The 72,089-nt window shown below is 32.5% G+C and overlaps 4 protein-coding genes, 1 long non-coding RNA gene and 2 pseudogenes across 5 annotated transcripts; 3 read left to right on the forward strand and 4 right to left on the reverse strand.

The window, feature by feature from the left end:
* Positions 1–2,050: 2,050 nt before the first annotated feature.
* On the reverse strand, positions 2,051–3,793 carry LOC114751382 (probable 2-oxoglutarate-dependent dioxygenase AOP1). Its single transcript, XM_028940063.1, has 3 exons — positions 3,420–3,793; positions 2,726–3,050; positions 2,051–2,299 (listed from the first exon to the last, which is right to left on the reverse strand). The coding sequence occupies exons 1-3, from the start codon at positions 3,791–3,793 to the stop codon at positions 2,051–2,053; spliced, it is 948 nt and encodes a 315-aa protein (XP_028795896.1).
* Positions 3,794–10,954: 7,161 nt separating this feature from the next.
* LOC114751383 (probable 2-oxoglutarate-dependent dioxygenase AOP1) lies at positions 10,955–13,086 on the reverse strand (annotated as a pseudogene).
* A 4,841-nt stretch (positions 13,087–17,927) lies between these two features.
* On the reverse strand, positions 17,928–19,738 carry LOC114751381 (probable 2-oxoglutarate-dependent dioxygenase AOP1). The gene is made up of 3 exons (XM_028940062.1): positions 19,365–19,738; positions 18,929–19,253; positions 17,928–18,176 (listed from the first exon to the last, which is right to left on the reverse strand). The coding sequence occupies exons 1-3, from the start codon at positions 19,736–19,738 to the stop codon at positions 17,928–17,930; spliced, it is 948 nt and encodes a 315-aa protein (XP_028795895.1).
* A 2,434-nt stretch (positions 19,739–22,172) lies between these two features.
* Positions 22,173–23,642, forward strand: LOC114751384 (probable inactive 2-oxoglutarate-dependent dioxygenase AOP2). The gene is made up of 3 exons (XM_028940065.1): positions 22,173–22,546; positions 22,812–23,136; positions 23,380–23,642. The coding sequence occupies exons 1-3, from the start codon at positions 22,173–22,175 to the stop codon at positions 23,617–23,619; spliced, it is 939 nt and encodes a 312-aa protein (XP_028795898.1). The 3' UTR covers positions 23,620–23,642.
* A 15,842-nt stretch (positions 23,643–39,484) lies between these two features.
* Positions 39,485–41,113, forward strand: LOC114751387 (uncharacterized). Its single transcript, XR_003740738.1, has 3 exons — positions 39,485–39,588; positions 39,792–39,882; positions 41,038–41,113. It is a non-coding gene; the product is annotated as an uncharacterized LOC114751387 (long non-coding RNA).
* A 5,151-nt stretch (positions 41,114–46,264) lies between these two features.
* Positions 46,265–47,037, forward strand: LOC114751386 (probable 2-oxoglutarate-dependent dioxygenase AOP1). The gene is made up of 2 exons (XM_028940066.1): positions 46,265–46,502; positions 46,609–47,037. Exons 1-2 carry the CDS (start codon positions 46,302–46,304, stop codon positions 46,876–46,878), a joined length of 471 nt encoding a protein of 156 aa, XP_028795899.1. The 5' UTR covers positions 46,265–46,301; the 3' UTR covers positions 46,879–47,037.
* A 2,372-nt stretch (positions 47,038–49,409) lies between these two features.
* Positions 49,410–55,858, reverse strand: LOC114751385 (pleiotropic drug resistance protein 1-like; annotated as a pseudogene).
* Between the last annotated feature and the right edge of the window lie 16,231 nt (positions 55,859–72,089).

A 72,089-nucleotide genomic window follows, 5' to 3' on the forward strand; every position in this document is an offset into this window, starting at 1 on the left:
GATGAATTTAACAAATTAAAGTAACATCAATAGTGTGATTGCATTGAAGGCCATCTATAGAAGTATAGTTCTCTTGACAGTGATATGTTTGTTCATACATATATGGGAGAAACCAACTGATGGTTAGTCAAGGAAGTGTGATGAGAATAACGTTTGGACCAGAAATTAAGTGGTGAATCATGCAGAATAATTGATCTGAAGATAAAGCTCAACAAGAAATTAACGAAGTATGATTAATGCCTTTTTGGTCCAGCCAAGGTAGACGCATCGAACTCTGAAAAATTTTCCCTGCTTTCTGTATGAATACTTATGTATACTTTTATATATGAGTGCATCCATGAGAAAGTAAAGCAAATGGAATCGAAGATCTGTTATCTGGAGAACAAATAAACCATTGCAAATAGATACTCATTTTCTTTATGGAAAAGACCAGTTCATGAAGCAAACATATAAAATACATTTTACTCCCTCCGCCCTTCAATGTAGAAACTAATTGAAGAGTTTTTTTTTTTTTGCTCAATAATTGAAGTTTACCTTGGTTGTAAATATATAAAACCTCTAATCTCTTTTGTTCCTCGTATTATTTTATTCCCCCGCCCCCAAAAATATCAATATTGATTTGCACACGTTTATGCGGAATTAATATAAATAGTTTTCAATGTAAATGATAAAAAAAAAATATTACCTATGTTAAGTTACTTATATCTATCACATGGTCATGTGTCCTCTTTTTAAAATATTAGAATTTAATATCATTTAATTATAAATCCACATGAAACACATAACCATATGTAATTAGAGAATTTGACATAATAGATATAAAGAATTTGATCTAATTTTTTTAGAAAAGTTAATACACATTTATTTTTAAAAAAACTAATTGACTAATTTTGTTAATTTGTGTAAATTAGTTATCTAATTTTTATATTTAGTGTCAATTAAATTTAACAAATATATGAAATAATAAGTGAAATTTAAAATTGTATACAAAAAATTTGTTTCTTATGTTTGGGGTAACCATTATGAGAGAGATTGTTTCTTATAAAAAGGAATGGACAGAGTATGAGCAGATCGGAGTGCGCTTCATATATACATGACAAAAATAAAATTCTAATTCATTTATTTTAATCTGATGATGGCATCCTTTTGCAGTTTTGCCACATCATCCCCAAAACCAATTAAATGAAATATGCGATGATAATCATCCATTAAATTAAAATATCTAGATAAAATTCTTCTAACTAAACCAAACAAATTTCAAATCCTTTAAATTATGTATTACGTGAGTCTTATTTTTAGCAACTATATATTGATAAAATATTTTGGCATATTAAAAACTATCATATCATAACTAGATTGTTATTATAATCAACTTAAACCGAAACATAGATTCATACAAATAGCTGGGATCAAAATGTGTGCTGCTTGCTCAAACATTACTTCCTGGAGATTCTATGAACTTAACTAAAAGCTGCTAATAATCCTTATATTATAATAAAATTCATTTGTATATTAAGTAACAATATACTACCTCTACTTCTTAATATAAGATCTCATTTGATTTTTATTTTGATCTTAAATATAATATTCTAATCTATTTTGTCTATTATATTTATACATTTTTTTTCCAAAATAGTTCTTGTAATAATAGTAGTTCTAATCAATAAACTTGATTAGTAAGGGATTTTAGCAATATCTATTTATTACAAATAACTAACTTAACTTATTTTCTTAATCTACTCAAATTAGGTAACTAGCTCTTATATTTAGAACCAGAGGTAGTACCATATTATTAGAGCTTATGCGGTTAACTCAAATTCACAGTACCACCACTTCAACATATATAACTGTTGATCATCATATTTTAGTCTTATAAGTCATAAAAACAGATAGTTTTGGTTTTTACGTCCCAATCTAATGCAAATTATTTGACCAACAGAAAAATGTGCTTATGATACAACGTAACAACACAACGTTAACAAAAGAGATGTGCAATATTTATTGGCTGGAAGACAATAGACAACTATAATATTATTGAAGTTTAGTTTCCTCAAACACCACAGTAAGCCTTTAAAGCAAATTTCTGTCTCTGGGCCTCTTCAGTGTAGTAGTACTTGAGAAACTCAACGTGATCAAAGGGCTTAAACATAAGAGGGTGCTCTTCATCCACCAGCTCCTCTGGTGCTTTCACCATATACCCTCCTTTTGGAATCGAAAACAACCCTGCTGAGTATCTTGCTTCATTTCCTGTCATCATCACCCTGTGAAATGCCGAATATAACCTCCCATTTGTCCATGCCTGCAACATACTCAAGCTTTGTATTACTAAAACAAACAGATAATTCTTACCAGTTAGTTTTTCTTGTGGTAAACATGAAAATACTCCCTCCCGGGCCATCCGGTCCTTTCTATAAGATTCAAATAATTGAATTGTGTGCGGTTTAAGAAATTTGTTAACATTAGTTAAAAGTAATAAATATGTAAGAAATAGGCTTCTTTTTTTCAGGTCTGTCCTTATTTAGAAGCAGGTAAGTGAGAGAGAAATAATGTGAAAAAAGATGAAAGTGAATACATGAAAACTCCAAACTATATGTTATAAAAAGGACGGCAAGAATTCAAAAATTTGGATGTTATAAGAAAAGATCGGAGGGAGTAAAAGGTAGACCGTACCCTTTCCAATTAGTTGACTATGTTTTTCAGGGTAAGCTTTGTACAATGGACTTACTCGGAAAGAATCGCCAATCATAACGACAAAACTGTGAGGCGAGGAGGGTTGGTAAGTGATCCATTTTCCATCTTTGGTTTCAACTTCTAAACCCACAACTTCATTCTGATACAGTATGGTCACTATGTTCTTATCTGTGTGCGAGGCTATACCCAGCTTGGTGTCTTCAGTTTGAGGAGCACTATATTTCATAACCCTCAGAAGGTAATTGGTTGAGTTCATGTGCTCATCCAAGTACTTCTCAACTCCCAAACTTTCCAGAACCATCTTCCTCACTATCTGATCCAGCTCTGATAGCTCATCTGAGAAGGCTTGTATAGTTTTGCTGCAAAAAATAACAACAAATATAGAGGCAATATAGATGAAACTTGACTAAGGTCCTCAGGAGTTGTCTTAATAAATGTATAATTTCCCATCTGCCAAACATGTCCTATATAAGATGACAAAAACTGAACATATGAATGATAAATTAAACCACATAGATGACACTTTCCAAGGGTTCATTATCGAAGCATATTCATCAAAAAGTACTAGATTATGCTGGAAGAAATGAGAACATGTTATCTAATTTCATCATTGAAAGAACTGATAAAGGAGAAATATAATAAACTAGAAGGGTTTCCTTCGGAATAAAAATGATAGAGTTTCATTGAAAAAGAATAACAAGACAGTTAAAATCTAAATTGGATGATACCTGAAACTTGGGTATCCTTCAGGCCATAAGTTATTTTCCAAACTCTTTACTTTCTCAAGGACATTTGCATCGTCAATGCCCATGCTCTCATAGAGTGGCACATGAGGGTACTGCCCAACATAGCCATGAAAAGGCTTCTTAGACACATTTCGTAGCTTGGCTTGAAGAGGGAGATCAAAGAGCTCTTTGAGCACATCAATTAAGGATTTCCTAATTTCTAGAGGGACCTTATCAAACAAAGCCTCAAAGCAACCACACTCTTCAAGTGCTTTGTGGACTTGGGATTTCACTTCGTCCCACTTAGGATTTTTGCTTTCCAAGTTAAGGCTGTTAAAATCAACGACTGGAAGCTTAAGAATGGTTTCTGAGCCCATTTCTTTTCCTTGGCCTCTCTAGTTTGGTGATGCTTGTACGTGTTCTGATGAGTGATGCGCCTCAATCATGGCGTTTAAATAAAGAAGGTTATGTAAGGATTAAGACAGGACACATAGTAGTATTCTGAGAATCTAATGTTCATTATTCTTATTGTACGGCGTATACTACGATGTTTGCTTAAAGCTATATACGGCATACTTAAAACTATAATGATGGTGGATCAAAATGATTCTTCGGATCGGATTTGTAGTCAGAGAAGACGAAGTTGGCAAGGGAAAATGACACTGAGGTCCCATGCAATACAAAATACTACAAAAAAATCCCAAAAATTTGGTAATGATTCTGAAGTCCCAAAGGGACTTGAGTGCAACTTGGCAAACTGTGAAAAGATGCCTTTGCCCCTGGTGAAATGCACTTATAGTAACTGAAAGTTGCCCTGTCTTTTAGTCTGAAAATTGGCACTCAATACGCAGGAAGCATGAGGAAAAAAAATCCAAACTTCATTCTGTTTCTTCCCCTATTCCCATATGAAAATCTCATCCACTCCACTCATGTCAATCATTGGCAAAAATCGCTTCTGTTTTTTGTTTGGTGTTTGTTTGGTCATTTAAGTTAGAGTTTTATTATAGGTAGGTAGGTTGATTATGTGTGTTCTGTTTCTGGGTATATTGTGGGTGGGTTGTAGGTGGGCTTACTTTGTCTGGGCATGGTTCAAGGAGAATTAATGAGAAAGATAAAGGTTGGTATGGCTAGAAATCCTTGCTGCGAATTGCGAAATAGGAAAATATGTTGTTAATATGGGCCGCAACAGTTGTCAATATAGCTCATTGACTTGTCAATAGTGACAGTGTTGTACATATTTACATCAACTGATTTTTTAAATTTTTTACACAAAGGCCATCACCTTCTGTACCTTTGACTTATTGGTAGAGGTCACAAAAAGAGGAAGAAGAGACAATGAAGAAGGGTGAGCAGTCACATGAGGCAAAAGAAAAAAAAATGGCAAAAAAAAGCCACTTTGAACTTAGACAAATGATGGCAAAAGAATTTTTTCATAAAAAGAAGTGACATGAATTTTTTTTTGTAAATGTCACAATGTACTCAAATAATTAGTTTGATACTGAATATATGCAATTGTATGTTTTTTTTAGTGGGTTATGAAATAGGTGTAATTACATGCATATGAAGTTGTAAATAAAAGTTAGCTATGTATTACATTCTGATGCATAATTAGTTGTCATTATCCACACCCTTCATTGTCAATATATTCTTCGTCACTTGTCACTCGCTGCACTATCAGTTGTCAATTAATGTGCTGATATAAATTTGAAAAAAAATATGATTTTACATTACATAATGCTATACAACGTCATACAATATCACTAATTCCTCAAAACTAATTCATTTTTTTTATAATGTGATATAGAATTGTTATTAAAAGTTGATCATCATTGATATAAAGTCATAAAATCACTTGTTATGAATAATGTATTTACTTGTTAATGGTTTCAGTGTGACTTGTCAATAGTTGCACTATCACTTGTTAATTTATTTGATGATATAAGTTTGGAAAAAATGTAAATTGAAGTTATATAATGTCTATACTGATACATGAGTTTTTTTGGCTAACCTAAGTTACTTTCTTTGTTACGGTTTATAATAAGGACTACTTGAGCCTTACATCTTGAATAATTTTTTATAATGATTCTTGTGGTGTTCATGTCTCCTCGGGGTTATATTGTTTATTTCTCAAAAAAAAAAAGCAAACCAATTCTCAAAATCATATATATCAGCATGAAAATTGCCAAGTTACAGTACCACTATTAATAAGTCAAGATGGGGACATTAACAATTGATACAAGGAACATTAATTCAAATTTACAATTCTATTATATTTCACTTAAAATAGAATTATTATATCATCTTATATCATATTATAATCAAAATGTATTACTGAAATTTATGTTAATTAAATGATATTTTTTCAAAACTTAAGCAGATTTACAATGACTTCATTGACAAATCACAACACCACCATTAACAAGTGAATGCGTTGTTTATGACAAGTGATTTCATAATTTCATATCAATGATAATTGACTTTTAATAACGATTCTATATCACGTTATAAAAATGGATTAGTTTTAAGGAATTAGTGATACTGTATGATGTTGTATAGCATTATGTAACATAAAATCATTTTTTTCAAATTTATATTAGCACATTAATTGACAACTGATAGTGCAGTGAGTGACAAGTGACAAAGAATATATTGACAATAAAGGGTATGGATAATGACAACTAATTATGCATCAGAATGTAATACACATGTAACTTTTATTTACAACTTCATATGCATGTAATTACACTAATTTCATAATCCACTGAAAAAACATACAATTGTATGTATTCAGTGTCAAACTAACTATTTGTGTGTATTGTGACATTTACAAAAAAATTCATGTCACTTCTATTTACAAAAAAATCTTTTGCCATCATTTGTCTAGGTTCAAAGTGACCTTTCTCTTTGCCTTTTTTTTTCTTTTGCCTCATGTGACTGCTCACCCTTTTTCGTTGCCTCTTCTTCATCTTTTTCTAACCTCTACCAATGAGTCAAGAGTACAGAAGGTGATGGCCTTTGTATAAAAAATTTAAAAAAAATCAGTTAATGTAAATCTGCACAACACTATCACTATTGACAAGTCAAGGAGCTATATTGACAACTGTCGCGGCCCATGTTGACAACATATTTTCCTATTTTACAATAAGGGTTTCTAGCCACACCAACCTTCATCTTTCTCATCAATTCCCCTTGAACCATGCCCAGACAGAGCAAGCTCACCTTCAACCCACCCACAATATACCCAGAAACAGAACACACATAATCACCCTACCCACCTATAATAAAACTCCAACTTAAATGACCAAACAAACACCAAACCAAAAGCACAAGCGATTTTTGCCAATGATTGACATGAGTGGAGTGGATGAGATTTTCAGATGGGAATGGGGGAAGAAACAGAATGAAATTTGGGTTTTTTCCTCTTGCTTCCTGCATACTGAGTGCCGATTTTCAGACTAAAAAACATGGCAAATTTCAATTACTGTAAGTGCATTTCACTAGGGGCAGAGACGTTTTTTCACAGTTTACCAAATTGTACTCAAGTCCCTTTGGGACTTTAGAATCATTACCAAATTTTTTAGGACCTTTTTGTAGTATTTTGTGTTGCATATGACCTTAGTGTCATTTTCCCAGTTGGTAAAGGGTCCATTATCGTACAGATCTGCGTAGCCTTGTTATTTGATTCGAAGCTTCATAAACTAATAAAAAAATTAGAGTTTAAATATTAAAGTAAACACTTATTTTCTCCTCCATAATGAAGAAGAAAAGTTTAAATATTGATAAAGAAGACCGAAAATTTATGTTGAGAAAGATATAAATTTTTCAGAGAAGAAATGAGAGGACAATGATAAAATTAATTACTACCTTCGGTCTTATTTATAAGACCTCGTTTATAATTTATAAACGAGGTCTTATAAATAGGACCAGAGGTAGTAGTAATTAACTTCAAATGCTTTCAATTTTGTACGGATTAATAATTCTTTTATAAGTGTATTCTAACTAATATGCTGGGTTAATATTAATAAACTATGATTGTTTTGTATCAGGGATAAAAATGTTCACAACTTCTTAATTGCTCAATATTTTTTTTAAGAAATCTTTTTTGGACAACAGATCCACTTATCGTGATTCCTGACCAAAGTGTTCATGTCATCGTGTGTGTGTGTGTGTACACACGCACAATGTCCTTTTTCGTGTTGTAAGGAACAAAATGAAAATTGCACAGTCAGAATATCCATGTGCGTGGTCCAACACACACACACACACACACATTTCCATCAAGGTCTCATTTTTAAATAATAATCATCTGTCCGGATATTTATTTTGATTATCGTAACATGTATAAGATCATAAGCTGAGTTTCAGTAGGGTCAGGGTTTGTAAATAAACAAATATATATATTAAGATTGATTGATGGAGGACCATTTAGATAAACGAAAACAACATTAAAATAAAGAACTCCACTCAACATAATTCTAGAAATATGTGTGTGTTTATATATATATATATAAAATATTCTAAATCTTATGGGTGTCTATGGCATCATCTATAAGCTGCATCGTGGACCACTGAAAATTAATAAGTTATAGTGCAATGATTCACTGGGTATTGTGGTACTAATATAAAATTCGTCTTGAAAAAAAAAAAAAAGATAACATAATTTTAATGAAGGGTAAGTTTGGTATGAGGGAGAAGGAGGGAATTCTTGTTCATTTTTTGATCGAATGTATAATCATTCAATGGTAATCTAACAATAAAATAGACTGATTGAATGAATTAAATTCGGCGATTTATACATAAACGGATGAAATTTGCAAAGTCAGTTTATTGTGTGTTTTTTTATGGATTTTTTCAAATTTTATAGATGTATTTAAACTAGTCTCCCGTTTTCAAAGTGTCAAGCTATGAAATTTACAATTTATCTAGTACTTTTTTCCTGAAATTAAAGATGTTCTTCAAGCTTGTTTTTGGATGATTAAATTTTTTAAATGAAAAGATATAAAGAAACTTTTTCCTACATATGGAGGCAAGGGTTTTTCCTTTTAACTTTTTTTGTAAAGATATGTTTTTAATTAACAAATTTATTACTTTTACTATTAATCCAAGCGCCATACTGGTGGCTCTACATGGTTATTTGAGGAAATTTTTTAGACAGAAAATTATAAAATAAAAATGGTAATCACATAGGGATATTTAATTTAAATTTAGAATATTTCAATTAAAAGTCGTGACTACCAGGCTTTTAAAAAAAAAAAATCTGTTTTTGTTGCATCTACTATGCATATATTCATTTACAAGTTGACGTTGGACCACAGATTATTAATAATTCTGTAGTACAATAATTTTTTTCTTAAACAATTCCTTAAAAAAGTTATTTGATATCAAAGTTGTTGCCTTGAAATGGTCCCTCTCTATATAGTACCATTGTATTTCGCGTAACACTGATATAGTTATACAGACAAAACCAACCGAATCATGATATATTGATGGAAATAGTATTTTAAAAATCAACGGACGAAGGCTAAAATAATATTATTTTCTCTTATTTTAAATCAATTATGACATTAAAATAGTAGTTTTCCAAAATATTAAGAAGTAGATATAACATGGTATTTTTGTCCTTCCTGACACTGTTCAAATTAATGACATACAAAGACGCAGGTATACTTCAGATACTATATATATGAAAAGATGTTGAACTTCCAAAGTTAAAAAAAATAAGAAACTGATGATCATTTAGATTGATTGTGCCAATATTTTTTTTTATCATATTAGTTTGATGAAGCTAATGGTGTTATGTTCAATTAATCTCTTAATTTATAACCATAAGAATCTTGTTGATATATTCAATATGAAGCAGTCCTTCAGTAATATTGTTTCTTGGCCTCTTGTTTCTCCGTAATTAACTTCCAAAAATGGTTGATTTGCTTGATCAGAGTTGCGTCCATTTAATTGGGTGCATGACTATTTGACCTGCACCTCTTCTAGCATATGTCCTGATTAGTGATTGTTTGATTATTGATGGCTCTGGCATATATAAGTTAAGATGGACTGTTGATGGTTCCTATATTGTTCATGTTTCTTTAGGATTGTTGATTTTGTGTTACTGCTCTAATGTCAAATGTAAGAATTAGAAGCGAAGCCTGCTTTTTTATTATAAATATAAGATTTTAATTCATTTTATTTCCTAAATTTATAGTATATATTTTTAAATTTTTTCTATTGATTACACGTATTAAAGGGATTTTCTATCAATAAAGTAGTTTCCACTGCAAATATACTTTTGAGATATCAACACATTCTTTTTTAATATTTAATTAATTTTTTTAATATTTATAAATTTCTTATCTTACTCCTACATTTAGAACTAGAAGAAGTATTAATAATTTTTAGGCCTAAGAGTCAGTTGCTGTTTATCTTTCCTTTGGTGTCTGTAGTTTATGAAGATTTGGGGTATTATATTTCTATGTGATGAATATAATGAATATTATTTATGATGGCAGTAAAAAAGATTGAATCCAGATCATTCAAGATGGACGCATGACATGTAAACTTACCCAATAACCTAATGAATTTAATCAGTTAATAACAATTGGTTCAATTAAATCATTACTTAATAATTAAATAAATTGACTTTTGAATATTTAACTCATAATTGTCATGAGTTCTCTATTAGTTATCTTCAAAAGAATGGGAAAAACCATACAAAAGAAAAATATGATTTCTTGCTCAAACTTTCGTTTTTTAAAGTAAAAATGTGTGTTTGTGTATGCACCTCTCTATCACACACACATGACTATATAAACTCTTTGGCATATTCCTCATTTGCATCAGGATCCTCTCATGCCGCAACAAGATTTTATTAAAAGAGAAAGACAAGTAGAACATGGATGTAAGACCCCATTGGTCCTAATTATTAAACAAATTCATTTGGATTATAAGTAAAAAATATGATAGTAATATTAACAATACATTTTTTTTGTATATATATTAATAGAGAAAATATATAGTAATTACTAGATTAGAGCTTATAATACACTCAAATTCACACAGTGCCAACGCTTTTAATTTTCAACTAACACATAGCTCTTGTTCGTCATGCTTTATTCTCACTAAAAAAAAAAAAAAAGCACAATCAGAGGTTATCAAGTCCAAATCAAAGAGACGTATACAAGTGATTGTCCTTTTTAATCCCCCCCCAAAAAAAAAACACAATAAACAACGATTTATGACAATATATATAGATACTCAACATTATTATTGCAATATACTACCTCCAGTTGTTAATATAAGAGCTTATTTGACTCTTATTTTGGTCCTAAATATAAAACCCTAATCCATTTTGTTTTTTATATTTATTCATTTTATTCCAAGGTAGTCCTTATAATAGTGGTAGTTCTAACCAATACATTTAATTGGTAAAAATATTTTAGAAAACACAACACTTATTTATTACTAATAACTAACTTAACTAATTTTTTTAATCTACTCAAATTAGTCAACTAGCTCTTATATTAAGGACCGAAGATAATATATACTCAAACACCACAATAAGCCTTCAAAGCAAATTTCTGTCTCTGGGCCTCTTCAGTGTAGTAGTACTCGAGAAACTCAACGTGATCAAAGGGCCTAAACAGAAGAGGGTGCTCTTCATCCACCAGCTCCTCTGGTGCTTTAATTATATACACTCCTTTCGGTATCGAAAACAGTCCTACTGCGTATCTCGCTTCATTTCCTTTCATCATCACCCTGTGAAATGCTGAATGCAACCTCCCATTTGTCCATGCCTGCAACATATTTCTCATCCTTTAACATGAGCTAGTTCAAGAGTTCATTTTCGTATTATATTCTACTTCTTCATCTGGTCTTAAATATATGAGTTAGTTTGAGAGTTTGTTGTAGTTCTAAACTTAAGATTTCAGTCTCTTTCATCTCTTATATTTAATACTCCTCCGGTCCTTAATATAGGACCTAATTATTAAGTTGATTTGGGTTATAAATATAAGACTTATTTCTCATATTTATCAATTTTTTCTAAATTACTCCCATGGATACTCCTTCAACCATAATCAAGTAGAAGAGGGAGGAAGGATATTAAGGAAGATGATTATGATGTTTTAGAAAAAACATGTCATATTTCTTATAATTAACTAACTTACCCAATTTCCTTAATTTAATCAAATTAGTTAAATAGGTCTTATATTAAGAACCAGAGGAGTATTATTTTCTCCAAATCACCCTGTAGTTAGATTCTTGTATGATGTGTAAGCTTATATTAATCATAGTCCAACGTAAATGATTCGAAACAAGAGCATTCTAGAAAAATAAATACGCATTTTTTATATGTAACTAACTAGCTTAGTTTCCTAATATGTTTAAATTAATTAACTAGCTCTTAAGTTTAGGAATACGAGTAGATAGTTTTTGTCACGAAAACGTTACTTATAGAAGGGACTTACGTGTAGAGCGTCGCCAATGACTACGACGAAACTATGAGTCGAGGAGGGCTGGTAAGTGATCCATTTTCCATCTTTGGTTTCAACTTCTAAACCGGAAACCCCATTTAATTGGCACAGTGTGGTCACCGTATTCACATCTGTGTGCGAGGATATACCCAGCTTGGTTTCTTCAGTTTGAGGGGCACTGTATTTTATAACCCTCAGAAGGTAATTGGTTGAGTTCATGTGCTCATCCAAATACTTCTCAACTCCCAAGCTTTCCAAAACCATCTTCCTCACAATCTGATCCACCTCTGATAGCTTCTCTGCGTAGGCATGTATAGTTTTGCTGCCAAAATATGAGCAATATATGGAGAAGTTAAACCACAAAAAGATATTTGATTGATCAAAGAAACTGATTAACAAGACAGCGACAAAGAACTGAATACGCAAAAAGGTGGCCTGCAAAAGTTTAGAAACAACAGAAATCAAATGACAATAAGCTCAATATATGACAGATATAAACTACATATATCTATATATATTACCTCTGCTTCTTAATATAAGAACTCGATTGACTTTTATTTTGGTATTAAATATAAGATCCTAATTCACTTTTATCTCATTTATTATTTTTTCCCAAGATAATCCTTATAATAATAGTAGTTGTAACCAATAAACTTGATTAACAAGGATATTTTAGGGAAGATAACATCTATTTATTACCAATAACTAACCTAACTAATTTTCTTAATCTACTTAAATTAGTTAATTAACTCTTATATTAAGGACCAGAGGAAGTATGACATTTTGCAAGGGTTTATTATCAAACAGTTGAATCTAAATATTGGATGATACCTGAAACTTGGTTTCCGATCAGGCCACAAGGCACGTTCAAAGCTCTCTGCTTTCTCAAGGTCATTTGCACCATCAATGCCCATGCTCTCATAGAGTGGAACTTGAGGATATTGCCCAACATAGCCATGATAAGGCTTCTGAGACACGTTTCGTTGTTTGGTTTGAAGAGGGAGATCAAAGAGCTCTTTGAGCATAACAAATAAGGATTTCTTAAGGTCTATAGGAACCTTATCAAACAAAACCTCAAAGGAACCACACTCTACAAGTGCTTTGTGCACTTGGGATTTCACTTCCTCCTACTTAGGGTTTTTGCTTTCCAAGTCAAGGCCGTTAAAGTCAATGATTGGAAGCTTAAGAATGGTTTCTGAGCCCATCTCTTTTCTTTGGCCTCTCTACTTTGATGATTTGTCTGTGTTGTGAGGAGTAATGAGTCTTAATTGATCTTGACACTTAAAACAATGAAGGCTTTTTGTATAAGGAATAAGAGAAGACACATATAGTAGTTCTGAGAATCAGATGTTTAATATTGTGTTGTGTACAACTGTATACTAAGATGCTTGGCTTAAAGCGCATAATTGCGGCCGGAGCCAGAGATCCTATATCAGGGGTGAAATTTATTTTTTCAGAGAATAATAAATTTTAAAATTGAAAATTAACGATTTAAAAATTTACTGGTATATTTTACAATCATGCATCTTTATGTGATTTTATATATGTTGGGAAAAACCTAGGTCAAGTTACTAATATCTATTATGTCGAGTTCTCCAATCACACATACTATGTTTTTATTTTTTGTTTCATGTGGGTTTACTAATAAATGCTAATATTGCAAAAATAAAATACATGGTCATATGTGATAACTTGTCATAATGAATATAACAAACTTAATGTAAATATTGTTCTTTTATGTTTTGAAATGGTGGTCGTAATGTTATGCTCTAATTATATCTAAAAGTCTGGGTCCGAACTTATATTTAGAGATAAAATGAAAATAAAATGAGAATTTATAAATAAGAATGGAGTAAATGGCATAATCTATAGAAATTGCCGATCAAAAGATTCTTCGGGCTTCAAGCCAGTGCCGGCTAAATTGGTAAAGCCTTCACGACCAGAAATGGACAAACCTTGGCCGTCGATTTTTGGCTTTTTTGCGGCTTATTCGGCTATTGATATTTAGCAAGTGTTGAAAAAAAATATTGCATAAAAAAATAACTGTTGAGAGCTAATGACCATAAATAAATAAATTTTTACCCTTTTATTTCTTGAACAATTATTGACCATAAAAAATGCTCATGCCTGATTAATAATTAACCTTTGCCGGCCAATTAAAGTGACTATCATATAGCCTAATTATTTTTGACATTGATGGATTAATATTTTTAATAACCATGATTGTAAAAAATGAATAATAATTTTTCATTCCAACATGTTAAATATTATCATCTTTTTAGGTAAATATATATCTTTTTCTTTTGAGTTAATTAACCTGCAAGTCCTTATAGTTTCAACTAATTTTGAATTAGGTCCCTATAGTTTTTTTTTCTTTTTATCAAATACTTATACTTTCACCTATTTTTAATTAGGTTTTTGCATTTATTTTTTTTATCAAGTCCTTATAATTTCACTAAAATTTTAATCAGGTCCATGTAGTTTTAATTTTTATTTATTAATTAAATATAAACTTAATTAAATATATTAATATTGAAATATAAAATATTGATAACAAAATTAAATTAGCAATTATATAATAAAAAAAGTAATATAATTAATTAATTCAGGAAATTTTTTTAGAACAATTAATATTTTCTTGCTGGCAAAAAATAAAATTATTATAATAATTCATTATTTTTAGAATATTATTGTTTATAAACTAATATTAAATAATATATACTATTTTATGTTAATAGAATAGTATTATTATAATTTATAAAATAAAGAATAAAAAATTCAGGGATTTAATTAAAATAAGGTAAACTTATAAAGACTTGATAAAAAAAAATAAATACAAGGACCTAATTAAAAACAGGTAAAAGTACAAGGATTTGATAAAAAGAAAAAAAAATTATAAGGATTTAATTTAAAATTGGTTAAAACTATAAGGACTTATTATGCCTTTTCTTTTATATAAATTGGAATCCTTAACTTCTACTAACATCCCACTTTACGATTCGAACTTTAGGTGCTCCAAAACCGTGGTTTCAGAAGTACTTTTTCGCAAAACGAGATAACCTCCTCCACATATTTACTTCGTAATCCGTAAAAGCACTTCTGAAACCATTGTTTGGTTTCTATCCAAACACTCTCTTAACAAATTAAAACAAATGCAGTGGCAGATGCCATCACCTTCAAGACCTGCTTCGCTTTCCATTCGTGCGCAATCCATAATATTGCTTGCCTTTTTGAGCCATAGAGTTTGTTTTTTAAAAACAAAAACAAAAATACTTCCTCCAGTGCTTATTATAAGCACCTAATAACATCTTTACATAAATTAATGAAGTTAGTTAGAATTAGTTATTTCTTGTAAAATACTACCTCCAGTCTTTAATATAAAAGTTTGTTTAACTTCTACTTTGATCCTAAATTATAAGAACCCAATCCACTTTGTCTCTCATATTTATCGTCTTTTTTTTTCAAGATAGTCCTTGTAATAATAATAATTTCAGCCACTACACTTGACTAGCAAAGATATTTAATGAAAGAAAATGCCTAGTTATTACTAATAACTAACTTAACAAGCTTCTTTAATCTACTCAAATTTGTTAATTAGTTCTTTTATTAAAGACTAGAGGTAGTATCAAAATCATCATCAATAAAAGTCATTAGTTAGAGAGATTTGGTTGCATTGGTCGGAAAGTTTTCTAATTAGCTAGAGATATTGGATGGAAAAAAATTAACGCTTTACATAAAACATTTTATTATCATGAAACATGTTGGAGGTTATTATTATAAGAATCGGAAGGGGTAATAAAAATGTAAATTCTTTTGACAATAAATAAGAATGTCAAAAGAAGTACTACTTAGCTCCGATTCTTAATATAAGACCCAGTTGACTAACTTGAGAGATTAAGAAAGCTAAATAAATTACTTTAAAGTATTTATCTTTATAATTTTTTTCAAATTAATTTTCTTGACTTTGAAACTGATATATAATCTAATGATATATACACATAAGTATTTTAGAGATATCATACAACATAAAATATGATTAAGTAATTTATTTAACTTAATCTCTCTAAATTAGTTAAGTGGATCTGAAGGACTACAAATGAATGCATAATCAAAACTTTGAAAATAATGGTCGATCAAAAGATTCTTCGGACTTGAACCACAATAATGTAGTAACTTGTTAGGAGTGCTTCTAAATGGACAAGACAAAAACTAACATATAAATTGAGCCGGATTTATTGCTTACTTCTCATTTATTCATTTACAAGTTGATGTTTTTTTTTAATTCAAATACAAGTTAATGTTGATAGCTACAAATTTATGATGGAGCAGTACAATAATGTGTTCCTTAAAAATATACCACAGATCGATGTTATTGCATTAATTAATGGTACCCTATATAAATTATATTCTCTTGAAAGTGATATATTTAAATAAACGAAAACAACTGAATCAAGACATGCATGGATGATAATAAGGAAAAAATTACCCATTGGTCCTAAATAAAATTACAGAGATGTCTCAAATAGATTAATATATTCCATCAATTTAATTAATTCCATTACGTTAAGTATTGTTATTTTTTGGTAAATATCTTTTTGTAAATTAAATATGTGCAACTGAAATTAAAGCATGGTGAATATTTCAAGGAAACTGTGTGTTACTGTTATGTACAAGTAATGTATTAATTACAAAAAAAAATTATTCAAACAGCATTCGTCTTAAAATTTCTTAGTTGATTTTCATTTCAAACATCAATTATATATGCAACTTCCGTTCAGAATGTTATATTATAGACAGTGTAATACTTTTATTAAAAATTGAATGTTTTTCCACATAAAACAAATCTGAAGAAAACCATAACTGAAAATTCGACCGAATCTAGCATTATTACTTTAACCTTTGGTGCATCCGGGAGTTTAGCATGGAATTATCTGGAATGAGTGTTATTAATGTGTTAAAGAATCTAAATACATATATTCCTAAAGTTCATATGCTCAAGCATCAAAAATTAAAGGGAAAATTTCACTGTAGGACCGCAGAAGACAATTAATTTCAAAGAGCTCCCAAAACTTTCTAAAACTTCACTGCAGGACCAAGGGGGCAAACTGATATTAATTCCACAAAGAAAATGATGTTATTGCCCCTCATAATACTTATTGCAGGGTGACATGTAAATGAACTAATTTCAGTTGTAAATAAAGGTATGTATGTTGCAAATTGACTAGTCCCACTTGCAAATGGGTTCTCTCACACTTATTCACTCACAGGCACCTTTTTCAGGTGAATGAGGTGATATGTAAATGGACTAATTCTAATTGTAAATAAATGTATGTATGTTGCAAATTGACTAATTCCACTTGCAAATGGGCGCTCCCACACTTGTTTACTCACGGAGACCTTTTTCAAGGTGAACGAAGTGACATGTAAATGGACTAATTCCAGTTGTAAATAAATATATGTATGTTGCAAATTGTCTAGTCTCACTTGCAAATGGGCTGTCCCACACTTGTTCACTCAGACACATTCTTCAGGTGAAGAAGGTAATATGTAAATGGACTAATTTTAATTGTAAATATATTCATGCATGTTGTAAATTATCTAACCTCACTTGCAAATGGGTTCTCCCATACTTGTTCACATGCAGGGCAATAGGGTCATTTTCTTTGTGGAATTAATATCAGTTTGCCCTCTTGGTCCTGCAGTGAAATTTCAGAAAGTTTTGGGGGCTCTTTGAAATTAATTGTCTTCTGCGGTCCTACAGTGAAATTTGCCCAAAATTAATAGTATTGTTTATCCTCTCAAATTAAATTAAATTAATATAATTAATAAAAATATTAAAAGCAGAAGATCTTTTACTTTGACATATACATAGAGAGAGGTGTACTACATTATTAGCTGAATTGAAGACACAGGATCATACATAAATAGCTTTTACACAGAATCACAACTCATCGCACTCTCTTTTGACATTATCTTTTTTTTTATTACAATATCAGTCTAGCTACACTCAAAGCATAAATATATTGCAATTTAATTATTAATAAAATTAAACACCACAATAAGCCTTGAGAGGAATTCTGTGTTTCTGGGCTTCTTCCGAGTGATAAAAGTTGAGATACTCAAGGAAATCAAAGGGCTTATACAGAAGAGGATGTTCCTCATCCACAAGCTCCTCTGGTGCTTTTATTATATAACCTTCTTTGGGCCTCGCAAACAGTGCTGCTGAGTATCTATCTTCACTACCTCTCATCATTACTTTGTGAAATGCATTATACAGCTTCCCATTTGTCCAAGCCTGCATTAATTAATTTATTCCTCATGCTTCACTTATATCTAAATCAATTAGAACCAACATTTATGTCTATAGTTTATGTCACGTAATAACCATCATAAAATCAACACCATATTTGTTAAGAGAAAAACAATATTAAGCCACAAACACACAGTCCAGATGTTAGAGGTCAAATGAAACCATATATAGTACTTCTACTTCGGTCTTCAAGCTAATCTGGATTGATCCTAAATGTATATGACCTTAATCCATTTTATCTCTTATATTGATCATTTTGCCCAACCTAATTTACCTAGTTGATAAAGTGATATATTCCCTCCGATTCTATATATAAGTTTCAAATAACCAAATCATGTTTGACGAACTAGTAGTTAAAATTAGTTAAAAATAATAAATAGGCCAGAAATGTTTTTTTTTTTCAAATTTGCCCTTATTTACTAAGAGAGTGAATAAGAGGTAATAAGTGAAAGAATGATGAAAGAGAATACTAAATAAAGTCAACTAAAGGCAAAATAGAGGGGAGAAAAAAGTCATAAATACTCAGACAAACTTAAAAATAAAACTTATATTTTAGACCAGACTCATCTCCAAAAGTGAAGCTTATATATAGGATCAGAGAGAGTATACAATCTAATGTTACCAAGAAGTATTTTAGGTGATAATGTCATATTTGTTAGAATTAAGTAATTTGTTTTTCCTTTTTAATTAATGTACCCAAAGGAGCGGAGAAATATAAATAAATAGCACCAACTTACCTGGAGACAGTCGCCGACAAAAAAGACAAAACTATGAGGTGTAGGCTGGTATGTGATCCATTTTCCATCTTTGGTTTCAATCTCTAAACCCTCCACTTCATTAATTTGATACAGTATGGTCGTTATGCCAGCATCTGTGTGTTTGATTACACCCAACGTTGAGTCTTCAGTTTGAGGAGCCGAGTATTTCATAATCCTCAGCATATGAGTGCTTGAGTTCATGAACTCATCCAAGTACTTCTCTACTCCTAAACTTTCCAGAACCATCTTCCTCACCATCTGCTCCAACTCCGATACCTGCTCTGAGAAGTCTTTCATAACTTTGCTGCAAAAATATATAATAACAAACAAGTTGATCGATAAATATTTAAGAAGTATGCTTCAAAAAGTCATGTTTTTGTTTAGAAAGAATCAAAAATAAAAACTTAGGTGAGACCTGAAACTTGGGTATCCTTCAGGCCACAAGTTATTTTCCAAGCTCTCTACTTTCCCAAGGACAAGTGCTTCATCGACGCCAATGCTCTCGTAGAGTGGGCTTTTAGGACCTTTTCCAATATAACCATAAAAAGGGTTCTTATGTGTATTTCTCTGTTTGGTTTCGAGGGGTAGATCAAATGTCTCTTTAAGCAAAGCAAATAAGGATTTGCGAAGATCTAGAGGAACCTTATCAAACAATGCCTCAAAGCAACCGTGCTCCTCAAGTGCTTTGAGGACTTGGGATTTCACTTTCTCCCACTTAGGGTTTTTGCCTTCCAAGTCAAGGCTGTTAAAGTCAATGACTGGAAGCTTAAGAGTGGTTTCTGAACCCATTTTATTTCTTTGGCCTCTACAAGTGAAGGGATGTTCCAGTTTAAGCTTGGAGTGCGCCACTTAAATAGTATGCCTTACATAGTACGGTGCATACTAATATATGTGGCTTAGTTAAAATTATCTCAACTTTTGAATAGCTTTTTTTTTGTTGAAATTTTATTGGTCTACTTATTAACTCCAGTCGTATGTGACCAAAGTGTTTATGTCATCGTGAGGGTGTGTGTGTGTGTAACGTCCTTTTATGTTGAAAGGGACAAAATGAAAATTACGTTGAAATTTGAATTCATAGATGTGGTCCAAAGGGTCATTTTTTTTAATAATAAGTAGCTGTCCATGTACTATTCTGATGATAATAGCATAAGTATGAGTTTCCATCAAGACTTTTGTAATTAAGGTGTAATAACATTTGGGGACCATTGGAGAAAATTAAAAGCATGGAGAGACATAAAATATTGGAAAATAAAAAATTGCTGAATGAAATGCCCTTTCCTCTTTTTTTTTTTTTACACTATACACACATACACACAACCCTCTCCCATTACTGGCTGATGCTGCCATAAGCTACTATATATATACACGTACTAGAAGACTACTTGTAAATACTAGCCGCCTGTGAACACTAAATGATCATTTGTGAATAATCTTTAGTACAATGTTTTTTGGTTTCTTTATGAATTGCAAATCCTTAAACAATGATGGAGGGGCATTTCTGTCTAACCAATATTTCGAGTCCCTTTGTTTGGTTAACTTCCATTTTCCATGAATAAATATGTCATCTCCCTTGAACAAATATAAAACACATGTATATGGAGTGTGGATGAAATCTTTCAGCGCAAGACTGGATCAACTTAGCTGAGAATATGAAATGTTTTATTTCAAAAAAACAAAAAAAAGAATATGACATGTTAAGATTGATTGGTGGAGGACCATTTAGTTTTTTTTTATAAAAAAAACCTAAGCTATAGATAAACTAACTCTATTCAATTCGTATATATATTGTAACTCTAAATCTTCTTGTGGGGGTTATGATAGAAATCATTCACAAGTTGTCGATTGTGGACCACTAGAAAATTATAAGTTATCGTACAATTATTTACACGGTACTGTGGTACCACAAATATAAAATTCGATTTGAAAATGGCAAAAGATTAACACATTTTATATTGGGCAAATTTCACTGTAGGACCGCAGAAGACAATTAATTTCAAAGAGCCCCCAAAACTTTCTGAAATTTCACTGCAGGACCAAGGGGGCAAACTGATATTAATTCCACAAAGAAAATGACCCTATTGCCCTGCATGTGAACAAGTATGGGAGAACCCATTTGCAAGTGAGGTTAGATAATTTACAACATGCATGAATATATTTACAATTAAAATTAGTCCATTTACATATTACCTTCTTCACCTGAAGAATGTGTCTGAGTGAACAAGTGTGGGACAGCCCATTTGCAAGTGAGACTAGACAATTTGCAACATACATATATTTATTTACAACTGGAATTAGTCCATTTACATGTCACTTCGTTCACTTGAAAAAGGTCTCCGTGAGTAAACAAGTGTGGGAGCGCCCATTTGCAAGTGGAATTAGTCAATTTGCAACATACATACATTTATTTACAATTAGAATTAGTCCATTTACATATCACCTCATTCACCTGAAAAAGGTGCCTGTGAGTGAATAAGTGTGAGAGAACCCATTTGCAAGTGGGACTAGTCAATTTGCAACATACATACCTTTATTTACAACTGAAATTAGTTCATTTACATGTCACCCTGCAATAAGTATTATGAGGGGCAATAACGTCATTTTCTTTGTGGAATTAATATCAGTTTGCCCCCTTGGTCCTGCAGTGAAGTTTTAGAAAGTTTTGGGAGCTCTTTGAAATTAATTGTCTTCTGCGGTCCTACAGTGAAATTTTCCCTTTTATATTTGCATAACGACATGGGAGAACCGTATTTGCTTTTACAAGTTGATAATAGGACCACCTCAAATTTATGATTCTGTAGTACTATCCATACAATTATATTCCCGTGACAGTGATATAGAGATATTGCAAACAAAATCGATTGGGCATTGACGTTGATGAAAATAATGTTTCAACAATCAACAAATGAAGCATAATATTAAAATTGTTAATTTCTCTTCTTTTCAATACTTAGCTATCAATCAAATTAAGACATTATTTAGTTTTCCAATGCATAAATTAGAGATATAACAAGATTTATAGCAAAAATAATGGATCCGAACCTTTGTTTTCTTGATTTATATGATTAGTGGTATAAATAATTCCTTTTTTTCTAATTAAAAGACCAACTCATGAAGCAACGAGTGAACAGAGATGTACTCCATTAGATTACTTGAAGGGAACAAGACATCTATAAATAGCATCTAAAATAACATGCATCCCTGAACTAGCAGTTCTTTTGGGAAAATGGGTTCCCAAACAGTTTCCCAGATTCCTATTATTGATTTCTCCGATAAAAACTTAAAACCTGGTACAGAAACCTGGTTTTCAGCTGGCCAAGTGTTGCGAAGGGTCCTAGAGAGTGATGGATGCTTCTATGCAATGAGCAACAAGGTTTCTATGGAGCTTTGCAACTCAGTCTTTGTTTTAATGGATGAGTTATTTGATCTTCCATTGGAAACAAAAAAGCAAAAAACCAGTGATAAGCCTTTTCATGGATACTATGAACGACATCCCAAAGTCCCTTTATATGAATCCATTGGAATTGACGAGCCCTCCAAAAAGGAAGCAGTTCAAAAGTTCACCAACATCATGTGGCCAGCAGGATATGATCACTTCTGGTATTACAATTTTAAACCTAATTTTTTTTGTGTTTTCCAGTTTACCTTCTTAGTCATATTATTGAAAAATTTTATTGATGTGAAGGATCTGATAAATTTTTATACGCAAAAAGTACCAGCATTTTGAAATTTTTGCACACATATAGTAGTATATCGGTACTCTAATTTGAGTTATTCTCACCAATAAAAATTTTAGTAGGAGAATTTTCCCTATTTTCTTTGTTGTATCATTAATAATTTTCTTGATTATATTGTTTGAGTGTAGTGAGACACTCAGTCTCTATGCAAAGTTGCTGGTAGAAATGGACCAAACTGCCAAGAGAATATTGTTTGATGCTTACGGGTTGGACAAAACACATTGTGATTCCTTTCTTGAATCAACCAACTACATGCTTCGCAGCTTTAAATACCAACTACCTAAGAAGACACACAGTAATTTAGGCCTGCCTGCTCACACCGACACTTCATATTTCACCATATTACATCAGAATAAAGTTGCAGGCTTGCAAATTAAACTCAAGAATGGTGAATGGATCGATGCTGATCCCTCACCTAACATGTTTCTATTCTTGGCTGCTGATGCATTAAAGGTGGGCAATATATTTGGGGAAAAAATCACTATTAGATTCCGAGGAAGAAATGTAATCACCGAAGAAATCTTAATAACAAGTGAACAGCTTGAATCGGTTGTTGTTTCCTGCATCAAAACTTGTCATTACATGTTTTGCTCGCTTGTTGTGAAACTTTTTGGTGATTACGTTCCTTCCCTGGGACCTCGTAATGAAGTTTCTTTAATTAATCAAACAATTCTTTTTTAAATCAATATATTTTAGGTCTGGAGTAATGACAGGATAAAGGCTTGTGAACACCAAGTTATCATACAGGAAGAGAAAGAAAGGTGCTCGATGGGATTATTTTCATTTGGCAGTAAGATGGTGGAGACACAAGAAGAGTTAGTTGATGAAGAGCATCCAATACGATACAAACCATTTGACCATTATGATTATATACGCTTCCACTTAACATCAAAAGCTGAGTGTCGCATCAAGGCATTCTGTGGCATTGACTATTGAATAAAAATGAAACTCGTTTTGAGTTTCCACTTCCCCTATGCATAGTGATCTGTAGTTTTCTCTCCTTTTGTTTTATCTAAATTTACTGAAGTCTACTACTACTTTGCAAAGTTGAAGAAGATTCTCCAATTAGAGTGACTTCATAAATTTCTTTGGACATCATATTTGCATCTCATTGGTTGTTTTGACAAAAAATTGTGAATAAATCAAAGCTTTTTTTTTTTAATGTTTTAGATTTGGAGTAGTGACAGAATAACATGTTGTCGACATAAAGTAGTCATCATGAAGGACGAGAGCGAGAGGCATTTGACAGGAAGGTATAGTTCAAACTTAAGAAGAGCTAGTTGATGAAGACCATCTATCCAACACGATATAGGACATTTGACCATTATGAATACTTAGACATGAAAAAGAAAACAAATTTGAAGAAAATAAATATCAGAATTATTATTATTATTAGTATAAGCACACTTAAATAAGGGTTGATTAGTATTAAACTATTTGCACTCTAAGTGCACGGGTCGTGACAAGTAATACAATTATGAGAAAAAATCGTTCTCATGGAGATTTGTGTAAAAATCAAGACCAAACAAAAGACTGGGTGAATTTACTTAAGTTGAGCCAAACAAATCTTTGATGGGTAAAGTGAATTTTGAAAACTAATTTTAAACTAGAAAGTAATGAAAATACTTTATTCTTAAATTTCAAGGGAATGATAAAGGGACCTAGGATTATTTATCCCCTTGCATTTCACAACCATTAATTTATCTCCTCTCATAGATATTCTTAATGAAAATATGTGATAGTCTAGGATTCAAAAAGTACTTGTAAAAGCTTTCTCAAGTCAAGAACAAGTCTTTAGTTTCATTAATTAGTCAATCTCTTATTTTAATTAATAAAACCTAAATCTAAGTTCCAATCCTAAAGTGACTGTGTAAGGTTAATAAGTATATCTCTATCTTATCAACAAAATCATCCATTCCACAAGCACACTTCACATTCTTACTCAGTTTTACCTAAGTTCTATATTCAAGCTAGCCCTCTCAAGCATTAATCAAGTGAACAAATCAACTAAATAGTGATGAAGCATTTAGAAGCATTAAGAAAAGAGTAAAATAAACACACGCACATATATATCATCAATTACAAAATAAGAGTTAATCCATACAAAGATTTAAAATAATTCTAAAACAAAGTGCTTAGCTACTCATAGTCAGCCACAAGCCATAACTATAAGAGTAAATTACAGTCATAGTAGATTACAAGAGAGAAAATGGAATAATAATAGAAAACCCAAGAAGAAGGAGCTCCAAATCTCTTCCATAACACAATCCCTTGCTCCAAGCTCTTCAATATTCCAAAACCCAAGCACACTAGCTCCCTAGAGGTCTAAAGTCCCATTATTTAGGCACTTTCCTTCCATTGAAGTAGCATATGGTGCTCTAGAATGTGTGTTGTCTTCAAAACACAGAGTATCAATTATTTTACATTGGCTGCTGCCAATTTGTTTCTATCTCCTCAAATCTTGACTGTCGCCAATTCCTTTCTATCTCCTCTGTTGGCTAAAGCCAAAGGTTCCTATTGGTTAGGGCCAATAAGTCATTGTCTTGGATCCCTTCTTCACTTAATTTTCTCATTATGTCATGGCTCTCTAAGCTTCTTTCCAACTCCAAGGGGATTAATGTTTGTTTCAAATGGCTCCATTAGCAAGCTTCAACTACCTAATAAAATAAGATAAATTATGAAAGCCAAAATTGTTCAACTAGGGGCAAAATATTAATAATTAACTATAAATCCATAACTTTAGCCTAAGTATCAACTATGCACATTTTTCCATTATAAATACTTCTAAATATGCATTAATTCATCAAAATATATTATTCGCACCACAAGTGCATGGGTCATCACAAGTAATAAAGTGATGAGTAAAGTATTGTTTCCACAAGGATTTGGTTTTAAAACCCGGTCAAGCATTAATTATTACACTTTTGCTTAATTTGAGTAATACAAATATCAAAAGTAAAAGCAACTATTTATAAAATTAAAAATTAATAAAAAGAAAAAGTGATTCTTCAGTTCCATTGATTCAAAGGAACCTAGCTAGGATTATTTATCCCCGTTATATTTCAAAAGTACTCAATTAAATCAATTCCAATGATTCAAAGGGATTTAGGAATATTTATCCCCCTTATATTTCAAAAGTACTCAATTAAATCCTCATTATAATTTCTTAATTATAGATTATGCCTGCCAAGGACACTAAATTACCTATGAGTGCTCTCTGAAGTCTCCAAATAGGTGTTTAACTCAATTAATTTCTTAATTTCTTAATTAACTAATTAATTAATTAATTAAGCCTCAATTTTAATTGCAAAGCTTATGTGACTATGTGAGGTTAATGAGTATATCTCTATCTCATTAACAAAACCATCCATCTAACTCACAAATTTCAGGTTTTCACACAATTTTACCTAAGTTCTACACCCAACCTAGTTTTCTCAAGTATCAATCAAGTGAACCTAACAATCTCATTGGTGGCCAATCCATAAGAAGCATTAAGCATAGAGTAAATCAACACAATCATATCATTAATCACAAATATATAGGGAAAACGAGTACTTAATCTATACAAGAGTTCAAAAAAATCCTAGAATCAAAGTATTTAGTCATACATGCTCAGAAAATCCATGTGAACATACATCTATATCAGCACAAACATGAAACAAGAGTAGAGAAAGCAAGACGGAGGGGAAAAACCAAGGAAAGAAGCCCAAATCTCTTCAGAGCTTCAACTCCTAGCTCAATCTCCTCCAAGAAGCCAACTCTAACACAGCCAAATACTCTCAAGAGCTACCCAGAACTGAACAATGGCAGCTGATATTGAGTTTGGGGCCTTAAAACCTAGAATTTTTGAACTAGTTGAGCTTTGGATTGTGCTGTCAATGATTGCGCTGCAACCTAAAAATTTTGCACTGCGGCTGAGTTTGCCTCACTTAGTTGGGCCATAGCCAGCTCAGAGTGCACCGCAGCTCATTTTGCCTCTGAAAAATTTTGTACATCTAGCTCAAATGAAGAGTTTTACCTAGATTTGGCCTCTATTTGTTCTTCTTTGATCACCATAATGTAATTCTTAAGAAACCTTGATCTTTAATTCCTTCCAAAATACTTCCAAGTGGCTTGAAACCTTAATTCTTAGGCCAAAATAACCTTGCAAAAGTGACAAACTTTATAAGCTCAAAAATAACAAGGATAAATGCCAAAATATGAACAAATACATCTAAAAATACATAAAACTCAAGAAAAAAGTGCTGAAATGACATAAAATTTTAGAGATTAACATATATGATAACTGAAAGAAAAAAAAAGTGCTGAAATAACATGAATTTCACAAGCTTAACATAAGCGGGTTCATAATGCATTGTTGTTGAATGAGAAACTCGTTCCAAACCAGTTATAAGAAAAGTTATATATACGACATGAACATTAGAAATGTTATTTAAGACATTAGAGGTAAAACATTTATGGATATCCCCACATCCATGTAATATTTGCAATGTTTATAATTTTTTTTTAAAAAAAGATCTTGAACACATCTCATTGTATGGGAGTTGCTGTTTTATAGTATATTCATATATAAGCGACAATAACAAAAACACGAGTTTAGACAAAAGACGAAAAGAAACAAATTAAAAGCAGCATCACAGACTTTGCACCTCCATACACTTAGATTACATGCAAATTTTGAAATTTCAAATATTCATGCATTGGGACACGTAAGTTCCTTTTTCTCTCTTGTGATTGGATTCATTATTTCCGTTCTAAATACGTTGTTCCGAATTCCCGCGATATAAGAGTTCTTAAATTATTAAAAAGTTAAATAAATTAGTTAATTATAACAAATTAAACATGACATCAGCAGCCATCTCCTCAATTATTAATTAAATACTACCCCCGTTATAGAAACTAGTTGATTAATTTGAGTAGATTAAGAAAATTAGTTAAGCTGGTTATTAATTTGTAATAAATGTATGTTTTCTTTCCTAAAATACCTTTACCAATAATGAATATTAGATAGAAATATCATTTGATGAAATATTTAACATGTGCAACTACTATTGTGGATCATCATCGTAGGGAATTGGAATTCGCCATTGCAAATAAGGTATTTCTAAAAGTGTCGCCCATGAAGGGCGTTATGAGATTCAGAAAAAAAAGATAAGCTAAGTCTAAGATATATTGGTCCATTTGAGATATTAGATGGAGTTGGTGTTGCTACTTATCATCTAGCGTTGCCTCCAGAGTTATCTAGCATTCACCCTGTATTTCATGTGTCTATGCTAAGAAAGTATCTTTATGATCCCTCTCGTGTTATTGAGTACAAGAATTTGGCATTAATGAATATTAGTCTTATGAAGAGGTTCCAGTGGCAATCTTAGATAGACAAGTAAAGAAGCTAAGATCAAAAGAAATTGCTTTGGTAAAAGTGTTGTGGCACAATCATTCTCAAGAGAAAGCCACTTGGGAGGTTGAATATAACATCCCAAATTTTGGCTCATAGATACAAGTAATAGCATAAGAAAATGATGATTACTAAGTCCAATGCAACAAAAGTCCCGGAGATCCCTCAGAAGGAAAAAGAGATTTTCCAAGGGCAAATGTGTAAAACAATAGTGTTCAAGGACTAAAGAATGACGAAATGGAAACAACCAAAGGCCAGAGGTTATACCAGAAACTTACAAGAGATGGTTCTGAAGGTTAAGTCTAAGGAGGGACCAAATTGCAAAGAAAAAATTCCTAGGCCAAGTAGGGACCTAATTGTAAATAATAAAAGTTCTGGTCAGCCAATACTTAGAGTTAGCAAAAATGACCCAAATGACTTAGAAAAATTCCAAAAAAAAATAGGAATAGGATCCCAAAGCCGATATTAGGCTAGAAATCATGGAAATGCCCTGAAGTCATTCCACGATTTTGGACAATTTGAGATAGTAACTTAAATTGAATTATTTAAGCTATGAGACGGCCTCAAATAATCAGGAAAAACTGGGAACAGTAGTTGAGGAATTTGTGTAGATTGTAAAATAATTCCATCCCCAAAAACTGACAAGGTTAGTTTTAATTAAATTTAAAGCCTATTTATACCCTATCTGGAGAAAGTCAAAATAGTTGTCCATAGTTTGACTTTTGACCCAAGAAAAATTAGAGGAATTTCTCGTGATGAAAGGGAAAGAATGAAACCCAGAGACAGATCAACAAAGTTACGAGCCGATAGGAAGAATTCAAAGAAGATAACCCTGATTAAGTATTATTTAATAATATTTCTGGAAAAAGGAGAAAGAATATATCTAAAAACCATCATGATGGTGTTGAGTCAGCATGCTGAGTCACCAAATGCAATCATGACACCTAAGAATCATCATGCTGAGTCACCAAACACAATCATGACATCTACGAGTCATTATGCTGAGTCAGCATGTAACATCCCGAATTTTTTGACTCAGGATGAGCAAAAAAAAGAGAAAGTTCATTAAAATTATTTAATAGCTCAATCACAATTGGGGAAAATTATGGAATATTGATTTTTCAAGGTTTAGAAATATTTTGGAAAAGTTCATTCCCCAAAAAGTGGCTTAAATGATTTTAAAGCTATTTTCATAGCAAAATGGGTTATTGTCTTAGAAAATACTTAGAGGTTTCTAATTAACTAGAAAATTTTAGGGAAATTATCTTATGAGGTAAAGAAGTTATTTGAGGCATAAAATCCTTAAAATGGATTAAGGATTAATTTCTGAAATTAAGAGCTATTTTCTTGGAAAATTTCAGAAAAATAGTCAGGAATGGACTTTTGACTTGAAATTCTTAGGAAAATTATTTTATGGGTCAAAGAAGCTAATGGATAAGAAAAATCCATTTATGATATTTTGGTTTAATTTCTGGATATATCTTATATTTCAGAAAAATAGGAGAAGGAATAGGATTGGAGGAATAATTATCTAGAAGGGCAAAATGGTCCAGAATGCTGTAAACACGTGCTGCCTTCTCCTCGAGACGTCTGAATCATTTTTCCATGTAACAGCTGGTCCTCCACGCGTTTAGATTCAGCTCATACGGTGGCAAAAAGAAAAGAGAGAAGGAGAACGAAAGAAAGACAGAGACGGAGAGCGAGAGAGGGAGAGCACGGGAGAAACAGAGTCGGTGGAGCTGGAGGAGTGACCGGAGGTGGTATCCAGTGCATACAAACCGATCAAACAATCGAGGTGAGCTCCACGGGTCCATTGCTGTCTTCATTTTCTGGTTTGGGTTCATGTTTCCGGTGAAGTTGAGGAGAGAAAGAGATGAGCTTAGAGAGAGAAAGTCAGGGAAACGGATGATATATGTAAGGAGGATTGTAGATTGAATCTTGTGTGGTTGAAAGGTGGTGTTGCATGTTGATAAATTTGGTTGCATGTGGATTTCTTCCTCTGTTTTTCAAGACCGAAACAGAGGCTAAAGGTTTGGGGGGAGTGGCGTTTTGTTTGGGTAATGTTGCTGGTTTAACGTGAAGCTTTGCTGTTGAATGAATGAAAAATTTCTCTGTATATGATTACCGAAACAGGGTCTGTGATTTCTTGGTTTAATGGTCTCGGCTTCTGAGACATTAAAAGGAAAACAAAATACTGATATATATATATATATATATGAGACTACATGTGACATCATTAGTTTAGTGCTGCAGTGATGATTTTGAAACTCCCAAGCTCTATTTTAATTCAACAGCATTAGGTTCTCTGTTTCAGGTGTTATAAGCTTCGGTCACTAGAAAGTAAAAGAGAACGAAATATTTAAACGAAGTACTACTGTAGGTATATGTTGATACGTATGTACGTGTGTGTGTGTGTGTGTGTGTGTAGGATGTGTGTGTGCTTTGTTGCTGTCGTGGGACTGAAAATTTTAGAAACTAGAGTAGTGCAGATATATATATATTTATACACACGGTTATTGTTGTTGTTAGAACTTGGGAGATACATTCATATATATGTCGTCGTTGCTGGAAGATTTGGGATTGCATTTTCTGAGGTTCATATTGAGGAAGCTGGAAATGGTTTGAAAATGAGTATTCCATGTTTTCAAGAGCTGTACACTAATTTCAGATGGTTAAATAATGGGTAGGAATTATTCTTGAACTTGGAAGCTTGAGGGATACGAGTATATGCAGGGCAATGTGTTATGGAGAGAGCATTCTTTAATATTCTAGAGGTTGAGCAATGATTTTGGATTACTGAATTAAATTTGAATGCCTTAAGTCAATGATGGAGTTAATAAGTAATTATAAAGTCTAAATTAAATTAGTTAAATGTGAGAATTATAAAGGTAGCTAAGAACATGGGGAATTGGACTTGAATTAGAACATGTAGTTATAGTAAATCTGGAAAATTTTCAGACATAAAATAAAGGGGTACAAAGGTTTGAAGTAATAGGATAATGATTTAAAGAATGTTTAAATGTGGTCTTAATAGATGAATGGCCATTGGGTTATATAATTATAATTTGGAAATTTTAATAGTTTATTTGTGGCCGTTCGAAGTGAGAATTTTGGGGGTTATATAAGCGAATATATATAAACTTGATTGTTGTCTGTTTTGACCGTGGAAGTTGGGGATGGAAAATATTGAATATGGAATTGTTTTCCAAGAGGAGGTTAGGCTGCGAGGTTTATGGAATGGGTGATTAAAACATAATTGATATATTATATATGTTTGCTACATGTGTGTATTGATTGGAGATATATAGAAGTCTAGAAGTTTTAGATTGGGAAGTATTTGAGCATTATTGAAAGCTAATGATAGTTAGGAATTTAGGTGTTAATAAAGTCATTGAGAATGTTACTAAGTAAAAAAACTGTATGGATTGAGATAAGGAAGGAAACCCTCCATAATTTGAATAAGAAAAATTACAACTGCTACGTAAGGGTAGAGATTAAAGAAGATTTGGGATTTAAAGAGTTATTTAATTTATGAGATACAGTTGGATGAAGTATTGATCTACCTTACTAATATGATAGGTTTTTATATCTGCTCAAGCCCACCAAGAAATAGAAAGAAAGGACAATGGTAAGGTTTGATTTGGGGGGATGCGGACCAGGTAGTAGTTCTTTCCTACCTTACACTTGTGTATGATTGCTGCATGTCTGTTTGTGCCATATTGCTGTTTAAAGCATGAGAACATGTAATCCTTAATTCCTTGCATGGATTTTTAGCCGTGATCACGTGTAGCTGATAGACATGGGGCAGTGATTGCCAATTATTTCCGTATTAATGATTTAGCTTGTCTATCTGTCATTGCACATAAATGCTTAATTGCATTAGCTTGCAAGGTTATGTTCCACTTTGGCTTGTTTTGCATGCTTTATGTAATCTGCATATTTGTTTGATGAAAATTACTACTACGGGGATTTTTTAGAATCTCACCCTCCCATTCATGATAAACAGCGAAGGCTAGTAACTCGAAGGATAAGGAGGATGTTTAAGAAGAAGGTGAGCTGGTTGAAGAATAGAGATACCTGTTATAATTCTGTAAATGGTATAGTAAAATATATGGGCAAGTAACTTTACTTGCTTTATGTAAATATTATTTTATATCCTTCATTAGCGGAAGAGCACTGCCAGATGCAGGTATGTGCAGTCAACCAAAATGGTTGCTATATTTTTAATATAAGATTATCATATTGCACAGTATGAAATCATTTTGGGTGATAATAGATTAAGTTGAAAGTAGGATTGATTGTGGATCACTCTTCAATTATTCTAAAGGTTTGAAATATTTGATCAACGGTTTCCAATGTTGAAGGAAAAGAAAAAAAAAATTTCCCTGTCTTTTCTCAGGACGGAAACCTGGCGTTAGTGATTCACAGACGTTAAAATAATCCTATTAATATATATTAAAGTAAGGTGTTGCACAGCAGAAGATATTTATAGACAACATAAAAATCAGAACGTAGTACAGGAATATTTTAGACAATCCTTTGTCTACCTGTTATAGTGAAATATCTACTACGTGACTCAGTAAGGTTAAGTAGCCTGTCAATAGAGCTAATTATTTTCATCTATGCTCCTCTAAGATGGCACCATATATGTACTTAATTAAGATGAGAAAATGGTGCCAGAATATGTCCCAATGGTACCAAATAAGTCAGGACTCAAAAAAAAGCACCTGATACGGTGGAGAATGGCAAAATAGATAGAGGAATACCTAAGGGCTATATTTTGCATAAATTTTATATTAATTTCCTTCCTATTTTAATGCCAAAATGATGAAGGAATATAGAAGAGACAAGTGTACAGTTAGATGGGAAAAGAAGGTATTACGTGTATAGTTGAATGCAAGACACGTGTACAGTCGGATACAAGACACGTGTGCGGTTGGATTAAAGACATGTGGCTTGATGATGTAAGCATGACGTCATAGGACACGTCATCACAAGATAAAAAGAAAAAATGGACAGTCCAAATCAAGCCATGTATTTTTAAGATCAACGGCCGAGATTCAGTCTTGTTTTCTACAAATACCCCTCCCCTCCCAATCATTTCATCCAAGCACAAGGAACCCATGGGGAAGCTCTTGCAAGATGGTTTCTAAAGAGAGGAAGAAGAGGGAGAAAGAAAGGCCAAGTGGTCCCAAGCCAGATCAAGCTCTAAAACAAAGTATATGTGCCGTTTTTTATGTAGTTTCTACCTTTCTTGTTATTTTTGAGTCTGGTGGTTGGTTTGATTGAATTTTTTATGATTGAAATCCTATGGAGAGGTGCTGTACGAAATTGATGAGGTTAGGAAAATATGAAATATATGTTAGAAACATGTTTAAAGGCTTGGAAACAACAAGAATCAAGTGGTTCTGTGTTGATTTTGTAAGAAATCCAACTTTCCCTTAGTTTGTGATTCTATTCAAACTTGACTGTTCTGAATGGTTAGGATTGGATTTTTATTGTTTTGAGCTTGGAAATGGATTCTACATACAAAATTATGTGGGAATAGTATGTGAAAATTTTTTAGGAAGGTTGGAATTGAAACTTAAAAGTTAGAGTTCAAGCATGTTCAAAAAATAATCAAGTAGAGATAAGTTGATGACTTGAGTCTAATAATTGTTTTGCATCATGTATTGATGTGTTTAGGATCTTGGAACATCCAAAAGGATGTTTAATGGTGTTGACTGAAAATCCATAGGGTTGGAAAGACAAGGGAATCAAAGGAAAAGCAAGAGGAAAGCTATGTTACAAGGTAGCGAACTTACCTATATTGTGTGCTTGATATGTATGCTTGCATGGTGTGATTGTATTGCCATGATGTGACTAAGCTATGATGAAATGGTTGCAAAGTTATGTTTGCAAGTTTATGTTATGTTTTGCCTTGGCTATATGTTATGAAAGCATGAAATGCTATAGCTTACTTTCCATGACATTCATGTGTTAATATTATAACATGTCATGCATGTGCATTATGTCTTGCATGCTTATGGGTAATGTTTGCTACTGAGATTCTTCCGAATCTCACCATCCCTTAACAACCCCTAATAGGTGCTATAAGCTTGAAGGAAAAATCAAGAAGTGGAAGTGCAAGATAAAGGGAAGAAACCAAACATGTCTTATGTTTCCATAACATGCTACGTTATGTAACTATTATGTTAGTTGATGTTACAATCATGTCATGTATATTCGATGATGTTTAAAATGTTTGTGGTATGTAAGATGGCATGAGATTATGTATGGAAATAGTATATGCAATGACCACATGGAAAATGCAAGAAATAAATTTATTTGAAAATGTGAATTAAGTTAGGGAGTTAGATGGTCCCTAAATGAGCCATGAATTGGTGCCAATGATAAGACAGAGCAAATGGACGAATTTTGTCATGAAATTTGGTGAGTATTTAGAGCATATCCTGAGCTTTAAAACAAGTGATAGATCACATGAAATGGATATGTATGCTAAGAGTTATGGCTGTTCAAAGTTGAGGCAGGACTTCTGGAAAACACTGTTTTCACCAAATGAACCGTAATCTTTAATGAATAAACCGTACGAATTGGCAAGGTTTAAGTCTAGATTGTTATTTTTTCCTTATAGAGAATTGAAAGAGCTTTATGTGAAAATTGGAACCACTCCGTTTTGATTTTTTATAGAATTAGTTATAATTTTTCAAAATTGGACCTGAAATATGAATTTAAGTAGTGAATAGTAATCCGAGTAGTTATGTTGAAATTTTTAATCCACGGGCTTGTATTTTGACATGCTTAAACCATAACGCTTACGAATGCATACTCTAAGGAGTTAAAGGTAAGATGTTTTATTGAAAGTGAGATGTGTTCTCATTATCCACACCTATTTGAGGATTGATGTAAGCGTGTATATACATGTTTTAAATTGGAGGACTGAATTTTTCTTAAAGGGGAGAGAATGTAATAACCTAACAACTTTTATAACAAATTAAGCAATAATTATATAAATTGTTTTAGTGTAAGTACAAAAAGAATGTGGGAGATGGTTAGCAGTGAAGGGTGCTAAAAGGTTAGAGGTCCCAGGTTCTAATCCTCCCTTTTTTCAAGAAAGAATTTCATTTTTTTCAATTTTATAAAAGTTACTTAGATACTCTTTAAAAGAAAAAAGAAAAAGAAAAGAGATATTAAAAAATCAAAACATGGCATCAAATATCTTATGATGCCATTTCTTTTTTAGGGGCAAAAAAAAAAAAAGCAGGGTACAAGGATAGAAGAAGGTTCTTGATCTTGGAACTGAAACCAATTGTCCTTCACTCTTGTCTGATTTCACCGTCACCAACGTTCACCACTGCCATCATCTGCTTCATTCAAGGTTGGTTTTATTGTTCTTCTTCTCTCAGCTAACACTGCCATCTTCTTTTCCTTCTTTATTTTCAGTTTGTGTGTTTCTTCTTCTTCCTCCTTAATTGGTGCCATAGTTGAATCAGAGGAGGGGAAAAAAGTTTCTGATTTTTAGGCACTTTAGATCTCCCTTCGCTACCATTTTCCCCCTTATTTCTTCCATTTTCTTCTTCCTGTTGTCATCATGAATTGGGGGGGAGTTTATGATTGCTAAGGTATGTGGTTACAGGGCATTTCAAGCTCTACTTCTCCTCCTTCTTTCTCAACTGTAGATGTTTTTTTAGAAAGAAGAAAGTTTGGGGGCTATCTTAAGAGAAGCATATTGAAGAGGAAGGATTCTATATGTTGATAACAGGGTGATTTATAGTACTTGATTGGAAGTATTATTTGAAGCTTGAAACTCGTTGGGTGCTATTTATTTTGATCTATGAGATGAATTTAGTTAAGAAGGAAACTTGAGATATTTTTCTCAGGTTGTGTGGATGTTTGTTTCATGAAACAATCTTGAGTGCCCGTGGCTGTTTGATGAAATGTCTACATGAGCAAAAGAATTGCTTGATAGGTGTTCATATAACATTTTGATGGAAAAGAGCAAGATAGATATTATTTTGGATTAATTATGATTTAATTTTGGTTTTCAGGAGATGCTTGAGTAAAATAAGAGTTGGCTGTTCTTGTGGGTAGAAAATTTGAAGGTTATGGAGTTTTACGTTGTTATTGGAAAGCAAGGGAATTATAATTTATATGTTATGATTGTCGACTATTAGCTAATCTTTGGATATTTTTGACATGGTTGGGCTTGTTAGAGCTGTGTGAGATTGTTGATAAATGATTTAGAAGTATATAAGTTTAAGCTAGAGTGTTAAAAGATTGATTTTAAGTAAATGGATACACTTTGGTAGAAGATTGGTTTTTATAATATAATGTAAGGAATGTAATGGTTGGTGTGATGATAAATTGAAGGGCCATTGTGATACGGTATAAAAATGTTTAAATGAAACATTTTGGAATTTTTATAAGTTATAAATGGGGTATTAATAATGTTTTGTTTTAGGACACCAAGGGATTAAGGAGTGAGAATAAATCAAGGATGTGCAAATTGGAATGAGTTTTATTTTAGGAGTACAACAGGTGAGTGAATAGTGTCCTATTATTATAATTTTTTTAAAAAAGGAAAATAATAATAAAATAGGCTTTTACTATTTGTTATTAATTTAATTAATCTACTAGCTTCTTTATTAAATGGTCTATTAAGGTGGTTTAACTTATCATTTTTCAATCTTACTTATTTAATGTTTTAACGTTTTATTGTTTGGAGGAATATTTTCTCTTCTTATATACTGATTAAAAGTTCTACTTACAATTTGTTAATCTGCATTTTTTTAATAAATATTTAAACTTGGAATTTGGAAAGGAGTTTTAAAAATATTATTTGAAAATCTTCATGCTAGGATCATCTATTATAAAATATTTTTTAAAAGATTCCATTAGTAGAAATAATATATATATTTTCCTCTAGTTGTTAGTAACAAATCGATTCTATGCATACTTCTGCATTTTTTTTTAAGAGGAGTGAATACAAAACACTAGTCACTAACAGCAGCACTATTAGTCCTTGGCGCGCCATGGTAATTTCGAGCTCGCTTGATATTCGGGGGCATAGTTCCCGTGCTTGTTTTGTGACTTCGGCTACACTTGTTTCGTGGCTTTGGCCATGCTTGATTGGTTACTTACCCTCGTGAGCTATGTCCATGCTTGTATTAGTGGCTTCAAGCCGCGCTTGCTATTCCGTTATGTTAAAGCCCTATAAAAAGATTAGGTTTGAGAAATATTATTTTGTAATATTTTTGTGTAACAAACTGTTATATTATAAATTTGAATTTAATTGTTTAATGAGTTCGGGTATATATTTATCTTTTAATTTAAGATTGTATACTATGGAAAATTTAATTCTTTTCCATATGAATGTGATCATTCAAAGTTAAATTTAATTTTATTGCATTCATTTGTTAGTATTTTAGTAAATATTATTAATGGGACGTTATTTATAGGTAGATTCTTTTATTGACTTCAAACAACACTATTGACCCTGTACCTTTAGCTGAGTAGTGAAGAGTCTCATTGAAGATCCAAAACTCATGAATTTATTTTGAGTAAATGTTAGCTAATTTAAACATAAAAGTATATTTATATCTTTATTTTTATAATTAGATACTCCACGTAATCTATGATTAGGTCTTGGTCTTTTTGGTTATTTTGGAATGTAGTTATATATACTGGTGCCAGGAAGCAAAGCTCTAAATATTGTTTGTGACTTGCAGGCTATTGTAGAATTTTTAGGAAGTCTAATTTACAGTGAAAATTCTACCAAAAATTCCTACAAATGGCTTTATATTTTGAATTACAACAATATGTGTAAGTATATGACTGTTTTGTCCAATGAGATGCTTCTGTTTATGATTACCTTAAAAATGTTTGTTAAACAATTGTCTATATATGTTTAGGCTTAGGAATGTGAGGTCTCTCATATTCTGTGCCGGTCACCTCCAAAGTTGGGGCGTGACAACTATAAAAACTATTTTGAAAAAAATAGATAAATATGATAGACAAAGTAGATTGGAGGGATGGAAACCTTTGTCAACCACCTTGAGATTCTTAATCAAAAATAAATCCAAATAATACAATATAGCACAACTTGGATCGTTCACTTTGAGGAGTCTTTATTTGCAATCCTAGGCTAACTAAGTATCAAAAATAATAAATTGACAGGAAAAAAAGGTTTTGGGTTTTGAAAATTAATTTTACTTTATTTAATATTAAAGATGTAATGGAATAGATCTAAACTATTATTTTTTTTATATTTTCTTTTATAAAAGTGGAATGAGAATGGATATGATAAAATGTATTAGATGAATGCTTCTTGAAAATACATTAATAACCTTCCTTGTTCAAAAGATTTTGGGAGTTAAAAACAATGTACTAAGTCTTGATCAAAAACCGCAAAATACTATTTGCGTCAATCTTAATTAGTGATTATTCCTACTATCCTAGTTAATAAACACCTCTTAAGTTGCTATTTAAAACCACTTAATGTGTAAGTGTGATTAATTCAAATAGTTTGTTTCTTTAAAGACTAACATTCAACATTAATAGAGTACTCAGCAGAGACTCAAAAACAAGCTCAATTCAATGGTATTATCCACACTACCATGCCAAACAATACAATATCAATGAACCCACCACTACAACAAGATATAGCTTTTACCTCCCTTCTTCTCGTCTGTTTTAGAGAATAGAGGAGAAAAATTTGTATTCTCTTCTGTTTTGAAAAACAGACGAGAATATCTAAATATTCTCGTCTGTTTTTTTAGATTCAGACGAGAATGAGTGATCTTCTCGTCTGTTTTTGGAGACGGACGAGAATACCCCCAATATTCTCATCTGTTTTTTGAAAACAGACGGGAAGCATTAATTTTTTTTAAAAATTATTTTTTAAACCCTAACTATGAAAGACACCCACTCTCCGTCTTGCTCAACTTTTCTCTCTAGCACCCACACAAACTGCTTGTCCTCCCTTGGCCCCATAGCCCCATGACACACGACGTTCAAGACGATTCTCCGTGAGATTTTCTCCTCCATAGCTCGACGTCATTCACTATGTTCACTATGAGCGCCGTTTTCTTCTCCAACTTGAACGTCTTCTGCTTATTCTGAGCTAGACGTCTTCTTGCTTGCATCTCCTAAGTCGTCTTCTTGCTCGCATCTTCGATGATCACTTTACGTCTACGGGTAGCTTTTTTGTTGTCGCCTTCTCTTTCTGTGTTTTGTTTTTCATCTTCTTTTAATTTTGGAAACTACTGATGGGGTCTAAACAACTGAACCCCAAAAATTTTGACTCAAATTTGTCAGCCACTAAGCTCTTCAGCCTTCGCATCAAACTTCACCGCTTTATCTTCTTTTTGATTGAATGTTTCTCAATGTGGGTGTTGCAGAGTTTAATTTTTCCTTCCTCTTTCCCTGTGAAGTGACAGCCGTTTGTCAAGTAAGAGAGCAGTTAAAGTGTAAAGTTAACTGAAATTTGAAAGCTAACGAATCCATTTTGGGTATGTATTTCTTTTCTTTGTTTATTGGTTGTTCAGAGAGGAAGAAGGATTTGGGTTTTCTTTTGCTTTGATTTTAATTTAAATCTTGTTAAAGATGAGAATCAAAAAGCTTTGCAATCACGAAGCTCTGTAATCTCTCTAACTTTGTATTCCCATACTGAGAACAAGTGAGATAACTTTGATTTATGTTGCTTTGGTGCTAGGTGGACGATGCATGTTGAATATGGACCACCATTGTGTTTGGTAGTTAAGTGTGTTGGTGGTGTAAACTAGAAGTATTTTCTTCTGTTCTCGGTATGGGCACCCTAATAAATTCGTTACTTTGTGTCAATTAAAATGAGTAGCTAGGATTTCTTAACTGTATTGATCATATTCTGTCTTTAACATTTTGTAAGACTGAGGCATTAATCATGCGATTTCTTTTTAAGTAAAACAGTTGTTGTAGTTATGTGCGTGGCACCTTTATCATAAAACTTCTGGCTCTTACATAGAAAGCTTGTGAAAATAAGGGGTCGGTAACTTGAAATGGACTTGCTGATCAAGTGTACCAATTTGAAGTGCCTGACTCCACCATGCGTTCTTTGATTCTGCTTATAGTTCTATTGTAGATTCTGATTTTACACCATGACAATGCTTTAGTGATGCCTACAAAATGTGCATACAGTTTAGGACAATTGCTATTATATATGTGCTTTTGTGTGCCATCAGGATAAAAATTCTGTAGTTTTAGTTTCATGACAGCAGTCTTGCTTTTATAGAGTTAATCATGCTGACTTATTTGAAACTGACAATAACAGAACCAATTGCAAAATTTTTCATCATCCGCAAAATGATAGAAATGATTTTGTGACCCTCAGGAAATTTGTAGTCTTAACTCTTTGACTCGTTGAAAAAGCAAGTTGACTTTTTTGCACTTTTCAAATGCCTTTTTAAATGTCAATCTGTACGTTTGTTTTTTGGAGTTAAATATTAACATTACTCTTGTGAAATTGTGGGGAAAACTTATTTTTAGTCTTTTTTTTTTCTTTTTAACTTAATGTCAATGACTAGATTCACTTTGACAATTTTTTTCTTCAACAGAAAATGACATCATTCTAATGAGTAGTAGGGTTTTTGAGTTCTCTAGGATTATGTATAACTCATCGGTCTAGCGACATTATTATGGATTCACAAGCAACATTAAAAAAATATGGACTTGCATCTGACAAGATGAAGGCCCATGCATGAGGATTAACTTGTTTATTTTTTCTGCCTACAAAATTGCATTAAAATACCAAGGCATGAGATCTTTCCAAGTGGTTATTGGTCATGCTAATTAATGGGATGTCTAAATCTGTGGCCCTGTACCCCTATAGATGCCATTGAAATTGAATCTTTCATGAATGGGCAAGATAATAAGTATGATATAGAATGTGATGTTGATTATGACAGTGGTTTATGCTGTTTCAGGCAAGATTAATCAAAGGTGCCTTTTTTGTCCATGAAAAGAGCCCATCGATCTGTTGAGCAATTCTGGGATGGCAAAATCTGAGCAGTTAGTTTAGTGGCCAATCAGATAATTAGATGGAATAGGTGAAGACCAATCTATCTTTCAAATGTTGGGGTGCTGGGAAAGTGAGATTTGTTTACTCTGTTTAATTAGTCAGCAAAATCGTGTCTTGAAACCGCTATTTGATCCTTCATATCAATAGTTTTATTGACTGTTGGATGGTTGATGAGTTCAATCGTTCAACTTGATTTTACTTGTACTGGTATATTTTTGTTACTGTTGTACTTGTAATAGTACTTCTATGTTATTTTAACATGGTTTGACATTATTATGATTTTTAAGTATTTATATAACACTTGTTAATGTACATGTTGTGATTTGTATTATTATGACTTTATTTATAATTCTTTTTTGAGGGGGTATTTATGTAATAATAAGTTAGGCATTTTTATTGGGTTGGAGTGATTTTAAATCACTTCCAATCCAACAAAAAATGCCCCCCTTTTTTTTTAAAAAAAGCACCACTTTTCACCTCTGTTTTATAGAAACAGACGTGAAAAGTTGGCACTTTTCACTTCTGTTTTTCAAAACAGACGTGAAATTCACTTCTGTTTTTCAAAACAGACGTGAAAATTCCCATTTTTCATGTCTGTTCAAAACAGACGTGAAAAGTGGTTTGTTATTTACGTCACTTGATTTTATGTCCTCTAAAAAACAGACGTAAAAAAGCCTTTAAAACAGAAGTAAAAAGTATCTTTTGTGGTAGTGCACGAAAGGAAATATAGGAATATATAACATTCAAACTATAAAATCCAATCACAGTCAAATTTTGTCCAATTCAACAGAGATAACCAACTTGAAATATCAGTCTTTAACATTACAAAGCACCATTCTACAATCAGACTATTATCTCTATCCCAAGAAGCAATAAGAATTAGCCACTCATCATGTCAGACGCAGCAAGCTCAGAGGAAGAAGAAAGAGACGTGGTAGGCTATTCCTGGTAGTGATTAACGGCATGGTCGATGGTGAAGACAGAGGTGGAGGGCGCTGCTAATGATGAAGGTGATGGTGAGGGGTGGAAGCCGTCGTGGTTGAAGTTGAACAAAGTGGAGGGGGTAAGGTTAATGGATTCAAGGGAAAAATGGGATGGTGGTGTCGGCCAAAAATGAGCAAGGGAAGAAAACAATTTTGATGCCCTATTGGCTATTGCCAATCAAAACGCTGTGTTTCATTCTTGGTTCTTCTTAATATTTTCCCCCAATTTGTTGGTCCTTTGCTGTGATTTGGTATTGTCAGCTTTTATTTTCAATTTCTTTCAAGTTTCTTACAATAAAATCAAAGATGACGTAATATCATATCTTTCAAAAAAAATCAATCAATTTAAATAAATAATAAAATATGATATTTTTACTTTTTTTAGCTCTAATTTCATGCAATCATTGTTTATTCAAATTAATCATTAATTAATGCATTCAAGCCAAATAAATATGATAAGATCCCCAAACAAGATGTGAAAAATCATGATAATTAAAATAGAAAGTTATCATGGAGTCTTATATTTAAGACTAAATTAAATATCAAACTAGTGCTTATATCAAAGATCAGTAGTAGTACCTGTAAAATATACCTGTGTAATGTTAGATTACACTCCTTTTGGTCCTTATTATAAGAATTCACTAATTATTTACTAACTAATTCACATGTACCAATAAAACTAGTTAAAAATATTAAATACATCATAAAATTCAAATGATTTTTAATATTACTCTCATTAATTATATTAAATTCCAACATCACATTAAATTTTATTATGTCATTATCCTTATTGAATATAAGCATATATGGAAAAAAAAAAAGTATTTAATGCTCATTAAAACTATCAAAGCTCTCATAAAAAATGACCAAGAATTTCTTCTAGAAAGACTCTCATGATAAGGAATAGGAGAAATTCTTGTATGCTCCGACGTACCAGCTCACATCAACTCTGACCAATCAAAAAATAACACCTCATTCAGTTTTAATCCTAGTTGGCTCGTCACATAAACGGATCGCTGACAATGCCACGGGAAATGTGATTCCCATCCCTTCCCTTACCTTCTCCCGTCACCGCTATTATTTACTCTTCCCTCCTGCTGCATTCCTCTTCAATCACCCATGAAACCTTGCATTTGCATTGTACACACTTGCACATAATTTCAACCTTAAAAATTCCTTTTCCCATAAAAACCCCTTCACCGCAGAAGCAAACCCACGCACACATGCATGCCCTCTGGCCCCCTTACTATGAAGAGAATAATGAGAAAGGAAAAACCTTTGGCCCTCCAAGCAGTTACCCACAAAACCCAAAAAGCCAAGGCCATGGAGGAATTAATTAAACAATGTCTAAAATTTATAAAGTTCAGAATTTGGGAAAAGCCTTGAGAAGAAAATGAAAGGGAAGGAAGGGAAAAAGAGACGAATCCGATGACTTGGCGATGACCTTTCCGATAATGCTATAATTCGCAGTCAGTGCGAGAAAACAATTGATTTTTTAGTGGTGGTGAAGGGGGTGACCTTAGGAAAAACCAATTCGCGGTCGGTGTAGCATAAGAAGAAGGAGGAGGAGGTGTGGGAGGGTGATTGACCGTGGGGGGAGAGAGAGAGAAGAGAAGAGGAATGGGGTTGCCTGGAAGGAGGAGGACAGGAAGCTGTAGGGGGAGGGAAGAGAAAAGAACGATGGTGACATGAGAAGCCAAGGGAAGAGATGAAGATCATGTTCCTGTAGCGCCGTCAATCATCCGTTCACGAGAGGAGCCAGCTAGGATTAAAATTGAATGAAGTGTTATTTTTTGACTGCTCAAAGTTTATTTGAGCTGGCATTCCAAAAGCATACAAGAATTTCTCAAAGGAGTAGAGGGAATATAAGTTTATAATTTAAATAAATTTATTTTTTAAAAAATTAATAAATATGAAAGACAAAATATATTAAAAGCATCATATTTAATTAGAATACGGCCATGTGATTTGTCAACACCAAAGTGATCATGATATCAAGAGATCAGAAGAGATACTCCATGGGATTCTACTTTCATATAATATGGTACTAATATGGTTCAAGGCACGAGAAGAGCTAGTCGACAAAGACCATCCAATACGATAAAAATCATTTGATTAATAAATTCCCGTTTACATCACAGACGGAAGTTTCAAATTTTATATTATTGTGAGTGTGTATTACATACAGCCATAGATGCTCAAAGTGAAAAAAAAAAAAAATCTGTCACATAACCAAAATTTACGGATTAGTCACCACCCATATGAATCCTACCATAGTCCCTTGTGTAGTTATTTAAAAGATTGATCAGATCCCGAGTGCGCGAAAAAGAAATTCTGTTCAGTTTCTCACTTCCTCTTTCTCGTGTGTAGAAGAAAACAAATTTCTATTGACGAGGCCTCATAAGTAAGGATCAAAACATAGAAATCCGTGATGCAGGTCACTTCCAAATTGTTTAGTGGAAATTGACAAATCAAAGCAGTCTCAAAAACAAACAAAAAACATTAAAAAATGGGAAAATCCCAGAAAAAGCCCTTAGAATATACCAAATCCCAGATTGGGCCCTTAAATTTCGAAAATGACAGAATGGGTCATTGACCCAATTTGTCATTTGTGAAATTCAGGTGAATTGACATTTTTGCCCCTGAGCAAAAGTGAGTAGTTATTTTCTAAACAAATCTAGGTAACGCTTATACTGTTCTAGTGATTACAAGATTCGTTGTAGTTAATAATAAGGTACCTGACAATAATAAGATACCTGACTATGAAAAAATGAGTAGTTATTCTCTACACAAATCTAGGTAATGCTTACATTGTTCTAGTGATTACAGCATTAGTTGTAGTTAATAACAAGACACCTGACTATGAAAAAGTGAATAGTTATTCGCTATACGAATCTAGGTAACACCTAAACTCTTATAGTGATTCCTTGAATCATTGTAGTGAATGAATAAATGAGGGCAAAATTATCAATTCGCCTGAATTTCACAAATGACAGATTGGGTCAATGACCCATTCTGTCATTTTCAAATTTAAGGACCCAATCTGACATTTCCCATATTCCAAGGACTTTTTTGGGATTTTCCCTTAAAAATTGAAGCTTAGCACAATGGACACCGACCCTTCGCTCACAGTGTGTTGATTTCCCTGAAAACAGAGCCTGTTTAACTTTTCCATCTTCACTCTTCTCCCTCTCATACTCCCAGACATATCTTTCCTTGTGCCGTCCCGAGACTAAGCGTGAAGTTCCGGCGGAGAAGCCTCCCACGTTTTACCCGCCGGCGATATCTCAAGATTCAGGTGCTTCCCCATGTTATCTGCTGTGTTTGGATGTTTGAGTCCTCTGGCTTTGTCTTCACTTGATCTGATCTACCTAGCGATTAGTTTTATGTTTCCTTGTTTTTACAAATTTCTGTGTCATTAGCCCCTGATTGATGCAATTCTGATGTATCATATCTGTTCAAGCATTCTGTTTTCAGCTGCTATAAAGATCCACCCTCTTAAATCTTTTCTTTATTTTAATGTAGTTGTCTAGGAACTCCATTACCTGAAGTCTCAAGAAATCCAACAAATATTATTGAGAAGATGAGTTCGCTGATAGGTTCTCAGATTCCTGTTATAGACTTGACGGATGAAAACTTAAAACCTGGTTCAGAGAAATGGTTTTCAGCTAGCCAATTGATGCGGGGTGCATTAGAGACTAATGGCTGTTTTTACGTAATGAGTAGTAAGGTTTCTACGGAGCTTCACCACTCAGTACTTGCTCTAATGGAAGAATTGTTTGATCTTCCGCTTGAAACAAAAAAGCAAAAGACCAGCGACAAGCCTTATCATGGTTACTATGAACGAACTCCTCGAGCCCCTTTGTATGAATCCGTTGGAATTGACTTTGATGACCCCATTAATAACGAAGCAATTCAGAAGTATGCCAACATCATGTGGCCGACAGGACATGATCATTTCTGGTACTGCTCAAAACTTGGTTTACGTTGTTTTCTTGTTTACCTTTCTGCTTATACTTGAATTTTCTGCAGTCATTAATTGTTTTCTTCATTGTTTGAGTAGTGAGACGATCAATCTGTATGCAAAGTTGCTAGTTGAAATGGACCAAACTGCTAAAAGATTACTGTTTGATGCTTATGGTTTGGAAAAAGACACTGTGATTCCCTGCTTGAATCAACCAGTTACATGCTCCGAGGTTTTAAGTACCTAGTACCTCAGAATAATGAGAATAATTTAGGATTGCATGCTCACACAGACGTGACATACTTCACCATACTGCATCAGAATAATGTGAAAGGTTTGCAAGTCAAACTGAAAAGTGGTGAATGGATTGATGTTGATCCCTCACCCTGCAAGTTTCTGTTCCTGGCTGGTGATGCATTAAAGGTGGGTTTTTTCATTTTCATATATCTTTATCTCAGAAAACTGCTTCTTTTTTTTTTTCAAAAAAAAATGCTCCCATTGACAAGTGAAAGCTTATTTGATATTTTAGATTTGGAGTAATGACAGAATACAGTCTTGCCAGCACCAAATCATCGTAAAGGAGAAGAAGAAAAGGTTGTCCGTGGGATTATTTTCATTTAATAATAAGAAAGTCCAGACACAAGAAGAGCTAGTTGATGAGGACCATCCAATACGATATAAATCATTTGACCATTATGAATACATAACATTTCGTAAAAATTTTCCATCACAAATTTCCAGTTTTCTTCTGCTGCATGATGGAAGAATGACCTTGAATGGAAAGGACAAGGATAAATAATGATGAAGTCTCTCTCTCTCTCTCATGTTTCCTTATAACTCTTCTCACCAGTTCTGTACCCTCTCCTTCTGTTAGTTTCTTCTTCTTTCTGTTGGCCTCCTGTTATCTTCAAACATTTTCCTCCCAATGATTGTAATATATTTTTACTTTTGAGTGCTGTGTAATAGATTGTGATCCGTTAGGACCAGCCTGGATTGTCGACGCATCTTTGAATATATATTCACATGCGCACACGTGCACGCGCACACCCACACCCACACCCACACCCACCCGGATTTGGATTCTCTCTACTACTCTTCCCGTCATCTTCCCCTTCACACACACAATAAGTTGATGCTCTACAAAAATGAAGTTGTAGTACAATTGCTCTAATAAACAAAGGTAATAGAAATTGCATTGGAATGCTACCTCTACACGATTATGGACTTGTTTGGATTAACTTATAAGTAGCTTTTCAAATGTGATTTACGGAATACGAGGTAAGTATATAAGAAGAGCGTAAACTTGCTTAGAAGTGCATTTTGAACGGAGTTCCAAACAAACCATATATTGCTATGGACAGTGATACATTTGTACATAGTGAGACCAAACTAAACTAAATGAGTCAAGACATTGATTAAAAAATAATAATATTTCATCCTCAAGTTAACGGAGGATAAAAATTATTACTTTCTTTTAACTACTACCTTGAGTCCTTAATATAAAAATTAGTTTAATATTCAATTTAGTCCTAAATATGATATCTCAATCCATTTTGCATCACGTATTTATTTATTTTGCCCTCAAGTAATCTCCATAGTGATCACATATGTTAAAGAGTTACTATTAAAGGTAATTTGAATGTACATGATTAAGAAGGATACAAATGTACAAATAACTAATTTAACTAACTTTCTTAATATTCACAAATTAATTATTTAGTTCTTGTATTAAAGACTAGAGGTAGTAATATTTAACCATTGATCAAAATTAAAGTACTGAAGAAATAAGAGTATATTTTTTTATTGAATTTAAATTCCTTAAGTATGCAGATAACTTCAAATTGCGATCTGTTATTAATACATGCACGTGATTATTCAAAATTCTTAGCATGAGAACAAACATTTCAGCTTCTTAGTCAATAAGCTCGTAATTTCTAGATAAAGAACCGTGTCTTTCAATAGCGGCTTTCCCAAGCACAATAGACACTTCCATTGTTTAATTTTAGGGAACATCGTTATAAGGTCCTAAGAAAATATATATATATATATATATATATAATTATCCAAAAGTCTCTATAACAAACGAGCAACATGAACTTATTGTCATTGTCTATACTGAAACTTGACATTTACTTGTTATGAGATGTTTTTAGTAGTTGTGTTTCTTTCTTGAAGCCACATAATGATTTTCCCTTAATTGAAAAACTTTAGCCTGTTAGCAGCCTAGCTGAATTACTTGCAAGAGAAGGAACTAATTCAAAGTAGCTTTTAAATGTGTGTGATTAGTTGCATACACATTTTTTTTTGTTAAAACATAAATATCCTCTTATTGAAAGTAATCCTATTCAAGACACTGTCGAGCACTAAATATGAACATCTCTTCCAAAGGGAATTAGAATCTTGATTCGTTGTATACGCTTTTATATGCATGTGAATCCATTAGCAAGATGCATTAGTTCATGGACCATTCTCTATGCCAAGTTGCAAGTAGAAATGGATCAAACCACGAAAACAATATTGTTTTATGCATATGGTTTGGACAAACGAGGAAATGATTCCCTACTTGAATCAGCCAATTAACTACATGTTTTAGAGCTTCAAATATCTAGTATCCTAGAAAATAGAGAATAATATGGGATTGTAAGCTCCCACATCCACCTTAAAGAAAAGGATTATTTCCCATGAATCAGAAGAAAGGATCTCACCCAAAGAAGAAGAAGAAGAAGAAGAAAGGATGTTAAATGAAACTGGATTTTGCAATAGTTGTCTAGCGAAGGAATGTAAAACTGTGTTGGCGTGTTGAAGGCAACTTTCTTTGCATTGATAAGTTAAGAATACAAGTATGACATTACTGTGACTATTCTACATATGGTTGTACATCAATATGAGCAGCATTAAGCTGGCACAAGAAAGGAAACTATATGAGGGTACAGGGAAAATTTTGATCATAAACTATAAAAGAATCTTTCATGTAAGTTGATAGAGTCAAATTCTATCGCCTCTGGAAGTTGAAGACTTTGATTGAAACTGCAAAAATAAAAGCAAAGAGTACTGCAAACCCGACAACCGCGGCTGCACAAACTCCTACGAAGCTATGTTTGAAGCCAAAATAACTCCTTAGAACTCTCGGACAGTTTCGTTCTCTCCATCCATAGTTTTTGTAATATCTCCAAACTGTGATGCAACCAGTCCATACAAGGTCCAGGACACAGGAGATGCCCAGTAGTACCATCTCCACCACACAGGAATGCTCTGTAATGATAAATTTAAAAACAAAAAACAAAACAATTAGAAAATGGAAGATAATTATGTCCATCAATTCACATAGAAGACTGAAATCTGTGTTTAATACTCTAGAAATTCGAGAATCACTTACGGGTCGTGGACAATGAATCCAGAGAGAGATTCCAGAGTCCGTAGAATGCGGCAGAAACAATGGCAGCGACATGGTGATTTGGTGTGACAGCCACTCCCATCATGCCATAGAAGGTGAAGTACAACAATGTGAAGAACATGAAGAACAGATACCAGAAAAACTTCTCCGCAGTCCATTCAAATCCAATCATGGCATATACTATATGAGTCCATACGTGACAGACAGCTTGGACAAAAATATATGGTATCTCTATTAAAACCTGTGACAAATAACTCTATTAGATTTGAGATCATGATTAAAAAAATTCTTTGTTAAATAATTTTACTATTTTCAGTTACCTGTGCAAATGCATAAGGTAAAGCAGAGTACATTCCGGCGGCTCGTTCTCTATAAAACACAGCTCTTTCAACTGCTACCACTGGTTGTACAGAAGAAGAGTTCTGAACACCAAGGAAGAGAACGGCAGTATACATAGAACCCATGGCATTAAACAAGTCTTGTCTGCTTGAGCTGTTGAAAGTTGCCCAAAAGAATCGCATCAGAACTGAAGTGAAAGATATAGATTTCTAAGATTAGCAAGTAGTTAAAAATAAATAAATAACTTACGTTTTGGTTCCGAGGTTCCAGAACATTGTTCCAAACATCAACGCTATGAAAGTAGTGAAGAGGAACCTCACAGCAGTGTATGGAGGATTTCTCCAATATGACCAATGTTGTTTCCATAAGCAAGCCAAGGATTGGACCCAAAATGACTGTGAGTACTGGGTGGGGAAATAAAGATCATTTGAACCTGGTGCAGGCTTGCCAAGATCTTCTATAAGCTGCTTGTTTCTCCTGAAAAGTCATACGTAGCAGTTTAGGAATTTAGAATGACAACAATATGAATGTCACTCTAGTCATTAGGCATTATATTCATAGCTATGAACTCACCTGTACAGGTCAGAGTTTCTGTAGATCTCAGTAAAATCAACACCTAAAGCAACCTCTTGTGCTGAAGTTGTGACTTCCAACATCCAAGTTGCTGGATTATAGCCGTCTTTGATTTTGCTCACGCCATCAATGCTCTACAAAATGAAAATATTGGAAAATCAGTGATCGCTGCTGCAATTATAGCTTGCTCATTGGAAATAACTGACTTTTAGTTGCCTCCTACCTCAAAGTACTTGATTAGTTGGCTAGAATGATGACCCAATGGTCCTACATATATCTCCTGTCCTCCACGCTTCATCAAGAAAAGCTGAGATCACAGTAACGTACAAACGTCAGATCCCCAGTCTGGTAAAGAATAACAGTACAAAACGCAAGCTTCATTGATTATTATGATTTGTTACCTCATCAAAAGCTTCAAATATGTCAATGCTTGGCTGATGGATGGTGCACACAACAGTTCTTCCAGTGTCCACCGTGTTCCTAACTGTTCTCATAACAATTGCAGCAGCTCTTGCATCTAATCCAGAAGTAGGCTCATCCATGAAAATTATAGAGGGATTAGCCACTAGTTCTACTGCAATTGTTAACCTCTTGCGTTGTTCAGTTGAAAGACCACTCACGCCAGGCAAACCAACCAGGGAGTTCCTCAATGGGTTCAGCTCCACAAGTTCCATGACTTCCTCAATAAACATCTGTAACAATTCATCAAATCCAACAATAAGACTAATCGGCTTTTATGTCAAGAGAAACTTTATGTTCAGGCCCAAAAAATGAGCAAATTTAAGGAAGTGTACTGCTTGGCTTTTGATGCTAACCTCTCTGGTTTTAGAATCAACCTCTTGAGGCAGACGAAGCCATGCTGAGTAGAGCAATGATTCATAGACAGTAACATGTGGGGAGTGGATATCATTTTGCTCACAATAACCAGCGACTCTAGCAAAAGTTTCTTGCTTTTTAGGGTATCCTGAAATGTTGATGCTCCCATCAATATATCCACCAGTTTTTCTACCAGCCAAAACATCCATCAGAGTAGTTTTTCCAGCACCACTGACCCCCATTAGCGCTGTGAGAACACCAGGCCTAAATGCTCCACTGACACCCTTTAGAAGTACCAATTTGTCCTCAAGTACACCTTGATCTTTCATTTCCTGCCATTTTTATATCAAAAGTGTTGGAACTCAAATAAAATACTCAACCACTGCTAGATTCAAGTCTAGAAATGATTTTTACCTGTGGCATGTCAACAGAGTATACAATTTCATCAAAAGTGATAGAGTGTGGCTCAAAAGGAAGAACCATTCCCCTTTTCCTTCCATGGCTGGAATCCGTAACAGAACCAGCTACTCTACCATTTTGCGAACTCACTACAAGAAAAAATGAGACCTTATTCAGCATCAAAGGCATGCTATTTGTTACAATTCAGCTGCAACATAGCTAGCATACATAGTTACCTATGCGTGGTAACTCAACTCCTTGGGCTCGGTGATTAGCTGCACTGTCTTCTGGTTCTTCATGTATTGTTGCCTGCGGCTTATCAAAAGCTGCAAAATCATTCATCTCGATTAACTAAAGCCATGCATCACTCCGACATGATTTTTTTTTTTCCAAAGCAGCAGATACTTACGGTTTAGAAATGATAGAGCCAGTGCAAATAGAGCATTGAAAAGAACCACAAATCCAATCAGTGCTCCAACTCCAATCCAATACCAATATGCCTTTGTGAAGAATCCACGAGACTCAAGTACTTGGATCCCAAGTATCTTTGTTGAATTGGGGGCAAACTATAATTGGAAAACAAGGAATTTTCAGATTACACCCAGACGTCACTCAAATGAAAGCAGGAAATTTTTTAAAGCTGTGTTCAAGAAATTACATGGTTCCAACTATGCCCAAGGAACTCATTAACAGCTATAGCGTTCTGGCCATACATAAAGGTGAAATCCAGTAACCCCAGATCCACCAGCCCTTGATATCCTCTGTTTGACATGCAATGAAAAGGGGGAAAAAGCGCATGTAAGCATAAAGTGGTCAACGTGACTTTTTCTTTTTGACATTTTATTAACGTATCTTACTTCTCGATAGAATAAAGCCACCCAATGCAAGAAGAATGAGCAGTGCAAAGGACCCAAATGTGTTGGCAACTATCATGTTCCTACCAAGTGCTGCAATAGATCGGAACAGTCCAGACGCCATCTGGGAAATCAGTAACAGTAGAAGGTATTGCTTGAATAATCTGCATGATAAACAAAACAGAGGTCCCATATTATAAGTAAATACAAACTTGAACTAGAATTTCCAAACAGAAGAAGAAGCAAGCCTCTTATTTACCTTCCAACATTTGGATCAAATCCAATTACATAGTAAGTGAGAAATGTCCAAACAGCAACTTCCAAAAATGTGATGGGTATCTTGAGAATCCAAGTGGGAATAGCATATGCCCACGAAGGATAAAATAGAAGGTCCCGTTGCTTGTAGAAAACAGGTAGCTTTGCAATGGTCATAGAAATCTCAGCCATGCCATTGAACATAATCATCATTAATGAGAAAAATAGCGCACCAGCATAAACCCCTCCGTCATTCAGGTATCCCGGTGCATATTGGTTCTTAAGAAAAGTGTCATTGCTACAAATGCCATGATAGTGAGCTAAATAGAACCAAGAAAAAATTACCAGTCAAAATCTTGTATAAAAAATAAAAAAATATTTTTTTATTAATAAAATAATAATAATAATCGAGAGCAAGTACCCACCTGTGTTAGCTTGAAGATGTAAACAAACGAGTTCCTTTTCATTAGCAAATATTCTCTAGAGAAGTTAGCCTTCAGAAGCTCCTTCTTGTTAACACCAAATTTTTAGTGGTTAAGGCAGCCGGATGGTTCTTTGACTTATCAAATGGAATTGCAAGTTCATCTCCGATTCTTCGGCCAACATGAAATGATTGGAATGCCTCAGTAAATTGAGTAACTGTTACAAAACTGTAGGGTTCATCTCGGCGCACCCAATACTGTTCCTGATCTTTTCTTGAAGTCACCTGCAACAGGAGAAGATTATATGAACGAAATTACGATAAAACCTTTATATTGAGGAAACAAGAGATAAACCTAGGACTTACTTCTTGAAGAAAGTCAGCAACACCTTTCCTCTCAGGACATCTAAAACCCATTGATTCAAAAAAGTCAAGCACATATTCACGGGGTCCTTGGTATACTATTTGTCCATCAGAGATTAGAATAATATCATCAAATAGTTCATAAGTCTCAGGTGCCGGCTGGAGCAGCGAGATAACAGCAGTTCCATTCAGAATGTGAACTAACTGCTTGAGAGAGTTCACAATTTGATACGTTGTAGAGCTGTCCAAGCCAGTGGATATTTCATCCATGAATAAAGCATTAGCAGGTCCAACCAGCATCTCCCCTGTGGTAACACGCTTCCTTTGTCCTCCAGAGATACCACGCAACATTTCATCCCCGACCATGGTATCAGCACATATATCCAATCCCAAAACCTGCAAGTTATCAAAAAAAATTATTAATCTGTTTCCTTCACATAGAACATTTTAGTAAATTATTAAGCAGGAAAGAACCTGGTATTGGTATTACCTTTAATACATAATCTGTTACAACATTTGCCTCTTGGCCTTCAGTTGCTGCTGCCTGGAATATCAGAAACAAATTAAATGTTATGATATTCCTTACTCCACCAATTACAGTGACTATTTATAATTTAATTTTCTAGGGGTAAAATTATAAAAAATTATTATAGCTTCTCTCTTACCTTCATGAAGACATCAATGTCCGGATCAGGTTTAATATTTGCTTCTTTTTCTCTTCTTGACAATTCAGATAGCAAGTCTGTGATAACCACACCGAATTAGACTATCAAAAATTAGAATGCAAGGAAAAAGGGAAATGTTCATATCAAAGTTTTACTAACCATATCGTGATCCCACCCCTTGGAACCTTGCAGAGAAAGCCAAGGTTTCCCTTACAGTCATTTCCCCAATGTGAACATCATGCTGGCTAATATAAGCAGCAGTTCTCTGAGGAACAAACTCCTTCATTTCATGGCCATTATAAGTCACTCTCCCAGATGTCTGTAGGACACAAGTATTTAAATTAGATGAGAAAAATTAAGAAATCACAGCTGCTCATTTACCATTTTAAAGAAAATGATCTTTAGTTTTCACCTTAAGACTCGGATCAAGCTTTCCAGACAAGGCCAAAAGTAAGTGTGGTTTTTCCAGAACTTGGAGGACCCAAAAGCAGTGTCATCCTGCGAGGCTTGACAATTCCACTAACATCTTTAAGAATTGTCACATGTCTCTTTCTGCTTGAGAGTACATGCAGAGAACTCAAGAAATTCTGGGAGACCAAGACCCAAAGATTGTCAGAGACTACATTGAATAACATCAATAACTCAAAAACAACATTTTATGATCTAACAAATCCACCTGTTCCTACCTCTGCTATATTAGTAACGAAGTTTATAAAAGTGGGCAAAGCTCTGCCTCCCGCATAAGCCTCTGCCTCAATATTTAGGTGCTCATATCGAACTTCAATTGTTGGAATATCAAGCCCAACTCTGAAACCAAAAATAGAAAACACAAGTATAACAAATATTTATTAGTTATACAAGAAGAGGTCGATAACACTGGCATCGATCAAAAATATAGTTTATAATAATTAAACTTGGTTTCCAAGAATATAAATGGTTGGATTAAAAATTCTCCTCAAGTATATTATGTAACCGGGAAAAAAAAAAAATCAATTGATCCGCCATCTCGTGTCAGTGTAAGATAAAATTAACAAACTAATTACGAAATTATTACTACTTAATTTAAAAAAAAAAAAACTTATGTTCCAGCTCCTCCATCACTAGAATCCTGCACTTAAATTCTTGCTTAGCAGGAAACAGCTAATTTCTCTTCTGAAAAGCGATATATTCTTACCTATCAATTCGTTCCCTGAGCTTTGACAAGAACTTCTCATTGTCCTCTTCGGTAACTTTAATCAACCTATCAAGCAATTTCTTTTTCTCCTGAAACCCAAGATCACCGATATCGATTTCATTGGCTATCCCATGAGATGCGGTCAACAAGCCTTTTTTGAGACGATTGTAAGTTGGGAGCTTTTCAAGCGCAGCCCATTTCAGAGCCTCTTCATCGTTTTCTTCACGCGAAGACCTCGAGAATACTTCAACTCCACTGCTTCTCCAAGCCGATGAACTCCCGGCTCGCATGCTACTTCGCATGCTATTACTTGCTAAATATATATTACCACCTTCCATCGCAACCCAAATGAAAAGAAGAAGACAATTTCTGCAACTTCAGTTCAACCCTTCGAAATCTTTTCCCCCTTCAATTCAGGAAATATAAAAGGACGACACCTTTCGCAGCTTCAAATCAACCTTTTTCAAGATTGGAGACTGGGAATAAAGAGTTTGTAATATCAAGTAATGCTTCTTGAGCTAGTAGCTAGCTATACAAATAAGCGAAAGAATTAAAGAATTTAAACTTGAAACGCTGAAAAAGGAAGACGAGATCTGTTTTAGTATTTTTCAGCTTTGTAATGGGATAGAATGGGATGGGGAATGAAGTGAAAGAGCTGGCAAGGCCTTTATATATACTCATCGTTAGCGTAACCCGGCGGCCAGTGAAGAAGAAGAAGGTCAATTTGTCAAATGAAATATAGAAGGCGTTCCCCGTTCTCATTTGGGTGACGAAAGAATGGACCGAAGAAAAAACGTGGAGAGAGAGTTTCCGGTATGAAATCCGAAGGAAAGTTCCTAGTATGAACAAGTCGACGAAGGCACCCTGTGAAGGAAGGAATACAGGAGGTCAAACATATTAAAATTCTGCACAATATTACAAATCGGTCAGAACTGATTTTTCTCAATTAAAATTAGATTAAAACCAATTTTTTAACTACAAATTAAATTAAATTTAAAATCGTATAATGTGCTTTATATTAAATAATTTAATTAAAAAATTATTTAAATAATATGTTGAAAACGGCTTAAATATAAGAAAATCCTAAAATAAAAAAATTACTTTATTTTTAAAATGACTTATAAAAAAATTTATTGCCTCTAAAACTGATGCCAAATAGCAGTATTAATTTTTTTTAATTCAACTAGCTTTTTTTTTTAAACAGACTTGTAAGATTTCTTAACTTTATCTAAAACATGAACAAGGCATTAAGTCAGGCCGCTGCATATATTCCTTAACGGAAAAGTAGTCCTTTTTTTGAAAAAAAAAATATTATGAAGTGTTGACCAATCAATCCAATTATTATAAAGCTTGATATATATAATGCAATATATATAGAAAATATAATATTATAAAGTTTAAGTTATTGATCAAATCAATTTGATAATTGCAAATCAAGATAGCAGAAATGAAGAAAGATTAGGATGGAAGAAATCGTTGCGGTCCAGCACACGGAAGGAGAAGAAAAATTTAATTGTAATGTTTTTTGTTTGATATGCATTTCATAATTTTTATATTATTTTTGTCTTGATTTTAGACTTCCGGCATTGCATTGAATTTTCAGATTTGCCATTGCGAATTTCAGAACTATGTGACTATATTCCATCCTAAATATAATATCTGATTTATAGTTAATTTATATTATAAATTAAATTTTATATTTAGAACTAGAGGTAATATTTGAGATAAATACCTATATTAAAGTCTTCTATAATTATGTAAAAAATTATTATCAAGTTTTCAATTACAACGATAAATATGTACTACCAAAAGAAAAGACATACGCTTGCAAAGGCCAACAAAGATTCTGATGCAAAGATAAAAGGGAAATTGCAAAAAAGACCTTGGAATTATAAAAACGCAGATAGAGACCCTTGACAACTTCACTTTAGGTTTTGACAAGAATAATATGCCCTGAAGTTGTCAAAAACCCAAAGTGAAGTTGTAAAAGGGTCCCTATCTGCGTTCTGTATTTTTGCAATTCCAAGGTCTTTTTTTACAATTTCTCCAAGATAATGTGCTTGCGTTGCCATTAATTTTTGGGACAAACAGCTATTTTTTAGAATGTAAAGAAACTAAAAGTAAAAGACAAACGTTTAGGTTAGTCTTACATCGTCCTTCATTTAAAAATTGATCAGAATATATTATTAGTTCTGGTCTTTATTATAAAAATCGATTTGGCTTTTAATTTTATTTTATCTTAAATACTACTTCCAATTCTTAATATAAGACTTTATTTGATTTTTATTTTGATCTTAAAATAAGATCTCAATCATATTTTGTCTCTAATATTTATACAATTTTTTCTAAGATAGTCCTTCTAACAATTGTAGTTTTAGCCAATACATTTGATTAGTAATAATATTTTAGGAAAGACAATACATATTTATTACAAATAACTAAACTTATTCTTTCCTTAATTTTCTCAAATTAGTCAACTAGCTTTTATGATTAGAACTGAAGGTAGTATAATATTCCAATCCACTTGGTTTTTTTTTCAATTTATCTATTTTTTTAAAATAGCCTTATAGTAATTATGCATCCTAAAAGTTGTATCTAATGGTAGTTTTAACTAATACATATCATTAGCAAAGATATATAAGAAAGAAAGAAAAATACATAATTATTACAAATAACTAACTCAATAAAATTTGTTAATCTATTCAAATTAGTCAATTAACTCTTATATTAAAAATCAGAAGTAATATATATAGCTAATTTTAGAATATAAAAATGTCAAAACAGAACACAAAAAGACAGGTCAGGCTCAGGCTGCGTGGGGTGGGGGAATAACCGAATAGATCTGGGTTAGTTCAATATAAATGTGACAGATCTCAGAAAAATTACCATATACTAATATCAATAATCTATTTTCAAGGTTAAAATCATCAATAAACTATTTTATATTTTAAAAATTTTAAATATCATGTCAAATAATAATATTAAACCTATTACTATAATTTTTACACATATATAATAGTCTAACTAAAAGTCTTCATATAAATTTTTCCAGTTCTAATAATAATAATAATTCTATAATTGACATTGTTAGGGATTGAAAGATGAAAAGGGGGCTTGATTGACAAGCCTGAAACATTGGGAAGGGGTTTCCTTGTTTTCATTAAAATTTTGAAATATAACCAAATAAAAAAATGACGATATATAGGTTAATTTGATCCTATCTCTTTATTTAAAATTTTAAAGCACCGTGTTTAAAGATTTTCTCCACTTGTTTGTAATTATAAACAGTCCAATTTATCTGCTATGACATTTCCACAATTGACCATAGAATGGTCTTTTATTAAAAAAAGAAGAAGAAGAAGAAAAGGTGTAATTTCATGAGCTTCCTTACGTTTGAGCCACTGTCTCCATATTTATATATCCTTATTGAAATTTCTGCTTTAATACTATAATATCACTCTTAAAGGACTGGAAAAATATCAAACATCAAGAATATAATATCATTAGACTTTTTTTCAATTTAAAATATATATACACACACATTACATATTCTGGATATCTGATTATTACATAAGAAAAATAAATTTTTAAATGAATATAAACTTTCTTTAAAAAAAATCAAAAGAATAAGGCAAAGCATGTTCCATGAAACAGAAGAAGGTGACATTTAACTTTAATTAATTGAAGGGCTGCGTTGATCAATAATTATTAAAAAGTTGAGTTGATTCTCTTTTTTTTCTTTTTTTTTTTGGGGGACAATCTGTCTTGTTCATGCACGAAGCAATGCGTAGCGATAGGGCTATGATAAAGACACAGGGCCCTGGTTTTTCTATTATGTTATGTGACATAATCAATGATATCATAAATTACTTCTGGATTTATGTGGGGCCATATACGCGCATTATTGAGTGCTCTTGCTAATAAATTTTCTTGCCAACCAAGCAACCAGTGTAATTAAATTGGAGTGTTGGCTAATCAATGAGCCTATCAAGCCAAAAAATAAATTAAACAAAAAAAAAAGTATACACTGGCCCACCACATATTCTTTTCCGAAGAATATAATAAGTACTCGTCTTGTTGTTAAGATATATATACTCTTCCGATCCTTAATATAAAACCTATTTAATTAATTTCATTAGATTAAGGAAGTTAGTAAGTTAGTTAATTATAGAAAAGTGACTTATTTTTCCTAAAACACCATATCATCTTTCTTAATACCACATCTCCCTCTTCACTTGATTATGGTTGAGAAAGTATCCATAAGGATAATTTAGAGAAAATTGATAAATATGAGAAATGGGTCTTATATTTAGGACCAAAACCAACTCAAAAATTGGGTCCTATATTAAGGACCGGAGAGATGTAGTATATATATATATGAGCTAATTAGGGAGTTAATGTTGTTCTATATCTAAGATCTATTTTACATATTTATTATTATTTTTTAATTAACCTAGTGATATTTGGAAAAATTATAAGCAAGTCCCACAGAAGAGAAATAATTACCAAAAGGTCTTCCCAATAACAACCTCAACAGCCTATAATGACAAGTCTTATAGTGAAAATGACAACTTTTGAGACTTTTTTTTAATTGTTTTTCTTGCTTTGGAAGCTCATTGTAATTCTTTCTTGATATTTTCCAATAATAATCAAATAGGATAGAGAGGAAGAAATCAAGGAAAATACTTATAATGTTTTAAAATATATATAATATTAACTAATTTAAGTAACATTCTTAATCTACCCAAATTAACTAATTTGATCTTATATTAAAGACTTAAGGAGTATATATAATTAATCTTCTAAAGGTTTAAAGTTTTTCCATGGGTCTAATTTTTCTTTTCCATTTATTCTTAACAGCAAATTGCTCCTGTGGTAATGCTACTTGCTATACTTGAATGATCTCTCAGGCTCGAGCTTGATGTTAAGTAACATGCTCATTTATATGTGTCTCTAAAATTTTACTCGATATGAGTCAGTCCCTATAGTTTTAACTTGACTTCAATCTTACCTTAACTCACTGCACAGTTCCTGTGATTTTAATAACCATTCAAAATTTTTAATTCTCACTATTGAAGAAATGTATAGTTTCATTTTCTTAATCGATCTTACAAGTTGTTATGAGACCTATCACTATATATTTACTCGTACGTATTGCTTGATTGAAAATGATTTAAATTGTAGTGATGAATAAAAGATATGAAAATTTTAAAAGTAGTCAAAATAGCTGCCGTGGAGATTTTGATTAAATTGATTAATTACATATAAATATGATAGTGATTCGTGACCTGCTTACAAAAGTCAAATCTAAGGAGAGTGAGAATCAGTTGATAAACGAGAATGTAAAATTTATAAATATCATCGGCCAAGCAAGTTCATAATCAAATCCAAAATAATGGGATAGTAACAATTTCTACTCTTACCTGGTCATCTATGTCGTATTCATGTCCATGGAATTCCTATATGGATTCCAATTAAAAATTCAAAAAAAATTGACATATCCGTGTTGCACTTTTTCTTTTTTCAATGTTTCCATTAAAAATATATGAAACAATGGACCCTAGATATGTTATGTAAATTTTATGGAAAATCTTACTGTTTAAGAATAGTATAAATAATAACACAATTCCTTTCAGACTTATATTCGTATATACAATCTAATTGTATAAATTTCATTACATGCACTGTTTTTTTCCCAGAAAAAAGGATAAAAGAAAAATTCATTACATAGATTACTTGTTTGGTAATACTTTGTCCCACAAAAATTTCGTTTTATTTATTTTTTTTATTATTTGCATGCAAACCTATGAACAACTTGACATACTTTCATTGAAGCAAATATTGTCTAGAATAATATATTAGGAGTTTTTTTAAGAAAAATTGCGTAAAACCTCTTTAAATAATTGAAATCTTGTAAAAATATGGAGAGAAAAGTTCAAAAAATTTTTAAAAAATCCATTAAATACCAAAAAGTTAGGTGTATCTGTAGAAATGCACAGCTGTGTAACGAAGAGTAATATTAATTTAAAGGTCAAATAAAAAGCAATAACGATAACTATGACTAAAATAAAAATATCGCCCCCCCCCCCCACATGTGGGGGTGTGATCTTCTAGAAGACTATGATGCGTGAGGACTGAGGGGGAAGAACATGGAAGCCAGACAAGCTCATAAAGTCATGAGATTAATTAAGGCCGCACGCTCATTCCCACTTCCTTGCTTTCTTCCCTCAAGAAATAACATCAACTTGATTCCTTCCCTCTCAAAGCTACTATTCACGAGATTAATGGCTTTTCACCAGAAATATCCTAAGTCTACTTTAACCTCTATTGTAAGTGGTGGCCATTTAGATGATTACTCCCAAAGAAAAAATATTTTAATATTTTATAAGACAAAACTTCTCTTTACATTATTTACTCTGTAACACACAAATTCACTTGGAATAAGTTAAACCAAACATGTCATGCGGTTGGAAAAACTTGTTCAACCTAACAAGCCCACTAAAATTGTCTTCTGGTTTTTTTTGTTGGTTTGTCCAGAATATCCTCCTATCTGACCAGTAAGAAACTAATATCTCGGGGTAATGTTAGACACCGTAGCGGAGACCCTTCACAACAATTTTTTTCAATACACACCGCCACAAGGATCGAACTTAGAACATGATACTTAAGGTGTCCAAATCCCTTTTACTTGGACCAACACTTGTTGGTACCTACTAAAATTGTCGAGCTAGGGAATTCGTCTTCATTTAAAAAATGAGTTAATTCAAACATGGACAAAAATAGGCTGACATACAGTCATGTTACATGTAAGATGGCTCTTTTTGCTCTCATGGATGATTTTTTCATATTTAATATTTGACAATGCCATAAATAGAATTATATTTAATGAGAAGATATTTGTGTTTAAAAAAAAAAAAAAGGAGAGATGATATTGAATGCTTGTGGTCATCTTGTTTATTTGCAACATTGTGCATGGTGGCAGTGCATGACTAGTGTAAATTATTGATGTTCAGTTTCGTGTTTGGACTCCAAATTTTAGCGTCGGTTAGTTTTACGAGTCTGTTTGTTTCACAATCTTTTGTTTTAGTTTGAGTTTATTTATCATTCCAGCTGGTAGTTAGGCCATTTGTACTGTTCCCTCGATCATGAGCCTTTGTACTTTATATTGGTTACATGATTTTGTGAAAGTCCAATGTTTTTGTATGCATCTTTTTATTTATGTTTAAATAAAACTGTCTTTTATTTAAAAAAAAAGTTCCCTTTTTTTACATTTTAAAATCTAAATTTTATATCTAAGCTAAAATTTTCAAATCATGTATTTTTGAAAAAAAATAAAAATAAAAGCTACTCCTCCAGTCCTTAATATATGACCCAAGTCTTGAGTTGGTTTTGGTCCTAAATATATGACTCATTTCTCATATTTATCATTTTTCTCTAAATTATCCCTATAAATACTCCCTCAACCATAATCAAGTAGAAAAGGGAAAAGAGGTATTAAGAAAGATGATTATGGTGTTTTAGGAAAAATGTGTCATTTTTTTTATAATTAACTAGTTTACCTAACTTTCTTAATCTAATCAAATTAATTAAATATATCTTATATTAAGAACCGTAGGAGTATTATATTTAAAGGCCGGTTTAATTTGGCTTTGAGTAAAGGAAAAGAAAGGGAAGAAGACGAGTGAAAAGTGAACTTTTTACGGAGAAAATCCATAGTGTTTACTATAATTCATTGTGTGAATGGTTTGTTTTATTCACAAACCTGAAAACGTGCTTTTGGAGTTTCATAAATTCATTTAAAACATTTTCTTCAAAACATTTCTAAAAATAGAAACCAAATGTTCATTTTTTAAATTTTTTTTAACAATATTTTCATGTGTATATATGCGGTCAATTAGGGTTATGACTATACCTTTAATTAGCTGAACTGAGAAAGTGATTTATTAAGGATTCAATTAAAATGTTCAAAAACAAAAAAAATATTCAATTAAAATAATACTCCATTTTGACACACCAAGTTTGAATTTGCTTGCAGCTGAAATTTACATATAAGACGACGATATATCACCTCATCAAACAATAATTATTCCAGTTAACGGTAATTTAATTTTTCATGTTTTTTAAATTGGCTATATAACTATATTTTCCCCACAAAGATTGTAGTGTGACATTGAAGAAAATAGAAGTTCTCTCTTTTAATAAAAGTGGAGGACTTACTCCAATTACGTGTGTCTAACATCCTGGAGAACTTTCACACAGGTAGTTTCACATTAGGGTAGGTGTGATATGATCATGAAGTCTCATCAATACTATCTCGCCTGCCATCCTATAATACAATTACTATTGCCACCTCCTGCTCAGAAATTAAATTTAACCTTAAATATAAAGCTTATTTATTTTTTAAAATATCTTTATTAATGATATATTTCATGGGTTTTTATTTAAGAATAGGCATGATTTAGAAAAATCAAATTATATTTATTATAAATAAATAATTTAACAAATTTTTTAAATTTATTTAAATTAGTTAAATAATTTTTATATTAAAGATAAAAAACAGTAGTTTCCTTATCAGTCAACCATACATAATTTACTTGATATTTCATATTTGACAATATACATGAAATGTCAAAGATTTGAATAGTCTCAAAGATATTATTAATAATAACTACCGCTATCACGTCATCGAAAAATTGTCGCATAAACCAACAGCACCAAAGCATTCATGCTCTGAGCAATAAAAATGTGCCACGTCACTCATCTTAATCTTGTTTTAGGCTTATGTGTCAGTCTTAGAATTTATTTTAGATTGATAATTTAATTTAACAATTGTTTTTGAACTCGTGCCGACCTTTTTCATTTACTCCTTCCCTTTCATTTTTGTTTGTCTTTGTTCTCTTCTTAGGGTGTGTTTGGATAGAAACCAAACCATAGTTTCAGAAGTGCTTTTACGGATTACGAAGTAAATATGTAAAGGAGATTATCTCGTTTTGCAGAAAAGTGCTTCTGAAACCATGGTTTTGGGATACCCAAACAGGCCCGTACTCTCTCTCCCCTGTCAACTTTTTCTCCATCCTCTTCATTGTTCATACTCCTCTTTTTTGTTCGCCTTCATCCTACACAACCTTAATTTTTTTTTTCAAACTCTTTCTTCTTGTTAACCTTTTTTTCTGAGAGACGCTACTGTTCTGTCAAAGCTACAGGAACATCTTCCTTTCTTCCATGGACTCACCGAAGAGGAAAGCAGGAAGATGCTTGGACAGCGGACATGAAGAAAGAAAGAGAGAAGCAATGTTACCGAGGTGGCATCGAATGTTGTCGGATTTGTCGTGGCCAAGGAAGTCGGCGGCGAAGACCTCGAGCCCCTGGTGGCGTGGTGGATGCAGATCTTCTGAAAGGCAGCCGGCGTAGGAGCCGTCGCCGTGAGTCATGAAGATGGTGGCCATAATGGGAGTCTTCGGATTCAAACGAAGAAAGGGTTGAGCGAAGCCATGTTCAGAGGCAAGGCAAGAAAGCTGTGTCTCTTGTTTGAACTTGAGAATCGTAGCGCCAAAAGAAAAGGCTAACGGGGTGAGAGAGTAAGAAGAGGAAGAAGACAAACGAAAATGAATGCAGAGGAGTAAATGCAAAAAGTGGGCACGGGTTTCGAAGATAATTGGAGGAGTAAATTTATAAGATAGCAACAATGCCTATGAGCAACAATGCTTCAATTTGGAGGAACCCACGGATAAAAACCCTTACTAGTTACTACTCCCTTTCTTACTTTTTTATAAAAAAATAACTAAATCACACGGTTTAAAATATTAGTTAAACTTAATTAAAAATATTAAATGTATAAGATATATATTTTTCCAATTATACATTTGTTTATAAAGAAAATACATGAGACATGATAAGTGAAAACTTATTGTTAAAGGATAATAAGTAGCATATAGTTAATCAGGATAAAAATGAAAAGACCGGCTTAAAATTTTAGACAAACATAATTTGTTTTATATATTTAAAATATTACCACGAGAAAGATTTTTTTTTTTAAAAAAAAGAGACCGATAGAATATAACCTCATTTTTGGTATGCAATGTGCCAAAGACCAAAATAAAACCAAAAAAAAAAAGAATCAATCTCAGGCAAGAAAAATCCATATACAATCCCTTGGTGGCAAATCCCACGATCCTTCGTTTTTCTCTTTTTGGGTACAAATTCCACGATCCTTCTGCCGTTAAAGGGACTTAAACAATATTTATCAGGCTACCAACAGGGATTAGGTCTAGTAGAAGAAAACTATTCCCTTATAACATGACAACTAATATTCGAATCCTCGTTGGGAGAGGTATTACATTTAGTGTTCGACAATGCTTCGAATAGTATTACCTTCAATAGGAGAATACCTATGTTTTAGCAAAAAAAAAATTCAATGGGCTTACCTATCTCAGGAGCCCAATTCCCAGGCCTTGCTCGCTATCTTCCCTAACAACTTTATCCCTACTGCTTCACGTAGAGCTAGAAAAACAGATCGAACCCGTCAGGCAGAACCTATTTAACTCCTTTTAAGTTGAAGGTCAGGCCTATATTTTAAAGTCTTGAAAGAAAAGTTGGATTTAAAAGGGTTAGCCTGTAGGGTCGAAAAATAACGGGCACGCCTGTTTAAGCTTGCCAATAATTTTTTTAAAAAAAATTTCTTTTTTTTTCTTAATTTAAAGAAGAAAATCCTAACATTTTACACATAACATACTCTTAGTTTCATTCACCCTAGTAGCTCACATAGACATCATTTACAAGGAAAAAAGAATCACTATAGTTGTTGGAAAAATAGCAAAAACAATTGGAAATTAAAAAATTTAAAATTAAGTATATTCACAAAAATGTATTGATATTTATAAGTTGTCAAAACCTATTAAAATATTGTATGTATAATTTTTACAGTCTTTATTTGTCATTCTCCCATATTTTTTATGCTTGAAATAGAATTAATTAAAGAATATTTTAAATTAAATTAAAGATTTATATTATTTTTATAGTTAGAAACGAATTTAGAACTAGGGATGATGGACTCTTTTTTTTTTTTGGTTTGCCAATAGGACGAATGATTATTCTTTATATATACTATGTTTGTTAGTTAAACTTTTTTGTTAATTAGTTACAATTAAACTAAATCATACACATTGTAATTATTTATTGAACTTAATACTTATTTAATTGTTTATGTCTGTCTTTTATTTAGTTTGTTTATTTAATGGATTCTATTGCATTGTGATAGATGTTTGGATATGATGATTTTATGTTTATAACTTAATTTTATTTATATTTATACATTTTATTAGTAATTTTATTATTTCATTTTTATTATTTTGATAAAATATGCAAAAAAAAAATGTAAAAATTGCATTTTAGTTAAATGGACCAAAAGCCTGCGGGTCGGTTCTAAACCAGTCATCTTAAGGGCCAGCCAGTTTAAGCTCGAGCCTACGACGGGCCGGCCTGTTTTCCCAATGCTAGCTTCACACGTCATGAAACCAGACAAAGACTAACAAGGATTAGGTCTAGTAGAATGAGCAAATCTCTCACAACATGACGAACTAAGGTTTTGAATTCCCGTTGGGAGAGATGTCCACATTTAATGCTTGATAGTATTTTGAATAGGATTACCCCCAATAAAAGGATATCTTTGTTTTAGTAAAAAAAAGGAGACAAAGAAAGATCTGATAACCAGACCCCCTCACTATGGAGACAAGTTGATTTGGGTGGCCAACACTGTGATAAAATCTACATTTAAATACGTTTTAATAATTTAGATTTAAAATTCTTAATTAACGATTTTTACATGAAATTTACTTTTTAGATAATAATAGTTAAAAATTATTATTTTTATTTCTATGTATATTACCTCTGGTTCTTAATATAAGACCTAATTGACTAATTCGAAAAATTAAAAAAGTTAGTTAAGTTAGTTACTTGTAATAAATAAATGATGCCTTTTCTAAAATATTCTTATTAATCATGTATGTTTGAATTGTAAATTGATAATAACTCCTTAACAGATGCAATCATTATAAGGATTGCTTGAGGACAAAATAAATAAATATTATAAACAAAATAGATTAAAATCTTATATTTATAACCAAATTAAAATTCTAATTAACTCTTACATTAAAAACTAGAAGTAATATTAAATATTAAATTATTATAAATGACGAAGGAGTTGTGATGAGCAAGGCTCCTCTTAAGAAATGTTGTGGATGAAGCAAAATTACATATTCATAGGGACTGACAGGTTTCGATCACTCATATGGTCACCTTTGTAGGGAATTGAAGGCGTGTCCATAGCCGAGGACGTAGTGAAATTAAATAGTCTCATGGTCATGATAGTAAGTAACTTTTGCATCCTTGGTAATTCTCCATCTCTTAAGGTGTGCTCTCTCATCATTAAATTCTATTAGTTATTTTTCTTTCTTTTTAAGATACTTTTGCAAATATTAAGTTATTGGATTTTTTTAGTGAGATTTTTTTTTCTTTCAATCATGCAAGGCAATCAATAGACCCTATTTGATCTAGGTATTCTGGAGAACCCTTGAAAAATTACAAACCAGACTAATTCGAATCGGATTATGATAGAACTCATATGTGCGGTGACCTTATGACCGACATTGTTGCGTTCTCAAAAAATCAAACTTGTGACTTTAGATTAAATTAGAATAACTCTTATCAATTCATCTAAGTGCTTGGTGGTACTATAATTTCACTTTCTTAAGACATTATAAGACCAAAGCGCACATTTACAAAAATGCCATCTCAAACGGGTGGGAAATAGGCTTGCCATGGTTTTTATCCAAAAAGCTATTTCTCACACTTTTCAAAACATATCCAAACACAGTCTTAGTCGAGGACAGAGATTGGTGATTGATGAGAGAAGTTAGGTCTTTTCGCTGGTGTTTTTGTATCGTCTTCAATCTGTTGATCTAATGTATTGGGTCTTCATTAAAAAAAGATCCAAATTAAATGCCTGAGGAAATGGAGTGAGAAAGTAGCGTTTCGTTTGGGGAAAGTTCTTTCCTCATTTCCTTTCTTTTATTTTTCGGAAGAAATTTCTTTCATTTATGGTTTTTTTTTTGTTGAAGTTCTTCCTTCTCCGCAAAAGATTTTATTTTATTTTGGATTGTGTTTCCTCCTTTGTTTTTCATGATGAACCTCAATCTATTTTTCTTTTAAGGTCCAAGAAATATTTATTGTATTTCTGGTCATTAAAAATTGAACATTATGGTATGAATATCAGCAACCACCAGATTATATGTTCATATTTTACGTGAGATCTAAAATGAGTTTCACTATTCATATAAATAATGGACATCCACATGATATTGACAATTAATTTTTGCATGGTATAAAAATTGACCAAACTTTAGAACGATGTTAATTGACTACAAGTTGGCTAAAAGAACCAAACAAAATGTAATTATATGACACTGTATAAACGATATTGACTAAAATCACACAAACTATCGCCTTTGGAAGTTGAAGACTTTTATAGAGAAGACAAAGATGAATGCAAAAAACACAGTGAAGGCGACAACAACAACAGCAACAACTCCAACAAAATCATCTCTAAACCCAAAATAACTACACAGAAACTCTTTCAAGTTTCACCGATTGGCCTGTCTCTATCTTGGTTGTCACGTCTCCAATATTGTGAAGCCAACAATCCATATAAAGTCCATGCCACTAGTACCATCACCACACCGGAATCCCTTATTCCATTTCACAATCATTAATGTTAAAGAAAATCCGAAATAACTTACCTGCCAGAGGAGCCCGATTCCTAGGGCTTACTTTCTCATTTCTTCCATAACAACTTTATCGCCACAGCGGCAAATTAAAATTAAAATTTAATGTTTAAAAGTATTTCAAATAGGATTGTCTCTAATAGGAAGATACCTATACTTTAGTCCAAAAAATAAAATCCTTTATCCCCACTGCTCCACATGTCATGAAACCGGAGAAAGAAAGATCTGATCACCAGACCACCTCACTCGGTAAACGAGTTGAGTTGGGTAGGCCCACGCTGTAATAAAATCTATATTTAAATACGGTTTTAATAATTTAGGTTTAAAAGTTTTTATTATTTTTATTTCTGTATCTATTACAATATTAAATTATCATAGATGATGAAGGGGTTGCGAGAGATCAATGCTCCTTTAGAAATGTTGTGGATGAAGCTAAAGCGAGTTTTGGTCACTCATGCAGTAGCCTGTTATCCTTTTTTTCAAAAAAAAAAAAAAACAAAACAATGGGTTGCTTTATTTAATCCATTATTGGATTCGATTAATTAAACTTAGTATGCTCCTCCGATTCTTAATATAAGACCTATTTAACTAATATGATTAGATTAAGAAAGTTAGGTAAGTTAGTTAATTATAAGAAATATGACATGTTTTCCTTAAAACACCATAATTATCTTCCTTAATATCATCTCTCTCTCTCTTCTACTTAATTATGACTAAGAAAGTATCATAAGAGTAATTTAGAAAAAATTGATAAATATAAGAAATATATCTTATATTTAGGACCAAAATTAACTCAATAATTAAATTTTATATTAAGGATTGAAATAATATAATTTACACTTTTAAGAGAGATTAGTAATTATTAATTTACACTATTATTAATCAGTTGATTTATGGACTAGTATTCTTGTTAAATGCTTAATTAGTTAGTGATTTATATGCAATAATTATATATACTTGCAGAACATAGCTTTGATGGCTAGCGATAAATATGCACCTAAAGAAAAGGATGGCTGCTTGCAAAGGCCACCGAAGATCCTGATGCAAACGAAATAACGTTCTTGCACTGCCATTAATTTTTGGGACAAAGAGCTATTTTTTATAATATAAAGAACCAAAAGGAAAAGACAAAGGTTAGGTTAGTCTTACGTTGTCCTTCATTTATAATTGATCAATATATATATAGAGCTTTTGTTAAATATATATACATATATAGAGCTAATTTTAGAATATAAAAAAGTAAAAAAAAAAAGAACAAAAAGACAGGTCAGGTTAATGATTCATCACCATATTATTATCATTCATATTTTGTTCAACTGCTAATTTTCTATGCCGGTGAAAAAATCTTTTTGGGAGTTTGGTTTGGTTAGATATAAATGTGACAGGAATCAGCAAAAAAAAATTACTATAACTAATATCAATAAACTATTATATAATTTTAAAATTTTAAATATCATGTTCACATGTATACTGTAACTAAAAGTCTTCATATTCTGGTCAAAACAAAAAACTAAAAGTCTTCATATGCTGGTCAAAAAAACTAAAAGTCTTCATAAATTTTTCTAGTTCTAATAATAATTCTATAGTGGACATTGCTAAGGATTGAACGATCCTGAAACATTGGGAAAGGGTTTCTTTTTATTAGATTTTGAAATATAACCAAATTAAAAAAATGAAGATATATAGGTTAATTTGACCCTATCTCTGTATTTAAAATTTTAAAGCAACATGTTTAAAGATTTTTTTTTTTCACTTGTTTCTCTATATATAGTCCAATTTTATCTGCTATGAGATTTCCACAATTGACTAGACAATTTTTTTTTTTTAAAAAAAAGGGTGTGATTTCATAACTTGCTTATACAAATATGTTATCTTTATAAGTGTAAATGCGAGCTTCCTCACGTTTGAGCCACTGTCTCCATATTTATATATCCTTGTTGAATTTCTGCTTTAATACTATAATATTATTCTTAAAGGACTGGAAAAATATCAAACATCAAGAATATTATATTCATTAGACTTTATTTTTTTCATTCAAAATATATACACACATTAAAAATTCTGTATAAGTGATTATTACATAAGAGAAATAAATTTTGAAATGAATATAAATTTTTAAGAAAAAATCAAAAGAATAAGGCAAAGCATGCTCCATGAAAAACAGAAGAAGGTGACAGTTAACTTAATTAATAGATCAGTAATTATTAAAAAGTTGCCTCTCTAACTTTTTTTTTTGGGGACAATCTGTCTTTGTTCATGCATGAAACATAGCACAGCAATAGGCATAGGACCAAGCCTTTATATTATGTTATGTGACGTAATCAATGATATCATAAATTCCTTCTGGATTTATGTGGGGCCACATATATGCATTGTGGCCCATCATTGAGTGCTTTTGCTAATTATATTTTCTTGCCAACCCAGCAGCCAGTGCAAATTGGAGTGTTAGCTAATCAATGAGCCTAGCAACCCAAAAAATAAATTAAACAAAAAAAGGGTATGCATTGACCCACCATTCTTTTTGCAAACATTATAATAAGTATATATAACTAGTTTTACCAGCGGGGTTGGGTTAGTGAGAAGAGTTAGTCTCCCACAACATGATAAACTAAAATTTGAATTCTTGTTGAGAGAGGTGCTCATATTTAGTACCCGATAATATCTCATACAAGATTACCTATACTTGTGCTTACGAAAAAATATATATAATTAGTCTTCTAAATGTTTAAAGTTTACAACAAGTTGCTCTGGTGGTCAGTACTGGGAAAACGGGCTGGCCCGGCCCTGCAGGGCCGGCCCGTGACGGGCTCGGGCTTAAACGGGCCGGCCCGTTTAAGCCCGAGTTCTAAAAATAAGTCATTTTTTCAAGCCCGGCCCGTGAGATGACGGGCTCGGGCTAGCCCGCGGGCTTTTGGTCTTTTTAATTAAAATAATTTTTTTTATTTTTTTGTATATTTTATCAAACTAATAAAAATGAAA

The sequence above is a fragment of the Neltuma alba genome, unplaced genomic scaffold (assembly GCF_004799145.2).
Source record: "Neltuma alba isolate B1F8T4 unplaced genomic scaffold, ASM479914v2 tig00006893_pilon, whole genome shotgun sequence".
Taxonomy (NCBI): Eukaryota; Viridiplantae; Streptophyta; class Magnoliopsida; order Fabales; family Fabaceae; genus Neltuma; species Neltuma alba.

Coding starts and splice junctions, on each gene's coding strand:
- LOC114751384 (XM_028940065.1), top strand. CDS start 22,173: ATGGGTTCCCAAACAGTTTCCCAGATTCCTATTATTGATTTCTCCGAT. Junction 22,547..22,811: donor GCAGGATATGATCACTTCTG/GTATTACAATTT, acceptor GTTTGAGTGTAG/TGAGACACTCAGTCTCTATG. Junction 23,137..23,379: donor TGGCTGCTGATGCATTAAAG/GTGGGCAATATA, acceptor AATATATTTTAG/GTCTGGAGTAATGACAGGAT.
- LOC114751386 (XM_028940066.1), top strand. CDS start 46,302: ATGCTCCGAGGTTTTAAGTACCTAGTACCTCAGAATAATGAGAATAAT. Junction 46,503..46,608: donor TGGCTGGTGATGCATTAAAG/GTGGGTTTTTTC, acceptor TTGATATTTTAG/ATTTGGAGTAATGACAGAAT.
- LOC114751382 (XM_028940063.1), bottom strand. CDS start 3,793: ATGGGCTCAGAAACCATTCTTAAGCTTCCAGTCGTTGATTTTAACAGC. Junction 3,051..3,419: donor GAAGGATACCCAAGTTTCAG/GTATCATCCAAT, acceptor TATTTTTTGCAG/CAAAACTATACAAGCCTTCT. Junction 2,300..2,725: donor TGATTGGCGATTCTTTCCGA/GTAAGTCCATTG, acceptor AGTATGTTGCAG/GCATGGACAAATGGGAGGTT.
- LOC114751381 (XM_028940062.1), bottom strand. CDS start 19,738: ATGGGTTCAGAAACCACTCTTAAGCTTCCAGTCATTGACTTTAACAGC. Junction 19,254..19,364: donor GAAGGATACCCAAGTTTCAG/GTCTCACCTAAG, acceptor ATATTTTTGCAG/CAAAGTTATGAAAGACTTCT. Junction 18,177..18,928: donor TTGTCGGCGACTGTCTCCAG/GTAAGTTGGTGC, acceptor TAATTAATGCAG/GCTTGGACAAATGGGAAGCT.